The 64218-nt window shown below is 35.9% G+C and overlaps 4 protein-coding genes and 1 pseudogene across 5 annotated transcripts in view; all 5 read right to left on the reverse strand.

Annotated features, from left to right (window-relative positions):
• The window catches only part of LOC143594922 (phytyl ester synthase 2, chloroplastic-like), a 4562-nt pseudogene extending 1700 nt beyond the window's left edge, over positions 1 to 2862 (reverse strand). Inside the window, exons 1-10 of the transcript XR_013146435.1 lie at positions 2574 to 2862; positions 2445 to 2496; positions 2276 to 2331; positions 2020 to 2178; positions 1837 to 1944; positions 1714 to 1773; positions 1485 to 1611; positions 1030 to 1138; positions 809 to 939; positions 1 to 259 (exon numbers count right to left, since the gene is read on the reverse strand). The exon at positions 1 to 259 is cut by the window's left edge and continues 111 nt beyond it. The product of XR_013146435.1 is annotated as a phytyl ester synthase 2, chloroplastic-like (transcript). The remainder of the gene's footprint in view (positions 260 to 808; positions 940 to 1029; positions 1139 to 1484; positions 1612 to 1713; positions 1774 to 1836; positions 1945 to 2019; positions 2179 to 2275; positions 2332 to 2444; positions 2497 to 2573) is intronic.
• A 2008-nt stretch (positions 2863 to 4870) lies between these two features.
• LOC143594920 (phytyl ester synthase 1, chloroplastic-like) lies at positions 4871 to 9247 on the reverse strand. The gene is made up of 13 exons (XM_077074104.1): positions 9007 to 9247; positions 8820 to 8871; positions 8458 to 8672; positions 8281 to 8385; positions 8101 to 8207; positions 7205 to 7326; positions 7029 to 7137; positions 6795 to 6925; positions 5877 to 6246; positions 5556 to 5669; positions 5383 to 5468; positions 5180 to 5289; positions 4871 to 5104 (listed from the first exon to the last, which is right to left on the reverse strand). Exons 1-13 carry the CDS (start codon positions 9245 to 9247, stop codon positions 4911 to 4913), a joined length of 1956 nt encoding a protein of 651 aa, XP_076930219.1. The 3' UTR covers positions 4871 to 4910.
• A 22231-nt stretch (positions 9248 to 31478) lies between these two features.
• Positions 31479 to 32733, reverse strand: LOC143594921 (ubiquitin-conjugating enzyme E2 28-like). The gene is made up of 3 exons (XM_077074105.1): positions 32468 to 32733; positions 31886 to 31990; positions 31479 to 31789 (listed from the first exon to the last, which is right to left on the reverse strand). Exons 1-3 carry the CDS (start codon positions 32663 to 32665, stop codon positions 31646 to 31648), a joined length of 447 nt encoding a protein of 148 aa, XP_076930220.1. The 5' UTR covers positions 32666 to 32733; the 3' UTR covers positions 31479 to 31645.
• Positions 32734 to 34299: 1566 nt separating this feature from the next.
• On the reverse strand, positions 34300 to 35951 carry LOC143594925 (rac-like GTP-binding protein ARAC1). The gene is made up of 7 exons (XM_077074107.1): positions 35799 to 35951; positions 35609 to 35696; positions 35398 to 35507; positions 35253 to 35316; positions 35116 to 35180; positions 34937 to 35002; positions 34300 to 34655 (listed from the first exon to the last, which is right to left on the reverse strand). The coding sequence occupies exons 1-7, from the start codon at positions 35895 to 35897 to the stop codon at positions 34554 to 34556; spliced, it is 594 nt and encodes a 197-aa protein (XP_076930222.1). The 5' UTR covers positions 35898 to 35951; the 3' UTR covers positions 34300 to 34553.
• A 1949-nt stretch (positions 35952 to 37900) lies between these two features.
• LOC143594924 (protein ALTERED PHOSPHATE STARVATION RESPONSE 1-like) lies at positions 37901 to 41083 on the reverse strand. The gene is made up of 4 exons (XM_077074106.1): positions 40283 to 41083; positions 39987 to 40189; positions 39317 to 39540; positions 37901 to 38807 (listed from the first exon to the last, which is right to left on the reverse strand). Exons 1-4 carry the CDS (start codon positions 40920 to 40922, stop codon positions 38036 to 38038), a joined length of 1839 nt encoding a protein of 612 aa, XP_076930221.1. The 5' UTR covers positions 40923 to 41083; the 3' UTR covers positions 37901 to 38035.
• Positions 41084 to 64218: the final 23135 nt, after the last annotated feature.

Here is a 64218-nt window from a genome sequence, read left to right on the forward strand (position 1 = left end):
ATGTGTATCATAATTTGACAAATCGGGCATTCTTCCTTGTTTCAACTTATTAAACATCAACGGGTGTGCTACACCCCTCACTAAAATCCCTCTTTCAGCATAAATATTTGCAACCAACGGAGCTAATTCAAGCCCTAACATCATATGATACCCGACAATTATAACCGGGCCCGTTGAAGGTATCCCCGAGAGCCCCTTAACAATCTTTCCATCTTCCAAAGTTGAAAACATCACAGGCGAGTAAAGCGCTTCCACAAACCTTGAAATTGTTGATTTGTATAAAATATCAGTTAGAATATGCTATGTATGATATTGTTAATATATACACCCTTGCAAATATTATATATACCCCTATAAACTTGCAAAAAAATATCATATATACCATGCAAAACTAACGATATCATATATGCCCTTACAAAGTAGTTAAAATATAAAAAATACCCAATTGATTAAAAGCAATTTAATAAATGACCATTTACCCTTACTTTTCTAAAACTTTAAATTTCATATATATCTTTAACTTCAGAATTTTTTATTCACCTATTTTTAGGTTATTCGATTTTTTACCCATTTTTTTTAACTTTAAAATTCCATATATGCCCGTCTTGCTTATCGTCGATGTCTATCAAAATTCAAATAAAAATATGGCTCAAACACATGTATTGGAAAGGGGTAGAATACATTTAAGTAAAATTTCATGGAAGTTGGGTATATATGATAACTATAGATTTGGTTGGGTATACAAGAAATTTTCAAGTTTGTAAGGGTATATATGTAACTAATCCTTGTTAATCGGTTGAGGTGATACCTGTGTGATTCTCTAGCTTTTTTGAACTCATAATCGGTAGGTGGCAAGTAATCAAATACATAATCCATATTCCTTGATCGGCGATAGAAACGGGTGCATTTTAGAATAGTCACCGAGTCATGGTTTTGATCCTGTGACATTAACATAAGTATATAACATAAAGACCGTGTGGCCACTGTTAACAAATGTATGCTCACACACAGGGGATTCTTATTTCCTACCATAAAGAGCGTGTGACCACTTTCATCAAACGTACGAATATCAGATTTTGGTATTAAACGGTGCAGTCTTTCGCCTTCTTGTTTACTTGGTAATAACTGATCCTTGACACTATCGAAATATTCAAATACGGTAAGTAAACTACTAAACTACAAGAATAAAACAATATTACAGATAAGAGAAAAATACACAAATGGTCCCTGTGGTTTGGCCATATTGCAAGTTTGGTCCCCAGATTTTTGAAATTGAGAACTTAGTCCAAACATTTGTGAGAGGGTTGCACGTTTAGTCCCAGTTAGTTTTTAATAAAAAAGTGATGTCATGTACCATTCATGTGAGGGTAATAGTGTCATTTCAAATTTGGAATTTCTAGCGTCGACTTCATCACCTTCGATCAGTGCATAATCTAAGGTGATGAGGTCGACATTAGCAGTATGAAGTTTGAAAGATAATGAACCTGCAAAGAATTAGTGTTTGAGCTTTGACAGCATGTAGACGCGAATTAGTGTATGAACAAGCTGAATCAAGCAGCTTTAGTTTCCATACGAATGTGTCCATCGAAAACACTTCATTTAACCCCGTGACCGCAACCATCAATCTGTTATATCATTATTTAACAATAATTAACTAGATAAAGTTTAAGTTTAGAGTTTTAATAAATAACCAGAAGCTTACAGAAAGGTCAGTATCAGAAGACATTGCTGCAAGAATCTTTGAGATTTCTGCTGCGAGTGTTGAATCCATGCCTAAAACATGACATAAAAACCATTAGCTTCAAAAAGATACAAACTTTATGCTTAGCTAATAACCACCTGTTATTAGATTGAGAATATAACTCAGGCCCGTATCAACTTCTTTTGAGACGGATTCTAACACGGGTAACAAAGGGCGCAACTGTGAACCATTGAACGATGTAGCTGCAAAGAAGATACAATTAAAGAATAATAAAAACTCAAAAGAAACTAAAGGGCCACTGAAATTTTATAAGTCACCTGGATTGGCCAAAACTAAAGCAAGATCAATATGAGGATTGCGTGCTGCAACCGCTAGTGCGAGACACGCGCCAAACGACTGCCCAACAAGATATATTGGCCTCTCGGGTGATTGCTGATTTTCATACCTAGCTGTTCTTTCAACCATCTTTACTAGCTCTGAGAAAGTTTGAATTTTTATAAAAAGATTGTATTTATAAAGAACTGTAATAAACATATGTGAAAAAAACATTAAAGAAAGTAAAAAAAAAATGACCTGGAAAAGGTGTTCTATCAGTAGGAGGTATATGCAGGCACCATATATCAAACATCCTACATTTGTGAATTAATATTTAACTATAACTGAACCCCTAATAATAACAGAGTAATTAACATAATAACAATAACAATAACAATAAGAATGGTAAGTAATATTAATATCTTACTCTCCAAGTCGTTGATGATGCAAAGAAAGACCAAACCCAGATCCACAAATCCCTAACAATCGAATATGTAAATGATAATATTATTCAAATAATATGTTTAATCAATAAAAATTGAATAAATGAAGATACCTGGTAAGTAAAGGAGAAGAGGTGAATTGGGTAACCGGGAAGAACCGGCGTCGAGAGGAGAGAACCACCGTGGAGATGCCCGGTCCGGCGATGAGGTCAGGCGATCGGAGTGTTCAACGTCAACCCTTAATTTGGTATCAGTGTTTGAAAGGGTAGTGGGAATATTAATAGTTTGGAGATTAGAACTGGGAGCATGAGATGTGAGAGAAGCTGAGAAGGGTTTAAATTGCAGTGGCGGTGGTCGACGGTGGATGAACGGAGAGTAAAAGAAGTTGCCGACGGTGGCCATAGACGGTGGTTTGGCCGGAACTATGAAGCAGCCAGTGAGATTATTATTATTATTCTAAAATTTAATTACTGGAATGATTTGGAACCTTTTATTTAATTTTCAAACTCAAACTATTAATTACACCACGTGGGGAGTATTGTTTCTAGAGTTTGAAAGCTTGATCTATATATTATAGTCCAAAACATAATCTCGTTTTTGTTTGGTATTTAATGTAAGATGGGTAAATTCCATGGCTCTAATCAGTTTGATTGCATGTGGATACTTAGTCAACTGTCAACATATTACTAGTACCTTCTTTCTTTCAATTGGTAAGTGATTATATAGTTTTGGCTAAACATCTTTTATGATTTTGTACTATGAAGTCTATGAGCATTTACAACACTCTTCCCAAACAAACATCCTTTTACATCTATTCGTATTAATCGAATCTCATTTTTATAACGTTTCTATACTATTTAAAGTAGTCATAAGTGTATGTTAGTTTCAAAAGAAGTTAAAGTTGCAAATTATTATACCCAAGGGGTTTTTCTCCGATTCCAAAATATCCATAGACCGATGGACGTCAAAAATCGCCACAGGACATTAAAGCTGAGTTGACAAGGGTTAACGATTGATATACCACTCCATTCATTGGTTAAAGTGCGTTAAATACAAGGTATCTTAAGATGTTAATGGGTTTTAAAATCCTATACACACACACACAATAATATAAGAATCAATTTTACATTAAATAAAGAGAGATAAAATGAGGTTAAACAATGTCCTTAAAATGGGTTTTAAAACATCCTTTTACATCTATTCGTATTAATCGAATCTCATTTTTATAACGTTTCTATACTATTTAAAGTAGTCATAAGTGTATGTTAGTTTCAAAAGAAGTTAAAGTTGCAAATTATTATACCCAAGGGGTTTTTCTCCGATTCCAAAATATCCATAGACCGATGGACGTCAAAAATCGCCACAGGACATTAAAGCTGAGTTGACAAGGGTTAACGATTGATATACCACTCCATTCATTGGTTAAAGTGCGTTAAATACAAGGTATCTTAAGATGTTAATGGGTTTTAAAATCCTATACACACACACACAATAATATAAGAATCAATTTTACATTAAATAAAGAGAGATAAAATGAGGTTAAACAATGTCCTTATGATGAAGTTGGGTGAAATGGGGTAAAACAAGTGATGTGGTGTCTACGTAGAGTTAAGGAGCGTGATTTTTTAACCAGCCTATTTTGGCTCGTTATGATGGAACAATATTAATGAACTCATTTTTGCCCGATTGATGGAAAATTATGTATCTATCATTAAATATGTTAATGTGCTCATGTGATTTTCTATTTAAACGTTGATTACATGTACGAAGACAACATTTATTGATTGTCTTGTTTATTTGTTTTGATTAGTTGCTTAATCTATAAGATAATTATAAGCAAAAAGGCAAAAGTTCGATGTTGATTTTCATAAAAAATCCTTTTGGAGACGAACATTTTATATGATTTGAAGGAAATTGATACTTTAGTTCGCACATATACTAAATCTCAGATTAAACCCTTGAACATCCATCTATATCAAATCATCTTTTCAAAACGGCATTAAATCAATGCACAGTGTACTCACTAACTTGTTTTTCACATATACCTTTTATGGCTTAAATCTTTTCAAAAGTTTAGTTAAAAGTGGTATTTAAAAAGTTTTGTTAAAATTGGTATTTATGAAACCAATGTAATTATCTAAAAATATATGTGAAATGAAAAAGAAAAAAAATTGCATGTTAATAAAAAATCCATACAAAAATTCTGATAACTTATTAGAATAAAAACAAAATAGTAATAATAATAATAATTAATATTAATAATAATAATTATTATAATATTCTTTAGGCTAATTATTTAAAATATTATGAAATAAGTAGTGATATCAAAACTGAAGCTCTAATAATAATTAAAAAAATGAAAACTAAAAAGTAAAAACTGAAATGACAAATATCTATCCAATCAAATCAAACCAAGCCAAGATCCTTAATCTGAATCAGAATGCATGAATTCAATCAAGGTCAAAGGTTGGAACCTCGGATTCCAACCCATGAGTAGCTTGATACATCAAGCGCGACATTATGTTCCTATACGGATCGTTTTCTCTTTTCGTTTTACAATAATTTAGACATTTCTCCACCTCCCCCTTCACTTCTACATACACTTGATGTGCCTTCTCTCTATTCCTCAGCTCCTCCCTCAACCCTGAAACCAAAACTAAATAAGTTTTATTTATAATTCTATACATAATCTTTTTGTAATGCGTTTTAACAAATTCACCTTCTGTTTTAATCGGCTTTCCAAACAAGTAATAGTACCGACCGGGAACTTTTGGTAATAATATTGGCATGTGAAGGTCTTGATTTGCAACCTCTCCTTTAATGTCATTCCTATCAACAACCACAAACTTAACCAACATTCTAACAAACAAACATAACAAACAAACACTCTCTTCATGATCCAACAAAACCAACATTCCTTACCTTAGTTTTAAAGAATCATCGGTTGTTTGTTTCACATAATCCTTCATAAAAGGAATCTTCATCTGATCATCATAATCTAGTACCAACTAGTGGGGTGTGATCACTAATCATTAGTTAAAACAGCTTAAAACAGAATATAACTTTTAAAACCATTATGCAGTGTTTAAACTTACTTGAGCATAATCATCTTCTCCAACCGCACCAAAAGGTACAATCGTGGCTCCAAATCTAGCAGCCATTCTCACAAACTCCGACTGCTCGGGCCAAAATAGTTTGTACTCTTCACCCTGAATAATTATTATAGAATAAATTACAAAGATGGTCAACGTTGTATATTCAAATTTCACTTTTGATCCTCAAGTATGAGAAAGTAAGCTACGGGTCCCAACTTACGCAAAAATATGTTGCATTAACGTTACGTTTATGCATATGTATCTCTATATTGTATTAACGGCGATAAACATTTTATATATATCGTGGGACGTGGATCCCACCTTTCTATGAAGAGCTTCGCGCACACCACCTGGATACAAGAGTACATGAGATTTTAAGGAGAAGAGTTTGTAGAGATTTGATGGTGAAACGGGAACTGCACCCATAAGTCTTGTTATATCATACGTTGCTAGATCCGGCTTAGTGTTTTCTTTTAATTTCGTGAATAACATCGGGTGTGCTACTCCTCGAATAATAATATTTTTCTCAATTATGAACCGACGAATCATAGGAGCCACTTCAAATCCTAACATGTTGTGGCAGCCCACAAATAACACGGGCCCTTCAGAAGGAATACCGGATAAACCCCTTACAATTTTCTCATTTTCCAACGTTGATAGCAGAACAGGTGAAGTAGCAAAATCTATCCATCTGCAGGAAGTTCAGAGTAAGAGGGCAATATGGTCTTTTTGGCTTTCCCTAGCGAGAAATTTCAGAGAGAAAACAGTGGTTGACATGAAGTATAGCTGCCCGAGGCTACTTGAGACGGACTCGCTAAAAGCTTCAATTGAGTCGAGCTTAAATGAGCTCGAGCCTAATAATAAGCTTGTCCAATAAATGAGCCCAAGCTTCACTTTTTGAGCACGAGTAATCTTGTGAGCCTAAACGAGTCTATTACTTATATAAGATTTTATATTATAATTACTATTGTATATATAACTATGATAAATATAACTAAATAATATATGCTGTATTTTATATAAAAACTATAAATATAAATATGTATATAACAATAAATATAAATGCATAAAAATTAATTTATAAATAATAAACGATGCGAGCTCGAGTTTAAAAAAGTAGTTACGAGCCGATCTCGAGCTTTAGAAATAGAGTTTGAAATGAGCTGAGCTCAAGCTCTTATAAGTTAAACGAGCCAAGCTTTACACCCCTAACATGAAGTTTATAGCATTTCAACTTACCTTGAAGAATCTAAAACATCTTTGATTTCATGAGCACTTGGTGGTACAAAATCAGACACGTAATCTGTGTGTTTAGAACGACGATAGAAACCAGCACCCTTTATGACTGTTACCAGATCAAAATTTTCTTCCTGTTACACGTGTATGGACTATAAAGTTTAAACATAATCTTCGGTAGATTTCGGTTAATATTTCACTTCATAGCTTGCTTCTTTAAAGTGAGAATAAACTAACCAGAAACAGTGCATGCCCGGAATCACTAAACGTACGAATCTGAGATTTTGGTAAAGTTTTGTTAAGCCTTTCGCCTTCCTGTAGACTTTGCAGTAGCTGATCATTCCCACTGTAACAGTTAAAATCAGTTAAAATAGTTAGGATGGAAATAAAAGGCTGCCAACAAGTGGTAGGACCTTGAGAGTATCAATGTCTGAGCTGAAACCGAATGTAGGCATGAGTTTGAATATGCACATGCTGATTCAAGCATCTTCAGCTTCCAAAGAACCGTCTCAACGGTTAACACGTCTCCAATATCCTAGAAACCTTAATTATCAGATCATTTTGTACAGCAAAAAAGGGAGCATTTTATACATACCCTACGAACTTGCTAAATATCATATATACCCTTCCTTAATAAGTATACTCTCAAATTCACCCATTATTTCATCAAAAACAATTTATAATATGACTATTCTACCCTTATTTAAAAAAAACTCATATTTACCAATATTTTGCAATTTGCAGGCGTGTTCACCCTGTTTTGAATTAGTTTTCTTTTTAAAAATTTGTTTTTTATTTCTAATTTGAAATATCAGATTTTATACTGCTAAGAACACATCCCACAAATAAGATTTCTTAGTTTTCATGTAAAAGAATAAAAATAAAGTGACATGCCCATATTTATATATATGAGTAAATGATAATCAATATACAATGAAAATATCAAACATAAAAAGAAAATGTAGATTGTGTAAAATTTCACACTTTAAAATATATTAAGCAATAACAGATACGAGAAGTATAATTAAAAACTTTGTAAACTTTACTAACCCATATATTACATGGGACCGATCATCAACGTGATGATTAAATAATCATGAATTATATAAAATAAAAACTCAACTTCAAAATCAACCTTTGCAATAAATAAAAAGAGGTTATATTTGATAAAGGAAAAATTTTCATAAATCAAAATATCATTATCTAACGGTATATATGATATATTGAAGTTTGTTGGGATATACATGAAAGTTTCCCAACAAAAAAAGTATTTACATTTGACAATGTTGACTTTGAATTTAGATCTTACAGAAAGGTAAGAGAACAACGATGTAACCGCCTCTGATAAATCTGTAATCGTTTGTTGTGACGGAAGTCCTTTCTTTGCAGTCGATGTCAACATTCCTGAAGGCACTCCTATATATACATAGATAAATAATGTATAAATTTAACAAAATAAGAATTTAAATACAATTATCAAATGAAAAACCTGTGATCAAGCTCATAACATAAGGAAGGCCCGGGCGAATATGATCAGGTATGATTTTCAATATAGGTATTAAAGGCTGCAACTGGGACTTTTCAAAACTTGTAGCTTCAAAAAGAAACCAACAAATTCAGTTACAAGAGTCAAACTTCACAACTAACTGCATAACAGACAGTTTACCTGGATTAGCTAAAACTAAGACAAGATCAATATGTGGGACGCGCGCAGCCACTGCTAGTGCAAGACATCCACCAAAAGACTCGCCAACAAGATAAATCGGTCTGTTTGGAAGCCTGTTGTTTTCAAACCTGACTGTGGTTTCAATTAGCTTCACAAGATCGGTGAAAGGTGTTGTATCCGCGGTGGGAATATGTAAGCACCATATGTCGAAAATCCTTCAGTCAATTAAAAAGTAGTTTAAATTAGAAACTTAACAGTTACCTGTTAATACACACCAAATCTTTATAAGATAACTAAATATGTTACATATGGTTGGTTAATATATATCATATCTTAGTAGGAGAAATGGATGTGGCACTTACTCTCGGAGGCGTTGATGATGCAAAAGAAGCGAAAGGCCGGTTCCATCAACACCTGCAGGTTGAAATTACAGAATAAGATGATTCATTCATCATATATAGTTGGTCATTCTCTTAATTGGTATCAATAATAATAATAATAATAATAATAATAATAATGGGAAAAGGTGAAAGGAAGCTAACTACCTACCTGGTAAGGAGAGTAAGAGAGGCGAGTTATGTATTAATCTGGAGCCGCACTCCAACGGCGAAAACCACCGCGGAGGACCACCGTCGGATTTCATCAGCAACAGCTCTCGAGACTCTTGAAAGTAATCCCTCAAACTCAAACGATTAACTATTATTGAAGGTTTAAATCTGCCATTGACTGCGGCGGTGTGTTTGACCATCGGCGGCATGGAGCACAGGCTGACGCCGGTGGTCGTCGTCATCACTACAAATGACGATCTCAAAGAAACGAGATAATAATAAAATCTGTACTTGTGAATTACAATTTCTGTCACTTTCACAGTTTACTAGTTTTTGTTTCTTTATTGTCAAATCAATCCAAGTTCAAAGTTGGAGTATTATTTTGTGATGATTTATTTACTGTGTTATGTAACACGTGCGGCCACGCACATAACTAGTTTATGAGTTTATCCTTTTATCTTTCTTATAAAATGTAAGTTTTTTTTCTTTCATAAATAAATAACCTATACTTATTAAAATCACCTTTGTCATACACGATATACTGAAAAACAAGTATTTGTTGAGTGCTGGAGTCACCATAAATTTATTTCTTTCTTTTCTTTCAGGAAATACAATTGTATTTAAATAGTAAAAACAATAATATTGAAAAATCCCAAATATGTAAATTTATTAAATCAAACGGCTATACTCGATTCATTAAATATTTGTGTCATATGTAATCTAATTATAACAAATTGATTCCGTTTTTAAAATGCAATTAACTGATATTTGCTTATTTAAGCTAATCAATTTAAATTATAAATTACCATTATTATCACTTAATTATTATTTAATTCATTTAATCATCTTGCGTACTATTTTTACTTTTAAATTTTATGTTTATTTTAAGCTTCAAAATATAAGGTCTTAAATCGTATATCCTTTCAAAATTAAGACTATAAAATATTGTAAAACTTAATAATTATTTATTATTACTATATTGTAATAATAATAATAAAATTTATTACTCTATCAATAATCATGTTTCAAACATTTTAATAACTCATTTTCATTAGATATTTTTGTATTTTAATTTCAAAATTTTAATTTACAAGAAAAATATACCGAGAAAATTCAAATATTTAAAATTAATTTATAAAAAATTAAAAGATATTTTAAAAATCCATTGTATTCGGTAATTTGAATATTTCTTTAATATTTTAACAAACTAAAAACATTGTATACATTAATATCCATACATTAACATCATTAATGACTCAAATAATGTTTGTTATATGTAAAGCTAAAAATATGTTATCTATCTAAAGAAAGTTTTACATATATCTTAAAATTTTGAATTGCAAGATTATCAAGCAATAATTTAATCATATCTTATTTTAAACTAAATTATATCTATTTAAGGAGTGTTTTTGTCTATAACTGAAACAAGTAATATATAAATGTAAGGATCTGTGTTAACAACTATATGAGTTTCCTTTATGGCCATTATCCTTATTATAATTTTTTAAATTATCGCGTTTTAGTTAAGGTAACTGATAAGTAATTGTTATTAATTAATAAATGTATTTAGGTTTTATTGAGATTCTTATAATTTGTGTTTTAGTTAAGGTGGCCAAAATCTAATTATTAATTAATGTGTTTCTGTTTTCATTGATATTCCTATAATTTAAATGTTTTTATTAAGGTAACCAAAAATTAATTATTAATTAATGTGTTCCGTTTCTATTGATATTCCTATAATTTTCATGTTTTTATTAAGGTAACCAAAAATTAATTATTAATTAATGTATTTCCATTTTTATATACACTCCTATAATACCATGTTTTAAACTTTTAATTAAGGTCACGAAAAACGTGTTAAAGTTGTTGAACAAGAAGTATGATCTACTAGTTTTTGTGGTTAAAAATGGATTTGTAGAAACATAACTTTAAATGTTAATGAAAAGCTAGGTAGTTCTATTTAAATTAACTTGATTTTGTGCAATTTCTTCTTAATGTTTGATTGGTATTGATTAGAGTTGTATGTCTTATTTGTATTGTGCTTAGTTAAGTTATAATAACTAGGTACATAAGTTGATTTAGAGTGTTCCAGCTCATTGTAAATGTGACTAATGAAGGCTTTCGTGACATGGTTCTAATTGTATGTGTTTTTACTTTACCAACTTAGCTATTAGTTATAATGCAAAGAACATTTTGACCTTTTAAATTTTAATGATTGTCTACATATTAAAGAATAGGCAAAGACATGCGGTATCAGTAATCCCAAAGCCATAATTTTCAATTCTTATTCACTAAGAGGTTATTTTAAATGTTTGTTTTTTTAGTTTTAGTCTTAGCATTTTTCTTTCACTTTTTGAATATATTTTGTCGTATATTTTTTTGTCAAACTCATGAAACGGATATTGTATCGCCTCTTCGTGAAATATAGCCCAGGAACATGGATGCTGATCTTTATGGTATGATGTTTACATATATTAATTATAATATTACACACATATAGTTAAAAAATATATACATACAATATTCGTTTGTGAAACTAGCATACCAATTATGGCACACAAGCTATTGCTGAGAAGAATATTGGCACACAAGAGTAAATGAGATAGGTCAAGAGTGATTAATATTTGGCTTATCTCTTTATTTTATTTATTGAGATAGTAACTTATTTTTGTATACATGCAAAAACTCAATTTCAGTTAATATGTTTGAATTGAATTTAATGATTTTTATTTTTAGTTTTGTGACATAAGTTTAAGAGCTTTGGCACCAGGTTTTAGTCCATATAATGTGTCATGGGAAGACATGATCTTTGTTGGCATGTCCATATATATGCAAAATGTTTGTGTTTATATTATTACTATTTTTATTAAACTATTTAATTTTTATGTTATTGATAATGTATCTGTGTTTTGAATTTTCATAATATTTTTTTCAATTAATTATGTGTATGAGAGAAGACACTTAGGATGTTGATTTCATTAGATGATTAACACCGCAATTTCAGGCCTAGGCGTGTGATCAATAGTTGGTATCATGTTTGTAAATATATCAGAGTAGCGGGTAATGCGGAAGACTTTATAAAACATAAGGATCAATATTATAAATATTTACATTACAAAGGAACGAGACGAAAGTCTCGTTTAGTATTTACTTGTTTATATGTTTTACAAAAAGATTATATTTTAATATTTAAACAAAATTATCCGAGCCATCGGATTCTTGACTTCTTCGTCTTCTCAAGCTCTATTCTTGATTACCTGCAAAATATTATAAAAATACGTCAGCAACGAATGCTGGTGAATATGCTGACGCTAAAAATATTTTCTTTACTTAATTACCCCTCGAGACCAAATAAGCCTCGGCCCATCTTAGCTTAGGAATAATCAAGTTAAATAATCATCATAAACTCGGGTCTCTACACTAGGTCACCTCAGCAAAACACTGCAGCGTTTCGACGTACTTAGGTACCATAAATATACACAAGGTCATTCTCACTCGGACATACTTTGGTCCGGCCCATCGTGGCTGGAGGTCGTGACCAGGCGTGGTGCGATGTGCCTACCGCATACCACATATGTAAGGATCCAGACAAACGTATACCACAGCCTGAGGGCTAGGTTTATACTCTTATTTACAATGTTTTTAGAGACACGTAGCCTCATGTAAAGTTTTACACATAACACGTTTGTTTGTTTGAAAACAAGTTTGTAAAAGTGGGGCGTATTCACCTTTCAAATGGGATCGGCTTCCAACACCGTCCGTTAAGTCTTTCTTGCTATCTCGCACCTATAGTACGAGTATAACTTTCATTAGTCGGATACACGATCCGGCTTAAGACCTTTAGTCTTATTTATCTCGATGAACCTTTAGTTCATAATCTCTTTTTACTTTAAAACCTTTAGTTGAAAAGTAATATTAATAAACCTTTAGTTTATTTATAAAACCCGACGTTTCTTCTTCATTAAGAAACGTATTTTTCTTTCTTTATTACTTAAGTATACTCATTATACTTAAATAATATATTTCATAACAAAGAATAATCTTATATATTCATATATATATATTTTATCTTTCTTTTCTTTGTTTTCTTTGTTATGTCTTTCTTTGTTTATCGAGAATAACATCGACTTAGGGTATTAAGCCCTTATAATATTTTATTATTATTTTATTCAGGCATTATGCCTACCTTGTTTGGCTTAGTAATACCCTAGACACTTGGGCAGCACTTCGACCCCGCTTGCTTTTCAACGCTCACTTTAATCAACACTTTCGATTCGACACGCTTATCGAGACACCAACACGTACTTTGAGGTAGTTATCGGGTCGTCGGGGCAGCACCTCCTCTTTTACTAGGAACGTCGTCGGAAAGTGGCACGTTTATCGAGGTGTAGGGCACGGAAAACAAGGTAACGGGGCACGGTATTTGAGATAGATCGATGACACGAACTTTGAGGTGTAGTGAGAAGTTAGAGAGAGAGTAAAGTGTGTGATTTGGGATGTGAGAAATGAAATCCCGTAGCTGCTATTTATAGGCAATTTTTGGATCCCATCGCGTACCGCGACAGGTCCCTCAGCAAGCCCGTCGTGTACCGCGACGTAGGGTTGCTGAGTCAATGCCTAGACCTGCCACGTGGCGACACGTGGCAGGCGCCGAGCCACGTGGCGACACGTGGCGGACGTGTTGCCACGTGGTGACACGTGGCGGCAGACGATGCCACCGTGTGCCACGTGCCACACGTGTCATTATCTGTCAGACACCCCATCGCGGCACGCGATGGGTGTCTCTCTTGGCCTGTCGCGTAGCGCGATAAGTCAAGAAAACAGATTTTTCATTTTAGTTCCTGGAGTTTGGATTTTGGCAAATCTGGTCCCTTGACTTTGGAAACTTAACATTTTTGGCCCGATATTTACGTGATGTTACATCCTCCCCACCTTGAAATAAATCTCGTCCTCGAGATTGCTTACGAGAACAAGTGGGGATATTTTTTTCTCATTTCGGACTCGAGTTCCCATGTATACTCAGACCCTCTTCGTGAGTCCCATCTTACTTTCATGATTTTCAATGTTTGTCTTTTAAGTTTCTTCGTTTTCAAATCTTCAATTTGAATTGGTCTTTCAATGAATTTTAAGTTTTCGTTAACTTCTACATCCTTTGGAGGCATTGAAAGAGATTCATCGGCTAGACATTTTCGTAGATTCGAAACGTGGAATACATCGTGTATCCCTTGCATTTCCTCGGGCATTCGCAAACGATATGCAACAGTGCCAATTCGTTCGAGTACCTCGAAGGGTCCAACGAACCGAGGACTTAGTTTGCCTTTCTTGCCGAAGCGGACTATGCCCTTCCATGGCGAGATTTTCAAAAGAACATTGTCACCGACATTAAACTCTAACGGCTTACGACGAATATCGGGGTAACTCTTTTGGGGATCACGTGCGGTCTTAAGTCGTTCTCGAATTTGAAGAACTTTGTCGGTGGTTTCTTGGACTATATCGGGTCCAGACAATTGATTATCTCCAGTTTCAGACCAACACACGGGCGTTCTACATTTTCGACCATATAACGCCTCGAATGATGCGGCTTGAATACTCGCGTGATAACTATTGTTATACAAAAATTCCATTAGAGGTAAGTGGTCGTCCCAACTTCCTCCTAAGTTTATCACACAAGCGCGGAGCATATCTTCCAACGATTGAATTGTCCTTTCGCTTTGCCCATCAGTTTGTGGATGATAGGCGGTGCTAAGGTTTAACTTTGTACCAAGTGCTTGTTGGAAGCTTTTCAAAAAATGAAACGTAAAGCGACTGTCTCGATCAGAGATTATAGATAGCGGCACTCCATGCAAAGAAACAATGTTGTTCACATATATGCGCGCTAGTCTATCCATTGAGTACGACTCGTTGATAGGAATGAAGTGAGGGGATTTGGTTAATCTATCGACGATCACCCATATAGCATTATGTTGTCGAGTCGTTTTCGGGAGTTTGGTTATGAAATCCATAGTGATTAACTCCCACTTCCACACGGGAAGTTCGGGTTGCTGAAGCAGTCCCGAAGGCTTTTGATGTTCAGCCTTGACTTTCAAACAAGTTAGACATTTCGCAACATGCGGAGCTATGTCATTTTTCATTCCATTCCACCAGTAGTTCGACTTAAGGTTTTGATACATTTTGTCACTACCGGGGTGCATCATGTACTTGGTTTTATGGGCCTCGTTCAGAATCTTTTCACGCAAGTCTCCAATGATTGGTACCCAAATCCGGTTTCCCATTCTAAGGATACCATCGTCACCCTTGACTAACGAGTCAATGGTGCCATTACGCTTTTTATCGGAGATCTTGTTTTCATGGATAGCTTGAGCTTGAGCGGATTTGATTTGGTCGATAAGATCGATTTGAAGTTCTAGCCTTAACGCTCGGACTCTTTTTGGCTTTTCGTGCTCTTTACGACTTAAGGCATCAGCCACAACGTTGGCTTTACCTTTGTGATAAACAATCTCGCAATCGTAGTCATTAAGAGTTTCCATCCAGCGTCGTTGGCGCATATTAAGCTATTTTTGCTCAAAGATGTGTTTCAAGCTTTTATGATCGGTGTACACGATAAATCTTACTCCATAGAGATAGTGCCTCCATATCTTAAGTGCAAAGATTATGGCGCCTAACTATAGATCGTGAGTTGTATAATTCTTTTCGTGCACCTTAAGTTGACGAGAGGCATAAGCGATTACTTTCTTTCGTTGCATTAGCACGCATCCCAAACCGGAATGAGACGCATCGCTAAAGACAACGAAATCTTCAGTACCTTCTGGCAAGGCCAGTATAGGAGCTTGGGTAAGCTTTTGTTTAAGTATATCGAATGCCTCTTGTTGCTTTGTTCCCCATTCATACTTAATGTTTTTACGAGTCAAAGTAGTTAAGGGAACAACGATTCGGGAAAAGTTTTCGATGAACCTACGGTAATAGCCGGTCAATCCCAAGAAACTTCGGATCTCGGTTGGCGACTTTGGGATCTCCCACTTGGAGATAGCTTCAATCTTAACTTGAATACCGTTAATGTTGATAATACGACCAAGAAATTGCACCTCATGCAACCAGAACTCGCATTTCGAGAAATTGGCGTACAACTTCTCGGTCCTAAGGATTTCAAGTAAGTTTCGAAGATGATGTTCATGATCGTCCTTAGACTTAGAATAAATGAGTATGTCGTCGATGAAGACGATAACAAATTTATCCAAGTAAGGTTTACAAATTCGGTTCATCATATCCATGAATGCGGCTGGCGCATTAGTAAGTTCGAAAGGCATAACGGTGAACTCATAATGGTCATACCTTGTTCGAAAGGCGGTTTTCGGGATATCTTCTGATTGAACTTTAAGTTGGTGATAGCTGGAACGAAGATCGATTTTTGAAAAGAAGCTAGCACCTTGAAGTTGATCGAAAAGGTCATCGATTCGGGGAAGTGGATATCGATTCTTGATTGTAACTTTGTTGAGAGCTCGATAGTTTATACACATGCGCATAGACCCGTCCTTCTTTTTAACGAATAGTATCGGCGCTTCCCATGGCGATGAACTTGGTCGTATGAATCCTTTCTCGAGAGCTCGTCCAATTGTTTCTTCAGTTCTTTCATCTCAATTGGCGCGAGGCGATATGGAGCTTTAGAGATAGGAGCAGTACCGGGAATAAGATCAATTCTAAACTCTACTTCACGATCGGGAGGAATGCCAGGAAGTTCGTCAGAAAATACATCGGCATAATCGGAAACAACAGGAATGTCTTTGATTTCTTTGGGTTTTGATTCTTCGGTGACGTAGGCCATGAATGCTAAGCATCATTGATTTAAACATTTGTTTGCCCTTATCATGGAGATTAGGGTAACTCGGTCAGCGTCTTTATCCCCTTCAATTCGAATAGTTCGATTATCCGGGGCTTGAAGTTCAATGGTCTTGCTATTGCAGAGGATACGTGCATGGTTGCCGGATAACCAATCCATACCCAATACAATATCAAAACCAGCAAGAGTCATGGGTAGCAATTGAATAGGCAAAACATAACCGGCTAATAAGATTTTTCCGTTTTCTAAGGCTTCGGAGATTTTTATTGTTTAGCCACTAGCGGTCTCGACGCTTAGAGTTTTATTGAGTTTGATTAAAGGTTCGTTTAATAGACTACAAAAGTTATAATCTATAAAACTTAAATTGGCTCCTGAATCAAACAAAACTCTAGCACAAGCGTTGTTAACAAGGAACGTACCGGTGATAGTTTCCGGTGTGTCGGCCGCTTTCTTCGTATCGAGGACGAAGACTCTTGCATTGCCCTTCTTGGGCTGATTCTTCTGACCGCTACCACCCGTACCACCTATCGCGGGCTTATTCTTGGGACACTCGAAACTAAGATATCCCATTTCTTTACAATTATAACAGGTCATTTTCTTCTTCCAACAATCGGCTGCAGCGTGGCCAAGGTTTGTGACATGATTCACATAGTCGTGGAGTTAGAAGGCATCTACCCCGATGATACTTCTTACAGATCTTGCATTGTGGGATGCCTGGGTTGAAGCCTGACCTTCGTTGGTCAATACCCTTACCCTTGAAACGGGTATTCCCTTCCTTCTTGGAGTCTTGTGTCGTCACGACTTTCTTGTCTTCTTCTTTATTGCGGATCATTCCGCCCATCAAGTATCCAGCCAACTCCATCGCGGAGTCAGCGGTTTGTGGCAAGTGTGACCTTACCATGTCACGAATCTCTCGTGGCAGTCCCTAAATGTAACGTGTCACTTTGCTGGACTCCGGGGTAACCAGCTGGGGAACCAAACGACAGTATTCGTGAAATTTCGTGTTATACTCATGAAGGTTCGTTCCAACCACCTTGTGAGTCAAAAACTTGGTTTGAATTTGATCTATCTCGTGCATCAGACAGAACTTTGACATTAACAGCTCTTTAAACTCGTTCCAAGTTAAGCTATACATCACCTCCCTTCCTCTACTCATCATTAGCGTGTTCCACCACTCTAGTGCCTCGCCTTTGAACATCAGGGCGGAGTATTGGATCTTTTCTTCGTTTGAACACTTGCTTGTAATAACTATCGTCTCCATCTCCACGAGCCACCTCACGGTTGTGATGGCTCCTTTTTCGCCATGAAATTATTTTGGCCCATAATACTTAAAGTCTTTAAACGAGCATCCACTAATCTTAAGTTTCTTAAATTCTTTTCTAACGCCCCCATCAGCGTTTGACTCATGCTCACTTTCTTCCTCGTATGAAGGTCGAGTACGAGGTTTAGAGACAGATTTTCAGGAAGGATTTTCAGATTGAGTATGTTTTGTTTGTCTAGATCGGGATCTATTCTCAGATTCTTCCCGAACAGCTTTTCTGATCATTTGTTGGATTTGATTCATATATTTGTCGGGAATTGGTTCCTCTTTCTCGGGACCTTTCCCTTTGCTTCTCGTCTCTCGGCTTCCTTTCGGGAAACCTCTCGATTATCACTTTGTCGAGACATTCTTTTTTTTTCTTTTATTCTTTTATCTGAAATTTTAACATATTTCTTTTCTTAATATACAAATTTTATTTATTTCACATTCATATGATATGCATATTCTTTTACAACACACTTATATATTGTTTAAACGATATATAAAGTCCTATCTTTATTACATATGATACATATATCACACATATCATACAAACTATTTAACACATAAACTTCTTTTCACGCCACCATCATTCTTTTTAATCCCTCATGAACTTCTTCACAACTTTTGTCAATTTGTTACATTTGCGAAGAAGCTTGTCTCCTATCTTCTTCTTTTTCTTCTCATCCACAGCAATCTTCTTCCTAAGGTCATCAGTTTCGTGCAAGTCTCGGTCCAAATGCTCCTCCTGGGACTGAGGCATGTCAGTCGGATACCCGTATCTTGGAGGTGGGTCGCGGTAACCCATCATCACAATGTCATAGTGGTTCTTGGGATCAGGGTATGGAGTTGCAGTCTCATCGGAGGAATTATTGAAGAATGCATCGGCTGCTTCATTTTGCTCACGAATCTCATTGGCCTGTTCTTCAATGGATGGAATCTCACCTTGGTATGGTGGAAAGCTTGATGACGCCTTACCCTTGAGTTCACGGAGAAATTTCATGTATGGGTCCACAGAGCCATAGCTTTGGGTTGAGTGTTGTTCTTCCTCTGGTGTGGTTATCTCATTCGGATTGTCCGGATATTCTTCTTCGGGGTCGGTTTCCTCCTCCGGTTCCTCTTCTGGTTCCTCTTCTAATTCATCTTCGTTCATTGCCGGTATGTGGATCTTCTCATATGGCATCGTCACCCTCATCTTGGGTTTGTGAGATTGACCTTCCTTGTTGATGCGGGAATCAGCCAAATCCATAGTTGAAGTGCCCATATGCCACCTTTGTTGATCGGAGTGGCATTGCATCCAGTCGGATGAAGGAGACTTGGGTTCCTCCTTGATTGGTATATTGGAGAGGAAAGAATACGAAGGATGGGGATTTGCTGGTAAGTGTGTTTGACCTCCGGATGGGTAATATGGCGGGATTTCAGTCGGTTGATAAGTCGGGATTTCGGTTGGATGATATGTCGGGACCTCGGATGGTTGATACATCGGTAAACTTGTTGGATGATAGCTGGAATGTCTTGGTGCTTGGTACGCTTGATGTGGAGTGTTATCTAGATGGTAAATTGAACTTGGATTGGGGTTTTGGTTATGCTCTTCGTTGGAGTTGAAGTATGATTCAAAATAATCCTTGCTCATGATGCCTTGTGGGAATTTGTAATACTTCCTTGCTCTTCTTGCTTCATTATCATAGTATTCCATTAACTTCTCATAAGACATCTAGATAGATAGTTTAGATTGAGGAGAGGAAAAGAAAAGGTTACCAACCAATCTTATCCCTATTCAAATAAACAAGTAAATATTTCCTACGCTTGGATCGAAGTTTGGGTATTGTTTTATGATACCCAATTCGCTAAGATCGATGGCTCTGATACCAACCTGTCACACCCCCATTTCGGGCATAAGCGTGTGATCAATAGTTGGTATCATGTTTGTAAATATATCAGAGTAGCGGGTTAATGCGGAAGACTTTATAAAACATAAGGATCGATATTATAAATATTTACATTACAAAGGAACGATACAAAAGTCTCGTTTAGTATTTACTTGTTTATATGTTTTACAAAAAGATTATATTTTAATATTTAAATAAAATTATCCGAGCCATCGGATTCTTGACTTCTTCGTCTTCTCAAGCTCTATTCTTGAATACCTGGAAAATGTTATAAAAATACGTCAGCAACAAATGCTGGTGAATATGCTGACGCTAAAAATATTTTCTTTACTTAATTACCCCTCGAGACCACGTAAACCTCGGCAAATCTTGGCTTAGGAATAATCAAGTTAAATAATCATCATAAACTCGGGTCTCTACACTAGGTCACCTCAGCAAAACACCGCAGCGTTTTGACGTACTTAGGTACCATAAATATACACAAGGTCATTCTCACTCGGACATACTTTGGTCCGGGCCATCGTGGCTGGAGGTCGTGACCAGGCGTGGTGCGATGTGCCTACCGCATCCACATATGTAAGGATCCAGACAAACGTATACCACAGTCTGAGGGCTAGGTTTATACTCTTATTTACAATGTTTTTAGAGACACGTAGCCTCATGTAAATTTTTACACATAACACGTTTGTTTGTTTGAAAACAAGTTTGTAAAAGTGGGGCGTATTCACCTTTCAAATGGGATCGGCTTCCAACACCGTCCGTTGAGTCTTTCTTGCTATCTCGCACCTATAGTACGAGTATAACTTTCATTAGTCGGATACACGATCCGGCTTAAGACCTTTAGTCTTATTTATCTCGATGAACCTTTAGTTCATAATCTCTTTTTACTTTAAAACCTTTAGTTGAAAAGTAATATTAATAAACCTTTAGTTTATTTATAAAACCCGACATTTCTTCTTCATTAAGAAACGTATTTTATTCATATATATATATATTTTATCTTTCTTTTCTTTGTTTTCTTTGTTATGTCTTTCTTTGTTTATCGAGAATAACATCGACTTAGGGTATTAAGCCCTTATAATATTTTATTATTATTTTATTCGGGCATTATGCCTACCTTGTTTGGCTTAGTAATACCCTAGACACTTGGGCAGCACTTCGACCCCGCTTGCTTTTCAACGCTCACTTTAATCAACACTTTCGATTCGACACGCTTATCGAGACACCAACACGTACTTTGAGGTAGTTATCGGGTCGTCGGGGCAGCACCTCCTCTTTTACTCGGAACGTCGTCGGAAAGTGGCATGTTTATCGAGGTGTAGGGCACGGAAAACAAGGTAAAGGGGCACGGTTTTCGAGATAGATCGATGGCACGAACTTCAAGGTGTAGTGAGAAGTTAGAGAGAGAGTAAAGTGTGTGATTTGGGATGTGAGAAATGAAATCCCGTAGCTGCTATTTATCGGCAATTTTTGGATCCCATCGCGTACCGCGACAGGTCCCTCAGCAAGCCCATCGCGTACCGCGACGTAGGCTTGCTGAGTCAATGCCTAGACCTGCCACGTGGCGACATGTGGCAGGCGCCGAGCCATGTGGTGACACGTGGCGGACGTGTTGACACGTGGTGACACGTGCAAACGCTGCCACCGTGTGCAACGTGGCACACGTGTCATTATTTGTCAGACACCCCATCGTGGTACGCGATGGGTGTCTCTCTTGGCCTGTCGCGTAGCGCGATAAGTCAAGAAAATGGATTTTTCATTTTAGTCCCTGGAGTTTGGATTTTGGCAAATCTGGTACCTTGACTTTGAAAACTTAAATTTTTGGCCCGATATTTACGTGATGCTACATGTTTTTATTATTAAAACCGACCTGTTTTATATCCCGAACCTTTTAATAATATAAAAATGAAGAATTTCATGTTACATATTTTTTTTATGGTTGTCGGATCTTAAAATATCTTTTACAAACCTTAAAATGCTCCTAAGACGCTTAAAACAAACTTCAGGGACTAAAACTGCCAAATTTGAAAAATCAGATTTCCCTCCGCTACCTTAGCGCCGCGCTAAGTGGCAAGGTCAGAGCCCTTAGCGCCGCGCTAAGGGGCTTTGCAGCAGCAATAATGATTTTTGTTGTTTTGTGTTTGTTTAACTCAGTTTTCTCCACCATTTGCATGCAAACACTTGAATTAAACCTCATGCATGACCCATCCAACTTACCTTATAAATAAAAGCCTATCCCTTTCATTTTTCCCTGCTCATTTCATCAAATCTCTCTCTCAATCTAAGATTTCTAAGGTTATTATTCAAGTTCTTGGAAGTTTGACTTTCCAAAGTCAAACTGAGTTTAATCTTACATTCTAACTAACTTCTTAGTAATTAAAGCTTGTTGTTGCAACATATATATAATATATACCCCTTGTTTTCCTTCGGCTTTCACTTCTCCGATCTCGGTCGGTGAAGTGTCGGCCTTATAAGGCAAGGCTACATGAAAGATTATTGTAATCCTTGATTATACTCTATTCCGTCTTAATGCTTATTAATCTTGTAGTTACTTTATTTCAGTTTCTAATTAATATTTATTGAGTTCCATGGTACTGGGCATGTGGTGACTAGCCTCGGTTTCATCCCGAGTTGAGAACCGAACATAAACCGAACTTTCGTGTAAAAGCTTTATTACTAACATTTTGAATGTAAAACTTAAGCATTATTATTTATAAGTTATTTTACAAGTTCCAGGGTATTTTGGCATGTGGTAACCATCCCCAGTCTTATTCCGAGTCAAGGACCGAACCAAAACCGAAGTAAACCGAGTTTACTCGCTTAAGACACACAAGTGTGTTTTGGGCCACCGAAACTCATCTTTTTCTTCAAGATTATATTTTAAACTAATTATAAATTATTTTCTCAACATACTTGGCATATCGGAATCCAACTTGATCTTATAACAAGTTGGGACCGATAAAACCAAATACTCGCTAAATGGACGTTAAGGTTCCTCACAATAGAACTATATACTTGGTTAAGTCTTTTTGGATTTTATGGAGCTGTCTCATAACATTTATCACTTTGGAAAGTTGACTTTGAGTTTGGCCAATTATCAAGTCTCGAACCGACAAATCCAAACACCCGTTTAAAACCTCGTTTTGGTATTTATATAACAAAGGGTCTTGAAATAGTGCATTATAACCCACATAGTTACTTAACATAGGTTGAGTAATACTAATGAATAAAATACCAAGGCCCGGTTTCGGGTAAACTTATTTTTCAAGAAACATTTCTTTAATTCCTCAAATATTTACATTTTAAACCCTAAACTTTATTTATTTACTTTACTTGTCATATATTATACTTTAAACCCTTCCAAAACAATCTACTAACTCAAGACCCATTTAATCTAGGTGTTGCTCGTTAAACCGATCGCTCTGATTATTCACGAAACAATCCTTCAAGTTACTTAGTTAACGTGAGTACTTTTTCATCCCCTGTTTTCCATCTTACGTTTTGGGGGTGGCATTGCATACTTATTCATATTCAAATGATTTGTACTTTGTGTCTCAAACCACAAACACTTTAGTATATGTTACTTAAATAAATGCTCGATTTGGTGTTGTATGCTTTACATGGTTACATGCTATATGTTTATTGCTTTAGGCGGGTTGGCTTCTATGAAACTATTAAGTATGATCATACGCTCACCTAACTATTTTAGCTTAATTTCTAGTAGCATATGACAACTATTATCCGAGTATATTCGGTTGTTACCATATAGAAAGGTCTCTCAAACTATTTTCATATCTAATTTGTTGCTATTATTTATTGTTCCATATACGAGTTGTGGATTTCATCTATTATATACTTATTGTTCAAAACCATGAAAATTGCTCACCAACATTTGTGTTGACAAAGTTTATTTTATGCAATGTTACAGGTTTATTACTTGGTTGATTTGGAGACTTGAAGAACTATGATCTTGTGGTCGTTTAGGTTATTAGACATAATGAACAATTTATTTGTTCGGTTATTTGTATGAACAATGTTGTGTTATTTATGATATTATGAATTTAAATGAGTTGTTTAAATATTGTCACTTAATAGTTTCGTTGTGCAATGGACAATCGGTCATGCACCGACGTTTCCGTCGCTTTTGGTCAGGGTGTGACAATATGGAGGTTTCGTTTATATATATTAAGATATACATATATATAATGTTTTAAATATTACCACACGTTTGTAACATGGATACTCTCATAGTTATACTATCTATACTATATATATAGCAAATGACAAGGACCTCTTAAAATTTAAGAGGTACAACTTGTATCGCATAAATTACAACTCTTGATGCATGCCTTAAAGTAGTTAAGAGGGCATAGTAGTCTTTAAACAAACACATGACGGTTACAAATTATAGCTTCAGTTTTACTTCCTAATCTTTACTTAAGTTTTGAAAACTATAATTTGTGACAACCGACAAAAATTCAAGTCAAAATCCGTACAACTCATTAATAAAAATAAATCGTTATTATTTATCATAGGCATTTTAACACGCATGCATGATCATTCATCATTTAGAGATTATAAATTCCAAACACGTTCATTACGTACACTAGGTAATTATAGGAATTACCGTGTCACACATACAAATACCCTCACACACAAAAGTTGGTGGTACTATATTTTGGAGTACAAAAATAATAATCATATATTCTTTATATAAATGAATAGTGACTTTGAATCGTGTCCAAAGCGCAATGGTATCTTATAATTCGTAAACAAACCGTCCAACAACTAAATTAGAGTGAGAGCCTAAACTCAAATTTTAACAGTTGTTTAATAATTTTTTTACTTTAACAATACGGGCGTAAACACAAAATTTAGATAAATAATGCTAGTTTATAATTTGGAGTGTATCAACTAAACTAGTTAACATAATTTCATAATAATAACAAAACAAAATTTGTTTTTTTCCCATGTGATGCATAACATAACTGATGGCATGAACAGATGCTACTACAAATCTCAAAAATTTCATTAGATGGTAATAAAAGTAAAGAATCTTATTTAGTATTGACCAAAAGTAATACCCCATTTAACTATTATACAAGAGTGGGAGTTGAATATTTCAAGAAATGGAAAGCAACAATTAAACTTACTCCCTTTCACTACCCAAAATCCCACCCGTGAAATGTCACACACACTCACATTATATATGAAAATACAATAAATCAAAAGACTTAATAAAACTTTGACCAAGAGACTTTACTACTAATATCCTTACTTAAAAATAATAGGAGAAAAGTCTTGTACATGGAAAGCAAGATGGAACCCATTCTAACTTTAGTTCTCACCCAACCCCAACCGTCCAATTCCTTTGCATCTCCATATCTCATTCTTAACACACACCACCCTCATTAGATACATGTATACTATATGTATAAGGTAATGGCTATAAAATAAAATCTTGGGTTAAAAGTAACACACATCACACCCAACAAACATCACAAACCTACAACTCTTTCTTTTTCCACTTACATTACTCTCGACCAATTACCAAACCATTACCCTTTTTGTTTGATTTTTAACCAACATAAATACACTAGTTTCTACAAATCAAAACTTCCTAATCAAACACCATGGCATAATCAAGTCCAAAGAAGGGCGGGTAAGTTCAAGGAGGAACCAAGGAGTAGGAAAGACTTACAAGTGCTAGAAGTTTTTTGGAGTGCTCAAGATTATTTTATTTTCTCACTGAAAAATCTTCACCTAGCTTGTCTAGTGGTATGAACACCATTCGAACCCTCTCCTTACACTATAAATCTAGTTTAAGTTATGCTTAGTTCATCCAAGTAAATATAACTAAACAAAACTAATAATATAACAAAGTGGCTAAACTTGTTTAACTAGCATTTTAATAAATATGAACACAACATAAAACTATGGAATTTAAAATGTTGTCACTTAAAATACATTTATAACTCACAAATCTTGTAAGATGTACCTAGTAAACATAGGACATAGTACTTATGATTGTCAAAAACTAAACTAACATAGACTTAGTGGACTAAAAACATATAAAATGAGTGGTGTTTGACCAAAGAATTATTATGGACACACTAAATAAGATGGTGGTTAAACTTAAACTAATAAGTTACTTGAATAAAACAAAATGTTATAAATTCATTACTTTTGTGTCTTGAAAATATTATGTATATATTTTTAAGATATGAAGAGATTTATTTAAAATGAGACACTTGGGTGTTACTTTAAAAATTATAAGTTTATTTAATTTTCAAGAACCTATTTTAACCATACATAAGAATAAATGTATTTAAAATTATATATTCTTTTAAACTAGTTAGATGTTTCGTGTAACAACGTAGACATAGTTGTACTTATAATAACACACATATATAAGTATCTAGTAGCTATTTACTTATTAATTTCTTAAAGTCCATAAAAGTACAAGGTATGATAATTTATCTAAAATTATTTTTACAATAATATGTATTCTTGGTTGAATAAATACTTATAGTTTCTCAAAATATGTTTATACAAGTAATATATTTATTAACTTAAATATATACAAATACAATTTTCTTTAAAATAAAGATATAGTGTAATATATATTTTGTTTACTATTACTTATAAGATAAGTATATGAATATATATTTACGAAACATAATATATTAAACCTAACGTATCACCAACGAGTTCTACTATGCCTAGGTCTAGGTTGTTGGATGAACACATAGCATAAACCGACATAACTAATATGTCGTGCCGACCATAACAATAGCCCTTACTTGTCATAGGACATACTTAGGTCGGATAACGTCAAGATTCTTGTCATCACCACTCACCAACACTAAGGTGAGTTTCACAACCCCTCTTTACTGTTTTACTATTTTTGGGGTGGAAACATACTTAATCTTTTAATGCGTAATAAATAATCTTTATATAATCATGAGTAACTTGAGGCCCTTAAATTACCGGATCAATGCATTCTATAATCATCAACTATGGGTTTAGCCGAGGAATATGTGGGTAGTACTATCGGGATTGATCCCTCGCTCATGGTTAGTCGCTCTAACCGACGTTTTAATGGGAACATATATTCTATAATCCACACCGTGATGGCACGGTTATCGGGCATACATAATAGATTTAGGTTTGATTATAGGCTCATGTGTTATATATTAATTCGTATTCCTTGCAAGTTTACGAAGGATTATGACATTACTTTTACTTTACACGTTTTAAATTTCTTATTTAACATCAACGTTTTAACTTTTCGAAACAAATGATTTATATTGTGTCATTAAACTTGTGATCTCACCAACATTATGTTGACGTTTTCAAGTATGTTTTTCAGGTCGCTAAACAAGTAAGAAGTATTATGGTTGCCAAGCATTGCATGTCGGATCACCTATTTTGGAGGATTTTTGTCTATAACTTAAATTATTTTGAGTCATAGATTTGGAAATCCAATAATTAAGTCATGTTTTGAAATGCTTTCAAACCTTTTATTTTGTAAAATAATTAAACTATTTGGTGATCTATAAATGTGATGTTTGCTTTAATCAATAGCTGTGATTATCCATGATTCGTCGCACGCTTGCGATTCCGCGGAGGCGGGGTGTGACATAATTAAACTAACAACTTTGCCCCCTCATCTTTGACTACACCCATAACAATTTTATATTTTTTTATATTTTCTTCTTATATCTTTTAAAAAAATTATTTTAACAAATTCCAAATACACCGTTGCAATGTGCTTATTTTTGTCAACATTTCGGTTTAAACTTTATTGAATATCGAGTTACGGATTGTAATGTACAAGTCTAATGTCACACCCCAACCTACGACGGAACATGCCGGGGCGCGACATTAATTGTATCATAGCTCAGAAGACACTAAGTAAAATACACGTGTCAATATCTAAATTATTCATTCATATATCAATTTTCAAAAGCACAAACATTGTCTTAACAATAACGTTACAAATTAATAATAAATAATTTAAAACAAGAAAAAGTGTTCTTCAATCATCAAGCAACCTAAGGTCTCATCTACTTCCGATACTTGATTCATCTGATAAAGCTACATGCGTCATGCGTGAAAATATATATTTTGTCAACATAAAGTTGAGCAAGTAAACACGATTTTGAGTATATATAATAATAAAATGACAATTCCATGCAATAATTGTAAATCACTACAACTAGTATAACAATAAATAAAAGTTGTCTTTTCACTCGAATCATTTTAATAACGAGCTAATTCAACGGCGTATGATCATACTAATGAGGATGAAGATACCAACCAACATAAAGTAAACACGTAGTCACATTTGCACATATCAACTAATCGAGCAATTTCAATTACGCATATAGTGGAATCGTAGTGAAACCAATAATTTAATTGCGAACGCATAACGCCCCCAAAACTTAAAATAGTAAAAAGGGGGATGTGTATTTACTTACCTTTAATGAGGGAGTAAAAATACCTAGTTGTTTTTTATTATGAAAGTCGAGTTTATATAAAATCATAGGGTAAATTATTTAACCTGGTTAAACAACTCGATACAACCCATTTCAACCGGTTATACCATTTTTTTGATCCAATTCGGTATGAGTAAAATAGCGGTTTTTAAAACATTGGCTGTACTTATCATTGAAGCCGCACAAATGAGTTAAGGCCTTACATGGCTAAGAATAAACTGAAAAGAAGCTTTTAAATGAATCGGGAAGAAGACATCTTATGGCTATCAATTTGGGGAAGTAAATTATTTTGGTTATGGTATCGGAACGAACGTGACAAAATTCACATAGACTCACTGTGTTTTGTTTTTGTTCGTGAAGACAATCGACCGAATTTTTGTAGACTGATCAGCTCAATGCCAAGATCGATAATTGTTGGGTTTTACCAACTTCGAGTTTTACCGACTCACTGGTCCATCTCGAATTTTATAATCTTTTTATTTTTGGTTTGGTTCTGGTACAATAATTCACGTAACCGAAACCCCACATCGAGTTATAGACTCAACGCTTGCGTTTTACAACCGCCCATATTTTCCCGACCTGCTAGACGCAACGCGTCGGGCAACACGCTAGTTTAATACTATTTCTATGTTTTGTAGGCACCACAAATTAATTATGTTGTTACCATTGACATCTGTTTGTAAATTTAAACTTTGATATTCATTTCTTTCCAAAACTAAAATAATTTTAAGCCTTATTTTTTTCCATGTATATCATTAGGGATGAACAATTTCGGTATTGGTACAGATTGGTACCGGTACCCAAATCAGTACCACTTTGGTACCATCGGTACAAAATTTTTGAGTTTTAGGATCGGTACGGTATGATAACCATATTTCCTGAATTTTACCTTCAATACCGGTATAGTCCTGATACCAAAAATTTGCGATTTTCGAGATCGGAATTTTCGATACCAGTACCAATATGGTACCGATCTCATCCCTATATATATCATATCATCATTTTCGAGATGTGTATAAAAGTATTCAAAGTTTGGAAAACCCATAATGGAACGTGTATAAGAGTAGTTAATTTAATCCTACTAGAGGAATAATAAATTAACATGAACGAGTATTGCGTTATAAATTGTTAATACTGTCGCAACATCGTGCGGGTTTTGTACCAGTATATTGAAGCAAACATGAATTGCTAAAATTAAGTTCAACTTCTTTGTAATTTCAGTTCTTTAACTTTTGAGTTATTGTAAATCAGCCCTCTTAAAGTTCTAAATTGTTTTAATTTGATCTCAAACATTCTCTTTTGTTAAACTTTGTTTAATTTTGTCCTTCTGAAGTATTCATGGTTTTAATATGTTCAATAATTTTTTATTATATATGTATTTTTAAGTTACTGCTCTTTTTAATGACCATCATACAAAGTTTTTTTAGTATGCCGTTATGACATGTTATTTTATCTATGTGGCCCCGTTAAATCGAATGTGTATTTACAATAAAGTATAAAACTTTTGTTGAAAACGGAATTGTATTCGCAATAAAATATATTTTTATTGTAAGCTATACAGTGAGTGCAATACCACGTTGATACCGTAATGAGCCGAACCGATATCAACCAAGTTTTCTTTTATATTTAGATAAACATTTTTTTTGTATCGAAGTGATAGTCGTTATGATGTGTTTGTATATCTGTATTTAAAAACTCGAGCCCGTTACTAAGTTTCTCGTGCAACGCATGAAGAGAAGACACTAGTATATATATATATATATATATATATATATATATAATATTTTGACCCCAAAAATTTACATGTCTCGGTCAACATCCCAATTCGCCCTACCCTATGGCTGACCTTGTTTACACACCAACAGAGTATCCAACTCCGAGTGAACCTTACTTTTGAAAACATATATATTCGTTCCAGATTTTAGCAGTTGAAAATTTCCATATATGTTGTGGTTCAACATGTATGTCGTTATGACTTATGACATCGATGACATAACACCAACCAATACACCATGTAGGTGAGTTTATATCACGACCTCTCTAAATTATGTTATGTGTGAGTACGTAAGGCCACACTAGTTTAAAGTATGGACATGAGCGAGTCCTTGGATAACATAAAAATAGTGAGTGGATTAATGTGAATGTCCACATCCCATCACGATCACACTTGCAACCTATATACTCGTTTTTTTATTTTTTGACTCTTGGTTACTCATGTATGAAACATATTGTTTAATATTTACTTCTTTAGATTATTTACTTATAGGTCATTCAATTGCATGATTGACTAATTGTAACTTTACATTATATATTTGTTATTCTCTTGTCTAGCGAACTGAGTCAGTCACTTTTATTCCCTTTTCAACTATGGGGTGTTACACATGCATCATTCGCGATTAACTAATATAACGTTATATTTGTTTAGTCACTATCTCCTCGTCTTAGCCGGTGGGTAGCCATGAATAACAATGGGACGATTTCTTTCCGAAAGGGTAAAATTATGATAAACGAAGAAAGATGTTCTTGGGTTTTTGGAGAGAGAGAGAGATAGAGAGAGAGAATACGATTTTGTATTAAAAAAAATTATTTTACATAAAACTCAATATTTAGATTAGTTACATAAATGATCGTTAGAAGGATAAATAGACAAATTTTCCCTCATCTGAGTGCATGTGACAGGAGTTAACGTCTAAAATAGACATCCGTTAGTAGAAATGACGAAACATATAAGTTTTTTTAAAACATAAATGTTTTTTTTATATTTCTATATAATGACGAACTCTGAAAAATCTATGAAGTTATAAGAAAAAAAATGTAATTTCTCATTCTTTTTTATATGCTTCGTTCTCTTCCCACCCGATCGTTACTAGACCCACACACATTTTTATCATCCTATTACTATTCATATAGAACATAATTTAAGTACCATTTATTCAAATCAGACTCCAATACCACATTTAAAACCATTTATTACTATTACAATTTACAATCACAATCATAATTCGTTCATACTCCTCATTATCTAATTCTTTCTAATTCTTTCCATTTTATGTCGCTCTTTAAACATCATACAAGAATTTGTAATTAGTTACATCACTCGATTTACACCATATGTTTCAATACATAGCATACTTTTGAGTCCAACTCCGAGCCATGGCTTCATACTTGACCTTATCAACCTTGCACATATGTGCGATTTCTGGGACCAACGGGTCATCTGGGTTCGGATCTGTCAACAAAGAACATATCGACAACAAAACCTACGTATATAACCCACAAAGCAAATTATTGTTAGTTTCTTATATTAATAAGTAATTTAGCATGTACTACACATAAAAGAAAAGGAAAGATAAAACCTTGGATATAGTTAGTGCCGGACTCCATTGATCCTTAAGAATATCGAGACATATGTTACCATTGTTGTTTATATTTGGATGAAACACTTTGGTCCTGAAGGCAACCTAGGAGTTAACAAAAAAAAAAACATTATTACTAAAAACAACAAATTTGAAGTGGTGAAGACAAGTGGGGGTTGAATTTCTGACATAACACAAAATTCGTGTGTTTGATTTGGTGTAAACGGGTTCGGTCCATGCTCTTGTCAACCCAACGTATTTGCAGGTTGACCACTTTAACTCATATATTTTTTATTCTAAATTGTATCAATATTATAAATTAAATTGGTTGTGTATCTTATGCCAAAATCCAAAACTAAAAAGAAAACTGACATAAGATTTTATAATCAAAATATAACTGTTTTATATAAATTTGTATTTTTTTTGTTATACAAATGTGAATTTAAAATATTAGTATCTGAAAACAACAAAAACTAAAATTCTTTCCGGTCAAGTGTTCGGTTAGCCCACGAATATGTGTCGTGTTCAAGCTCACGTATCTGACACGACCCATTTATATCCCATAGAGATAAGAGTTTGTACCTTTGGAGGTTTGAAAGGGTAGTCTGGAGGGAAATGAATTGTAACTTGAAACACACCACCAGAGTACGGGCTATCGTGTGGACCGATGATGGTTGCTTGCCAGTGGAACATGTCTTGAGCCACGGGACCCGCACTGCATGAGGCTGGAGGGTCCCTTTGCAAGTCTTTGAGTTCTTTTAGAATCCTCCTAGAAGCCATTGACACTATGGGTTGTGTGTGTATGTGTATGATGAAAGAATACAAATGGTTTGGTGCATCTATTAATGGGTTTGAGAGGATATATATATAGTTGTAGAGAGAGAGACAGTGGAGAAGGTATATATTCTAGAAAATTTGAGTGAAGAAGAACAAGAGTTTAAGGCCATGCAGGTAAAGAGTAACAAGATTCTTGCTCATCACTTCCAAATATTAATTTCACATTAAACCAAAAACCGAATATTACTTTCCAAATAATCCCTTGTATTATAAATTTGACGCATTTTTATGTGATAAAAAGAATATCGAACGTCAACTCATAAATTTAAACGGTTAAACAGGAAACACGTCATTTCCTTTTATCAGACATGTGTATTTTAAATAAGTTAATGTAATTTAATATACTGAAACTGGATTGAGAGTCTCTCATGTAAGATAACAAAGTAAGATGTTTGTAAAGTATCAAAGGATTTAGGTGTATAATTAATATATACTGTTATATTATATATATAACTATTATCGAACTCCGCAAATCATTTTTCGGTTTTTCAAATTAGGTTCGGCTTTTCGCATGCAGATTCGAATTGGCTTTCAAAAAATATCTCAATTCCAGGTTGTGGCATCTAATTTTTTTTAAACAAGTCTATATGCAGGAGAATTTTAAAAATACTAGTCTACCATAATAGGACACATGCATGCATACAACTATATTGACTAAACTAACCCCAGCTAAATTGCATATGGCAACCTTACAAATACAAGTTTATGAAAGGAATAAGATGGAAAATTTGATCCACTACAAGTGAATCAAAATCTTTCTCCATTGATGTTCTACTTACCAAAACAATCCTAAATATACTTCTACTACTTTTGTATAATCTAAGTGATTTTTATACATCAAGTTGATGCTCAATGGGCCATCATTAATTGTATCTTCATATTCATTCAACATCAAAAGTTGAAAGTGACAACATGACGCGTCCTTAGCCACTTGATAGATATAACAGGGGCATATTCAATTAGGGGTGCGTATGAGTCGGTTCCGGGTTTAAACCAAAACTGAAATTTTGGTTTTTCAGTTTCGTTTTTACATATGGTCAGTTTTCGATTATGCATTTGGGCCCGAAAAAAAGTTGGCCTAAAAACATATTTGGGCCTGAAACTTTAGGCCGAAAGCAATCGTTAACATCATGTGTCAATGAACTTGGGCCTAAATATTTAGGCTCAAATAACAAATAAAGGCCATAAATCCATTAAGAAATACTTATAAGCAAGTTCATGGTGGTTTAGTTCCGCTTTGGCTTTGGTGAAGGCAAACCAAACTGAACCGTAGTTCTTCGTTTTCAAGAAAAAAAAAAGCTAAACTAACAGTTATAAGTTTGAGTTAGTTATTTCGCTTCACTAATCAGTTTTTTGCTCATCCTTACATTCATTACATACCTAGATAGTAGAGAATGTCAAAACATAGCATAAACGCATAGTGCTTGTTTGAAAAAGTGAGCTGGTTATGCAGTTGCATACCTGCCTTATATATCATATTTAAAGCAATAGGTGCAAGTGTTTCTCTACTTATGATTACAAGAAATGGACCAAAGAATAAAAGAAATGCATAAGATAAGAAGCACCATTTGGCCAACTATAAGATAAGCATATAAATTTGATAAAATAAAAATAAACAAACAAACAAAATATGAATCCAACGACAAATTTTTCTAATCTACCTGGATCTCTCGGGTCAAAAGTAAAACATAGAAACAGATAAATTAAAACCTGACACGGATGATGGAGACACATGACAAGCCAAATGTTGTTTCACGCAGACGATCACTGGTAGCCTTGATGATAATCTTTTGGCCCGTTTCGTCATTGACCAAATTGACCTTACTTGTGATCATAAGATAGAGCACGCCTTTTGACCCGCTTTCTTCTTTTTCTTTGACTTTGGAGGAGCAAGAACAACTTTAATTGCAGCATCAAAAACTCCCTTAACATTCTGAGAAACATGATCACAGGTGTCACATAATGAATTCGTAAAAAGTAAATTACAGTTTTGGTCCTTATATGGGTTCCTTTTATCATATTCATATTTTATATTTAAATTTGTGATCACATATACGAATCACAAGTTTACACATACACATGTGTAAATAACCAAAAAGGATTCGTTTTTGGACTAAAATGATTAAAGAGAGCCGGCAAACTACAACGACCAAAACCGTAATTTACTCATTCCTAAATTGTGTTTAGAGAAAATCTATGCAAAATTATACGTGCCTCTTGTGTTTTGGCGCTACATTCGACGTATTCAGGTGCTCCAATCGTCCTCCTTAGCTCCTCTCCCTAAAATAAGTCCAATCATGTATACTTTTACACGTGCCAGTTTTGACCTGTTTACCTATAAACGTGTCGACTCGTATCTGATGCACAAGTTTATATGTGGTGATGATCTTTACCTGAGCGCTGTTTATGGGAGTTGCACCGGGATGGTCTTCAAAGAACTGCTTATCATCCCGAAGATCTATAATCCACCAAAATTCAATTTATAAATTTGTGTGTTTTAAGATAAATGATTGTACTTTTAATAACTCACCGAGTTTGGTTCCAACAAGGACTATTGGGACTCCGGGAGCATAATGTGTCAATTCTGGAATCCACTGTGCACATAATTAAAGAAGATATTATGAGGGCGATCAAAATATAAATTCTTTCTAAAAGTCAAAAGGACAGATATTTACCTTCTTGGAAACGTTTTCATAGCTGGCCTTGCTAATAAGTGAAAAGGCTAAAATGAAAACATCGGCCCCGCGGTAGCTTAACGGTCTTAATCTGTTGTAATCTTCCTGTCCTGTTACCGGCGTTTGAATTTTGACAACATTAATTATTTGTTTCTTGATACAATTAAGTAAATAAAAGGGAAAATTAGGAATTGGTTAAACATAAACTTACCAGCAGTGTCCCACAAGCCAAGATTGACAGTGGCACCATTGACAACGACATTGGCACTGAAGTTATCAAACACGGTTGGCACGTAATCCTGTTTAGAAGAAAAAACAAGGAGGAATATGATTCCAAATGTGTAGAGATATTGTTGATCAAATGGTAATATTGTACATTGTGATCAGCAATCAAATGGTACCGTGGGGAAGGTGTTGCTGGTGTAAGAGATCAAGAGACATGTCTTTCCGACAGCTCCGTCTCCGACCGTGACGCATTTTATGAACTTGGAAGCGCTCATTGATCATACACAAACACAACACAAATGGTTGTTTTTCTTCTTCTTCTTCTTCTTCTTATTATTATTATTATTATATCTTCTGTTTGTTCTCTGTCCTTGTCCCTCTAACAGATTCACGCAGGGAAATTGATAATAAATGCAAATTGAATAACAGGAGTCAATAAAATAAAATGTTAATGAGACAAAGGTAACAACAATAACAACAAATGCCTAATTGGGGATCGATCAAAATAGATTACCGTATTATAGCCGGGAAAATATGCAGTTGAATCGCTCACTGGGTGGTCGACATCAATTTTTAATTTCCCCAACTTTGTACCATCAAAACAAACATAAATAACTTATTTCATTATCTATCCTATATACAATGCACGGCAAATTAAGTCACCTCAATTTTAAGTAATTTACAATTTTTTAAACAAATAGTACAACCTATTAGTAGTCATTCTAACAATAAATTTACCGTTTCTTTAATATTTCTTTAAATTATTTACAACCTTGCCCCCTTAACTCATTTGAAAATTTAAAGAATAGTTACAATTTTGATCTCTATCTTTTAATTATATATTATTTATAATTTCACTTTAACCCAAATTCCCTCACGATTTTTAAACGGTCATAACTTTTTCATACGTTAATATTTTTTTTAAAAAATTGCACCATAAAAACGAGCATTTAATTCTCTTTAATTTGAGTATGATATTGTCATAGTTTGTTTTCAGTTAAAAAAATAACATCTTACGTATAAACGTTTGTGGTCCGGTTTTGATGGTTTTAAACTAAGCCGTGAGCCAAGCCGTTTTTTATCATCGAAAACTGAAACCAAACCGTTGAAAATTAAAACCCAATAAAAACAAACCATTAACAATGGTTAGATTTCGGTTTCATTTGTACTTCGCTACTAAATTGAATTTAAAATAAGAATTCTTAATCCACGGTTTCAAATGAAACGATGAGCACCCAAAAAACTCTTACGTGATTATTAAGGACTGTATTTCCCGCTGCATCGCGCGGGCACTCGTCTAGTTTTAGGTAATGGTTAAGTTGGAAACATTGTTAATCGATTTATGGGTTGTAAGAACCCGTACAAACCGGTTAGTGGGCTGATCTGTTTAATTAAATAGGTTGGCGGATCAAATGGTTTATTTAAATTGAAACCCAGGCATGACCTGCTTTAATTAAACCGGTTAACTGGACACGATTTATTTTTAAATGAGTTAAATAAGAGGTCTGTAGATTAAGAGATAGTTTTTTAATCATGTAACATGTCTCTGAAAGTTAACCATTAAAATATTTCATTAGTCATTAAGAGGTGTAACCAAACACGCTCTACCTTTGATCGGTTCAAAATCATTAAGAGACTACCAAACAACTCATGTATGTTAACCTAAAAGTTGGTTATTTTTATGTAGTGTTTCGGTTTACATAAGAAATAACCGGTTGTAACAAAGACTATTGATTTGAAAGTATATTTGTGGAACCCAAAAAGTAGTATTTATAAGAGAGTAAGAATCGACATAGTTTTACTTAATAAAAATACGGAGTAATATTTAAAATAACTGATTTACTATAAATAGAAAATAGTAGAATATGTTAGACAAGGAATATACCAATACTAGCATGATTTTGGGACTATACTAGTGTTGCTAGCAAATTAAAGAAATTCAGCAAGTGTTTCGATATGTTAATTCCTAAGAATTTGTGATTCTGATAATTTGTTTTATCGTGCTCTTATTTGTCCGTGATCAAACAAGCTTTCATAACTGATCTTTCAGCTGAGATACTGAGTTTTCTAAATAATCAATTAGGATATTAGCAAAGCAATTGAATACAGATTTCTTTTGATCGGTCCAAACACACTTTTAGGAGTATAGTGAAACCAATGACTCTTAGTTTGGTAGTATGCTGTAATTTCAAATGTACATGTGAAGATTCAGAGTTACTGCCCACTGGTTGTGTGACATAAAGTCACAAATGAAGACAAATTGCATTTTGTTTTTAATAAATTCAAGAACAAGGAATATCTGATTCAAGAACAAACAATAAATAACATGATTCTACAACTTCCTACCAAAAAGAGTCCAACCATTCAATCATCTTCCTATTCACATAAAACTCAATCCAAACACCCAAAACCTCTAATTCATTATACTCTTCACCTCCTCCAATATATTTGCTTGGTTGCAAACCGACTCGAAAGCATGTGTCCAAACATTTGCAAACCCCGTCACCGCTTGAAACACGTGCGGTAGTCCCAGTTGTAAATTATTCAATGTCATCGCCCTCGTTACACCTATAGACTTCTCATACTTTCCCTTCTCTTCCTCAACTCTCACCCTTAAAGCTTCCACCTTGGCCCGTTTATCAGCAACCCGGCCTGTTATTCTACCATCTGGGCCCGAATACACGCTAGGCCCATACTTGCTTTCCAGAGCCCGAAGCTCCATCGTTTTCTTCTCAAGCTCTTTAGAAAACGAGTCTAACCGCCTCTTTTGCTTTTGCTCATCAAACTGTTGGACCACTATGGCATGAATTACATTCAAAAGGGCTTTAATGCCCTCGGAGGCAACATTATCAGGGGCGTTATCGGCAACGAGCTGCCATTCTTCACAAAGGGTGTAGATTGCTGAGTCTTGTTTTGTCTGGGTTGACGAGTTTTTGCTGAACTGGAAGAGGCTGAGCCGAAGCCACCCGGTCAATGATTGGATGTAGTCGCGTTGACTTTTGACCAGGTTGCAGAACGAGAGGTGCCATTGTTGGACTTCAAGCTCGAGTTGAAGTGTTGACTGGCGGTGGATCTCGGTGGTGGGTTCGGTTGACAAGTCAACATTGTTGATGTACTTGAGTTGTTCTACTATGTGCATTTGGACTTGGTGGCTTTCGTATAAACTTCTCCACATACTCATTAATCTGCACAAGTCAAAATTGAAACGAAGACCACAAAGTCAACAAGTAAATATAATATAAGTAAGCCTTTAACAAGATGAACAAATGAATTATGAATGACCTTTTTACAAGCTCAGCAAGTCAAAATTGAACCACAAAGTGAAAGGCAACTTAAGAAAAAGTAAAATATAATATTCTTCAACCAGATCAACAAATGGAGTAAGACCTTTAACAAGCACAACAAGTCAAAAAGGAACCCAGGACCAGAAAGTTAAAGTCAACAACAAGTGAAATATAATATGACTGACCCTTTTTAACAGATTCAACAAAACAAGATTCAATGCAAAAACAGAAAATCAAGGTGCACAGCAAGTGACATATAATATATAACTAACCCTTCAACAAGAAAACAAATAAAATAAGCTCAAGAAGTCAAAACTGAAAACAGGACCACAAAGTCAAATTCAAAGTCAACAAGAAAATTATAATATAACTAGCCCATCAACAGAATCAACAAATGAAATATGACTGACCCTTTAACAAGCTCAACAAGCTGTGGATAAAGCTCAGACTCTCTGAGTTTAATAATCTCCTGAGACGTTGACTCAATCGCCTGACCCGAAACCATGATCCTAGACTCCAACTTCTCAACCTCTTTCTTTGCCTTCCCGATTTTCAAATAATCACCTTTCTTCAACTCCATCTTCCGAAGTTGTTCACTCTTCTTCTCGTGCTCAGTTTTCAAACTCTCAGCGTTCTACAAAACCAACCAATAATTCGACAAAATTTGACACCAACGAACCGAAACAAAAACCAATGGTTTGGTTTTATGTTTTTTGTAAAAACTGAACGCATGTAATAAAAACCGAACCAAACTTATAACTTTCATTTTCTTAATTTTTTTAATTTATATAACATTAAATATGTAAATCAAATATATTAGCTCAAGTGTATAACAATCAATAAGTTATAAAGTTATTACTTAACAAATGATTTAGGCCCAAATTCATTATTTTTGGCCCCAAAAGTTTCAAACTCAAATGACAAAACCGAACCAAACTCAATACGAAACCTAATAAACCAAGCCCGAACGGTTTTCACAATTCAAAAACCAAAGTTTAAGTTTTCGGTTCTGTTTTAGCCAAAAACCCACTCAAACCAAACCGTACACACGCCAATTTTACATAATCACAGTAGCATTACCTTAACCTCCTCACATAACTTCCTCTCCCATTCATACAATCTAACCACCGTAGAACAGTGGCTGCCCGGGATAGCTGACCCGCCAACCGCACCAATGCCCGCCATCCCATTGCAATCAAACTTCATCAACCCATTGAACCTCTGACTCGAGTTCCAAGAGCAGAAAAACGGGTTCAAATTCATTCCATTCCCATTAATCTTTCCTGTTAAATGTGACAATAAATTCAAAATTGGAACAAAATTTGTGTAAATTAATGAATTTGAAACTATTAATTAAAGGGTGTTAGCTATGTAACCTGAGGATGCCGGAATCTCCAATAAAGTTGACAACTTTCCCCCCGAATCCGCCGCCCGGAGAAAATACTCATCCAATTCCTTAATAATCTCAATCAAGTCCTTGTGTTTACTCGAAACCACCACCGGCAACTCTAGAGGCGTCTCATCTGAGCTCGTTGCCTTCAATGGCGCCGCGGCGCCGGAGGTGGTTTCCGCCACCGTCTCGGACACAGTGGTGGCGGAAACCACCTCCCACTCGTCTCCACGCACGGATTTCTCACCCTCCATCAAAGGCATAAATGGGTCCCAGAAATCCCACGTGGATGACGATGGCGGCGGCGGCGGCGGCGGTGGTAAGGGAGTTGATGACGTGTTGGTGGTGGATGTGGTTGTCCATGTTTCAGATGTTTGACTCATCGGTGGCGGCGGCGGTGGTGGTGGAATGATCGCTGGCGGTGGTGGATTGTGGTGTTGGAGTGGTGACTCTGCGGTGGCGAATTGGAGGAGTGCGGCGCCGGTATTTTTCAATGAGCGTAAATACATACTGTGTGCGGCGGAGAATGAGTTTCTAGCTTTGACGAACTGTTTCATGTAACGTTTTCTTGCTTTGCATCTTGAAACCATCTCTTTCCTTTCAAATTTTGAATAATAACAACCCATTTTGAAATTATTATTCAAGATTTACACAAATTAATAAACTTTTTTGATGTTTAAGCAAAATCCCATCTGGGTGATTCTTGAATCATCATGAAAACCACAAATTGGGGGTTTCTTGAAATTTCAAATTTTAATTCTGTTTTAGCACTTTCTCTCTCTAGATAGGAAGAAGAAGACCAACAAGTATAGTCTTTTGAGAATCAGAGAAAGTGGACGGACATATTTGTGTTTGTGGAGATTTTATTATTTTTTTTGTGACGAAAATGCCCCTGGATGTTTTTAAACAAAACATGATACTGTTGGAGGGAGTACAAAAGTGCACGGGAGAGTGGTGGAGGTTGAGGGGTAATTTTGGAAAACTGTTAATTTCAACGGGCTTTATGTTTGATATGGAATGTTGGAACTGATTTTAAAAACATTTAATGTGTGAGATTTTGATTGTTGTGCAACAATAACCTATTAGCAACCAACATTCAACATTCATAGTAGATAAACATAAGAACATAATATAGAGAGAGGTAATATAGAATGATGGATGGAATGAGTTTTTTCATTGAGTATCTCTAATACCAAATACAAAAGCCACTATTTATAGAGCTAAAACATTAATACAACATAAATAATTATGTAAGTTATGTATGTGGAAAGTCACCACATTATGGATCATTCATAACACTCCATCTTGACTATCCACATAATGTGATACGCTTAGTGATGTTGCCTCATTAAAAACTTTGCTAAGAAAACCCAGTGGAATAAAACCATAGCTAAGGGAAAAAGAGTGCAACGCGTATAATGCTCCCCCTCATTTATATATCCTTTAAGTGACGGAGTCTGATCTTCTGTGAAAGTCTATCTAAGACTTTGGAGTTGATAATTCACCACTTGATCTTGTAGTGTACACTTTCTTATTCGGTGGAATGATGTACTATCTTCATGTAAGACTTTCTCATCTTGTAAATAAGTAATTTGTAATGCGTCTTCTTGTAATTAAGTACCACAACATCCATAACTTTGTTATATTACATTCCCTGCATTAATACGACTAACCAAACCTTTTGACGGGTTAGAAAAATATAAATCATATATTACATACCTTGCATGTATCAAAATCTTTGTTTATTTTCGGTGTCTCTTCACTTGAAACAAATTATATCTTATCAATAAATAAATAATATGTGTAGTTATGTATAGCTAGCAAAAATATTGCATAAATTGCAATAAACTATGGTACTTCTTAACCAAGAATTTCTATTTAGAATAAGAGAAATTTGTTCTATATGAGATGAATTTCATATGTATTAAATGTTTCAACATCTTCTATATGAAGTTTGATTGCTATAAAAATATCACTATACAAATGCTTTACACGCATATCATCTCTTTATGGGATACAATGTAATCATCAACATGATTTTAAAATGTTCAAAAAATGGATCGAATATATCATATTCGTATCTCTTTTCCCGAGATAATCACCGAGTTGATTATAAAATGTCTGACTCGGCTATATTAGTTCACATTAGAACCTGTTAACTTCATATAGTAAATTTCTTTAGCTTTAGTTTAAATGCTTCATGCGTGTATAATTTGTCATGGATTTCCTTTCATGTTGACCAATCATGTATAAAATTTACTCTTCAAGAGTTTTGCACATAAACTTCATCTTTTTATCACATCATTTTCTATATCACATTCAAAGATACTATCAACAATTATCTTATTTTCATTTCATATTGCAGAATTTATATATATAGTGTATTGAATATCACCATATGCTTAGTGATGCATAAAAATTACATCATTAAATTGTTTACTTTTAAGCAATGAATCATCTTAAGAAACTCGCAAGGAGTCTCATTTGAATTTTATTCATCATAGCATACAAGAATAAAAATGTGCTCGGATTCAATTTATATATTGTAGTCATATTGTTCTCAAGAACTTTATATGATTTTGGAAACTTAAATGCTTTGGAGATTTCATATAAATTTCATTTTAAATATATATGCACATATCAAATCTCTCTTGTATCACCCGACTAAACTTGTTGCATCCTCCATTAAAGAATAAGTCCTTCTCATAATTAATTAGGAGTTTTTCAGAAAATACTTTTTGTCACCATTGTGCTTTATATTTCATAATGTCACATTTCTCATTAGGCTTCGGCACAAAGGCTCATTTGTATCTAACGTATTTTACAACCGTTAGTTATAGGGACCAATTGCCCAAAACATCTAGATTCGTGAGAGATTTCATTTTTGCCTCACTTGTGTCTTTTTCTTTTTATTCATTCAAATTTCATTTATCTGCGGAACTTAATTCTTGATCTTCATCTTTTCCATTATTTCAAGCGCTATACAAAATTATCAACGACGTCGATTTTCTGTCGGTTCCACATATTTTCAGACATGATATAATATATTGAGATCTCTTTATTCAGGTACCTTAGGTTCTTCTGGAACCATCATGTCTAATGTCTCTTCAGGAGACCCTTTTATTATACCTCGACTTGACCATTTTAATTACCTGCTCCATTTTCGAGGATTTTTATTATGTGAACTGAATCGTCTACCATGCTTCAGGCATGCCATAGACTTATCACAAATATATTGTTGTCCTTCAAGGACACTAATCTTAATCGGAGCACTAGCAGTTGGTATATGTGACTTAGCTAGTCACTCTATTTAGGTCAGTGAATGCATATGGTAGTTAATTCGCTAATTGTTGTAAATGAATGATCTTTTTAACTTCTTGCTTACACTTTACAACTTGAGGATCAACATAATGATAATTCATTACAACCTTTTAATTTTCCAACTGCTTCTTATTTCCCCCTCATGTTAGAAATATTATTTTGTTTAAGTAAAATCAATATTAAGTCGTAAACGAATGTCACGTTGGTGACTCTACATACATAATTATCAATACTTTTCCATATCAACATATATTCCCAACCTTCCTTGATGTCTCATGTTTGCGCATTATGGAGGAGTAATTACAATGTATATTGCACTTTTTAAAACTATAAATGGGAAATATTTGGTTCCTGACCGAAAACCAATTGTAATGGGGATAAAGTATTATTGACTTATTGACCTTATGTGAATTAATATTACCTTGTGTAAAAAACACATGTTCCAATAAACAAATATGAACTTTTACTCTCATAATTATTGGATTTGTATTTAATCATAGTCGTTTGTTCATCACCTTCGACAAAAATAATTTTTTTTGTAACAATATTCATCAGATATTGTTTAACACTTATTCCAATAATCATTAGTAATATTGGAATTAAGATCACCGCTAGAATAGTGTGCTTGCTATTAGCTAAGTCACACGTCACGCAAACTTCAGGTTGCGAATTTGATAACCATTTAGATGATGCATCGATTTAAAAACACTAAATGGTATCATGTCGGGATATACATATATCATTTTCATAGTATATTAGAGATTTATACCCAACTTCGTTGGTTAACAATTAACTTCCCTTTGAGAACAAACATTCTATGTTTAATTACCATGAAGAAGCTTTTGGTTCTCCAAAAATTCACATCATCAATGACTCGGAATAGTCAAACCAGTCAAGCCAATACAATGAAAAATCATGATCCATAATTTTCCAGCTTATGATCATATATGTTTTAGTTTAACTCGTGTTTGTTTAATACACGACAGAAAATTGAGAGAATAGTGATCATCACTTTAAACATTCATGTTAAAATACATTTCCCGTGTTTTATTCTTGTATAATCAATCACTTAGTGTGCCATTTCTTGTGGTCAATAGTAACATGGTTGATCTCATTATCAACGCGTGGGTCAATATGATTTCCTCATTTACCATAATCGTGACCTTTATAATGATCATTGTATAAACATCACATTATTAACAAAGTTGATCTTATTATTAACATGAGCATCATAACAATTTTTAATTATCATGATCATAGACTTTACACGATCATAACATCACATTCACATCAAGGAATGGATTATTAGCCAATTTTTCATGGTGGCATCATTACACTTTCTATATTTATGTACATGATCGCGACCTTTACACCGATCATTTTTATGTTCACATCCTTTTCAGGAATGTATTAGAACCATAAAACGTTCATCTTGTGGTTATTTTAAACCTCTTTTTTTTCACTTATTTGACAATAATGCTACTTCATGAGCATATACGAGGTTTAATAAATGGAAATTGTATTATTAAACCTTTTCTTAGAAATGATATTCACACCAACCACTCTCAATTAAGAGGTAATTATGATCAAGTGATGCTCATTTGTCTTTTAATCTTCAATAGTAAGTTTATAAGTTTATAATGGGTTGTAAAGAGCAATGTCTTATATATAATCACAAAAATAATGATAGGTATAAATTGGTCTTTTAATGGATGCATTCAAGACCCTTTAAAGACAAATTATATCATCTAATACAAATTAGTTAAATCATTTAATTCTAAATATGATAACGTACATCACAAAATGAATCATATGATGTCTATAATGTAATCACAACTATAAGAATGTTTCAATAAAAACCATATAATTTTAATATGTTTCTGATGCATCAAAATTTTTATCAGTGAGTGAGTGAGTATAGAAACTGTTCGTGATGTATTGACAATAATGCATGTAATTTGTTCTTTATTTTTGGACTTGAATTAGGAAAATAAAAAATAGCCAAGTCTCAATAAGTGAACTTAACTTCTTATACGTTTCATTAGATTTCATAAGTTCGTCAGTTATACAAATGAAATATATCTTGTCAAAGTGTTTTTTTATATATAATATATAATCAACAATAACAAATATATATTTAACACTTTAACTTAAAATAACTATGTCAAAAATAATATTTAAAAGCTTAAGATTCAATTATATATGACTTCGTCTACATTTGCAATATGAACTTTTCAAAGTATAGACCAATATGTATGTACTTATACATGCTATTTATAAATTCACAACTCTATGTTAAACCTAATACTTGAATTAAAACAAAAGCATTTACTTCATAAAGTACCAACTTAAGTTATATGTGTCATTTAAACAGAAACCTAAATTATTCAAAAATAAGTTGTTGAAAATGTTTAAAAGAAAATGAACCGAAACTACCAACTTAAATGATTTCTTTATCATCAGTTTAAGTGATTTAATTATAGAAGTCAAGGGCTTCACTTAATTAACAAGCCAAAACGCCAAACTAGTATGTGAAAGATTTAAAAAAAACCTTAAAAATAAAATCTCAAATTGTATGCATCATTTTGCGTGAGACTTATACCAACGATTTGTTCAACTGTTTAATACACAAATAACATCAGCTTCTTTCCTCATATAAGATCTTTCTTTTTAGCTATAATTTCTTGGTTGAAGCGTATAAAGTTAAATTCTTTATTAACATAAATAAATAGTCTGTGTTGTGTGAGAATCATTCCCACCTAGTATATATTGTGGTTGTGATAAATCTAATTTTTTAAAATTAATTGTAGTATAGGTTGTAATAAAATCCAAAATAATATTTATCTCAAAGTCAATTCTTGGTGTTGCAACCAAAACTGTTCCAGGCACCATTGTGTTTCTTCCATGAAAACTACATTAATTAGCATGATTAACTAAAATCTTATAAATTCCAAACTTTATATTTGATAAAAAAAATTACTGTATATTACCTGGAAATTTCTTTAGTGGTGATATATAAAGTGTTTTTGGATGATAACAATAAATATAGATTTGAACTAATGATTCAAGGATATAATAAAAACCCAAATTAATATAAAACTTATGAGAATATGATCAATTCAAAAGCAAATCGCGATGATTAAAAAATGGATTACAAATTAATAAATCTATAAAAATATCAAGTCATGTCATGTTTAAAATTCATGCTAATTTTGGTTTTCCAACATTTTCTTATCTGACAAAACTTAATCATAGTCCATAACTTTTAGTGATAAGTTCTATAGTTTATTTAAGTGAAAAGGTGACGCAGATGGTTGTTGGATGATATCAATAAAAGAAGATTAAACTAGCCATTCCAGATAACAATATACCAATATAGTAATACAAGATCAACAAATAAGAAATCAACGAAGTAAGACTTACTTGTAGGATATGATCCACCTTATTTGTAATATGATCCAAATCAAAAAGCAATTCGTGCTGATAACGTGTTGTGAAACAACAACCTATTAGCAACCAACATTCATAGTAGATAAACATAAGAACATAATATAGAGAGAGGTAATATAGAATGATGGATGAGAGGAGTCTTTTCATTGAGTATCTCTAATACCAAATACAAGAGCCGCTATTTATAAGGCTAGAACATTAATACAACATAAATAATTATGTAAGTTATGTATGTGAAAAGTCACTACATTATGGATCATTCATAACAATTTGGGTCTATTGTTTATTTATGCTTATGGTTTCAACTTTTAATTACACAACTAATGGATATACATTTATCTTTTTTTAACGTTACATACTTATCAAATCATCTCTACTTGACCTCATTCTATTCCACATCATCTTATGAAAAAAATTTAACCCTCATTTATCTTTATTTACCTCTCATTATTTAATATAAATTAATTTTTTAAATTATTATGTAAAGGTTTAACATCTTTTAATCCATAAAAAAATTGGTATGTTACTCTTTAACCATTATAAACTCAGTTTTAACGTCCTGTACATTAACGTATACCCTACCCCTAAAGGTACAATGGTCAGGTTCACAAATGATAAGAAAAAAATAATACTTATTTGCATTGAATACGTTGTATAATATTATTAGTAATAATAATTAAGTTCTCTTTTGAAAACAATTTGAAAAGGTTTATAAATTATTAAACAATCTTTTGGAATCAATCATATATGAATCAAAATATTAAAATATTAAATGAGTTTATTAAATAGACATTTAATTATCTTCAACTATACATTTTGGTATGCAATGTTTTAAAAACAAACCGCACCTGATTGGGTCATAAATGGTATAATAGGTTGTTCTCGACAATTCAACTAGGTTGACTATATATTTATTTTTTTAACAACAATCCTTTAAATTGATTACTGTCTAAATTCATCACATCAGGTGACACTTGTTTTTTGATTCGGGAAAAACTCCAATCTAAGGCCAACGCCCGTGAACGCTCGCTCGAAGGCACGGTAGTGCAGTGAGAAAGGACTCGTTCAGTCCAAGGATTCAACTAGTGAAAGCCACATATCCGTCCAGTTTCTCATCATCACCCTGATGCATCTAAAACTAAATGATGGGGGGCAGGAATCAAACCTGGGTAACATGAAACATCAAGTTTCTCTCTTACCACTCCACCGCCAGCTCATTGGCAACCAGATTGACTATCTAATTCTATAATTTCTAAAAGCATAATTTCAACTCAAAAATAATCCAAAGCTATATGATTACATGATAAAAAATAATCCAAAAGTTAATACATACTAAAAAAAATAATCCAAAAACTTATATAAAAGTTGCTCAGATGGCAATATTGGGATTGTAAATTGACCGAAGTCTGCTAGGTTAAAACTTAAAAGTTAAATAGTTCATTGATTGGCCACTAAAGGCCTTTGGCCTGAATTTTAAATCCAAAATTTTACCTATGGCTTAAACTGGTACAATGGTATAACACATGTAATTACTAGTAATTCCAACAGTTCAAACTATAAATTGTTTGCTTAATTTACCGGGGTAAAATGTATTAGGCTTGTGAGCGGAAACCAATTATACTGCGTGGTATAAATCGTTTTTAAAACATTGTTAGCATATTTTTGGTGCCACGAATGAGAATATGTCATGGGAGTACGACGCCTCAAACAACCATTGTGACACTCATTAGCGTGCGACACTTATAGAGTGGTTTGTATAGACTGACATGTTTAGGTTGTAAGTTTTAGTCTCATAGTGGCAACATACTAGTCATGGAGCAACACACCAACCACAACATGATTCAATATTTTGCTCTAATACGAATACAATCATAATAAAACACGTGCTGTGGCGGTGAAAGGTAAATAGAGAAAAAATGCGTGTAAAAATATGCACGTGATAATCGCCGTGACCAAATCTAAACTAGCATCCATATGTAGGGATGAGCAAAATCGGGACCGGTACCCGTACCGTCGGTACCGAATCGGTACCAAAGTTTTAAGTTTCGGGATCGGTACGGTACGGTACCGGTATTTCCCGATTTTTTTACCTTCGGTACCGGTATAATCCCGGTACCGGTACCGAACCGAATATTTCGATACCGGTACCAAGAATTAGGAATTTTCGGGATCGGGACGTGTCGGTACCGATCCGGTACCATACTCATCCCTATCCATCTGTAAACATAACTTATAAATTGACACCCATGTGTAAATCGACACACAATTGTAAAGCACTGTGTTCAATCGATATCCAGGTTTTAAACACCGTTGAAAAATTTTTCAACAACCCAAAACACATTGTAAATGTCAAAAGACAATGTTTAAACAATCCTAGTCCAGGATAATAACTTAATTAAAACACATGTGTTTTTATAATATAACAATACCATACTGGTGCTAAAGTTAAAAAAAAAAAAAAGCTCAATTCTACGGCGTCACATCCCAACCTACGGTGGAACATACCGGGGGCAACAATATTGTATCATAGCTCAAAAGACACTAAAGTAATTGCACGTGTCAATATCTAAATTATTCATTTCATATATCAAGTACGTAAAGCACAAACATTGTCTCAAAAGAAAATAACATTACAATAAAAACTTAAAAATAAAAATTGTTCTTTATTTATCATGCAACCTAAGGTATCAATCTATTCTTTAACTTCTTTCTTCATCCGAAATAGTTGCCTGAGTCATGCGTGAAAATATCTAGATTTGTCAACATAAAGTTGAGCAAGTAATCATACTTTTTGTATATAATAATATTGAAAATGACAATTCCTTGCAATAAACATGAATTACAACATTAATGTAATAATAATATAAAAGGGTCATTTCTCTCGTCCCAATGGGTCGAGTTACTCGGCAGCGTATCATTATACCAATGAGGATGAGATACCAACAATTATAACAAAATAAACACATTCACACGTATCAAATTGAGCAATCGCATATCTACGCATATAGTGGAATTGTAGTGAAAACTATAATATGTTTAACTTATGAACTCATAACGCCCCCAAAATATAAAAAACGGTAAAAGGGATGTGAATTACTTACCTTATCGAGTGGATTAATGAGAATGAGATGGCGGTAAAAGTTATGATAGAGACGGCCAAGCTCCTCAAGATATGTCAACAAAAGTTCCTAATCGTTAACAATCATATTCATTAATTATAACGAAATAATTGTAAGGCTTACGACGGATTTGGGTTTTGATTGGGTTTTAAGTACTATGGTAAATCAAATTATTATTAATCTTATTTGAACACGTTAATCCAATACACAGATCACAGATCTGATATATATATATATATATATATATATATATATATATATATATATATATATATATATAATTAACCCATAATAAGGATCTAATTCATAGTTACGCTTGATTGTATGTTATACGTTACATTAGTTGTATGTATGTGTATAATATTAGTATTAAAGCTTGAGAGGATATTTGGGCAGGGGTTCGATAATGTAACTCAAAACTTAAATTAAACAGTGGTATAACCCACTATATATAGAAGATGAGTCTAGTTCGTTACACATTCCGTAACGAACTAGCCACTCACTTCGTTACATACATTAAATAAGATAAACTTAACGAATCACCCCTGATTCGTTAAACATCCTTACCGAATCAGGAGGGAACTTAACTTAAGTCTAGTTCGTTAACATCCTTAACGAACTAGATGCTAAACTTAACGAATTACAATAATAACTTAATATTTATTACATAAATAAAACGACAAATACATTAATGATAGATACAAAGACTCGAGACGCAAAACCGTGTACTAACAGACACCCCCTCGTCTTGAGCTCTTTGTCTTTTCCTTTACTTGAAGCGCTTGGACTGCCAATCTCTGCAACTATGAATCCCGTTCTCATAACATACACGCACGACGCGTTGGAACTGCATAGCCAGATCATAGTCTTCATTACGCTTGATCAAAATCTTATTCTTGTGTAGCACGTCGTTGTCGGTCTCGGTTAAGTTAACAAGCCACATTGGATCAATGATCTTGATTAACTCGGTCTTCAAACCTTTGCCCAGGACAATGACGGCCTCGCCAGTTCTGTTGTCGTAATACCAGCGGTTGAATGATAGATGCATGTGTTGATTCAACGTCTTCACTTGCACACGCTTCATGGTCTTTGGCGGCTTTACTTTAAGGATCAACTTTCTCCAACCCGTCCTTGGATCAATTTCATCTATACATTTTCAGGTTGGAACCTGAGGCTTTAGGAACTTGAAACCAGAGTTGACTTCGAACAACAATTGTTAATGAAACCAATCTGCTATTCGGTCATCCCTTCGGTTGATAAATGGACGACACACGAGGGTACGAACATCCCAACACGGTAGTGTGAGAACATCCATATCTTCTCATAATATTGGATCCCTTTTTCCCATTTAACAATACATACATTTCAGATCAGAATCAAATAACCAAGAAATAATTTCACCTTGAACCTTTGACACGTTCTTGAATGAAGTCACTTAGTTGGCTTTGGCACGAGCAGCTGCTTCATTCTTCTACTATTGATCTACATACCTATAAGCCTCGATAATCTTACGGGTTCTCTTGCTTCGATACCCAAACCACCTTTCAATGTCAGCATCGGTCAGGTTTTCAATCGAATTGAATCTTGTATCAACCACACTTTTACCTTTAGATAACTTATCCAAATTATCTTCAGCTGCTTTAACTGTTTCTTCATTAAATACTGGAGCACCTGATCAACATTAGTGTGCTGAAACAAATCAGGATACTCCTCAGCTATAACGTTATCAACCTCAACCTCCTCATCTTCATAAATAAAGTCCTTATTCATCTGAATGGTCGGATCATTTAAGATCTCTTCATCATTCATAACTTCTACATCATGCTCCGTCTCTAACATGGTCAACTCATCGTCATTCAAACCAAGAAATAGAGAAATTTGCTCTCGTGTTAGAGACCTTTCAACAAACTGACCCACCTCAATCTCATCTTTATTCACCACGCTTCTAACCACCCCCGATCCATCAACAAAGATTACAATGTCAGCTTCGATCATCTCAATGGGTTTGGCAGCTGTATAGTCGTGATACATAATAATCTGCTTGCCAGATTCATCAGTAGCACTTGTACATGCACCTGCGGCTGAATCGTGAGAATGTTTAGGCTCACCACCTGCACCAGACTCATCCGGATCTTCTTCATCATTCTTGATCTTTTTAAGTACATCATCTTTGCAAGTTAACTGCAGGATAAGATCCTCCTGTTCTTTGATCTTCACCCCCTAAGACTTAAGAATCTCACGAAGATCTTTTGTTTCCTTATGACAAAAAGATATATATCCCATCAGCCTTCGTTGATTCTCCATCATTCGTTCTTGAGTCATACGGTCAGTAGACATTTGATTTTCGTATAAATGAAGTAGACTCAGAACCATATTCATCTGTTGATCATGTGTCATGGAAAGAAACGAGGCTGGGATAGGCTGAACAGGACCTTGAGGTCGGTTAAGCCTCAAGAATGAGAAATCCATTGGTTGTGGAGGCAACATAGTCGGTGTAGGAGATACCACCGATGTAGCAGTTGAAGGACTTGGTATAGGAGATAAAATGGTTTGAGGAATCATACCAAGCCTAGGATCAGACGTAAGCGTGGTCGTTAATGTAAGCTCCGGAGTGCTAGTATTAAGCGGCACCGCCGGGCGTTGAGACGTGGACGACCTTGGAAGTTGAACTCCAAACGAAATGCCAGCACCAACCGACACTCGTCGCTTAGCTGATCCCTCAGTAGCTATTTCTTTACCCTTTCTCTTGCGTTGAGCGGCAATTGTAGCAGCTAAAGCCGCTTCAACCGCAGCTTGTTGTTCAAGAATAGTCGCATCTCCATCACCACCATTACCACCATCACCACCATCATCACCGTCATCACCACCATCATTCCCACCTGGTCCCTCCTTACGCTCGGAATCCGAATCGTCATGGATCCAGTGATCATTGTCGGGACATACATACTTTGGATTTACCAGATGACCAATCAACCGTTTGGTCAAAGGAGGATCTTTCCTGTAGATTTTCATTTGCCGAACAGTATCAGCTGTCATATGCTCAAGCGACATCACATCGTTTACAATAGCTTGATCAATCACCAGATTAGGAATTAAGTCTTCAATAATTAATTGGAGGAATCGTGGATACATTAGAAACCTCTTCTTTTGAACAGTTTGAAGACACTGTTATTTAAGATGATAGAAAATCATCTCTGAAAAGTTGAACGATTTGTTGAGAATCAATGCAACGAATGTTGACTGTAACATGATACGACATTCATCATAACCACCCTTACGACCTCCCAAGCAATGGATCAATACATGTAATAAATACTTGTAGGTCGGGCATAAACCATTCTTGTTGTACATAGAGTCTTCAATGTTGCCACCATAAAATACTCGACGAAATAGACCTTTGATCACCTTTTTTATCAAACTCACATGGATGATCAACGGTATTTCCAAAACGAAGCACACGTCGGATTACATCAATATCAACCGTGATCGGAGTTTGGTTGATTGTGGCTTCAATATGATTCTCCACTTCAATGTACCTCGCCGTATTCCAAAATTGACGACTATACTGAAACGAACGTCAGGATTTGCTGTGATTACATAGTGAATACGTGAGCGTCGTAGGAACTCCAATAACCCTCCAAAGATGTTATCATCAGCAAAATTTGTACCAACAAAGGCACAAATATTATGTTTCTTATCATAAGGAAGCAAAGGCAGATTTTGCTGTTGTTGCTGCTGCTGCTGTTGTTGTTGTTGTAGTTGTTGATCAGCAACCGGTGGACCTTGGTCCATGTTATCAGCCATAATACTAAATAAATAACATCGAGAATCAGTAATATTCAAAAAATTATATAAATATAAATTTGTAAAAGTTTGAAAGTTATCAATTAAAAATAATAAAGAAATTATGTGACACCTGGTAATTTCCCAATCCTATAAACTAAGTAATCAACCTAATAATTAGGTGACTGTGAATATTATGCGCGCTAAATTAGAATCAGCGCGGGCATGTTATGTGCGCCCTGCGCGAGCGCGCTATGTTAGTCAGCGCGGGCATGTTATGTGCGCCCTGCGCGAGCGCGCTATGTTAGTCAGCGCGGGCATGTTATGTGCGCCCTGCGCGAGCGCGCTATGTTAGAATCAGCGCGGGTATTTGTTATGTGCACCCTGCGCGAGCGCGCCATGTAAGAACCAGCGTGGGCATATGTTATATGCGCCATGCGCGAATGTTTTGGCTTTATGTTTTCATATAACTTAACTTTATGTTGACTAATGGGATGACCGTCCCGCATGATGCTAAGGCGGGTGCATCCCAAAACGTTTATGCGCATACGGAAAGGGAACTAACCTCCCCGCATGGCGGGAACATTGAGAGCTAGTTTGTCTGAAGCTCCAAGATGGAATTGACTTTAACATAACTGATCACTATGTTGAAATACCAAGACCACCTGGAGAATCTACAAATGAAACTCAATGTCCCTAACTGCGAGAAGGTTACGCACCTACCCGCAGCAAAGAAATGTCCTTCACGCAGAAAGCTATGCGCACAAAGTTATACGCGCAGAACACTTAGTCTATTCTCCAGATGTAAGGAGATTATTCCCGCCCAAAAGGAAACAGTTGCGTGTTTCAGAAATTTCTACTTTTTAACTGTACACTGACAAAAGCACCTGAAAAAGCATACTGTAGCATGAAAAGTCAACTGTCAGCCACCCTACTCTCACCAACCACAGACCTGCATGTCCTGTCCAAATCAAATCAAAATCTTTTATCCACTCCTTCGCTTTTAAATAAATAATAATAATTTCCATACTTTATCATCATTACACCTAGATATGAAAAGATTACAATCCCCTAAAGCAAGGGATTGTGTTCCCTTGAGTTTGCCTATAAATATGTAATCTAAATTATCACCCAAAACACACTTCAAACTTCTCTCTTAAGAACTGCAAACTTGCACTGATCATCTCCCAAGCATCCGTTGTTTTCATTTCCGATCCTGTTACTAGGTAAGCCGAGATTATAACCTTGAGATCTACTTTCCAACCCTTATATTCTCCTATTTCTTGATCTTAATATATATACTTCTTGTTATTTAATCGTATTCTAGACCTTCAATTCCGAGGCCAACACCAAGAAAACCCGAATCTCGATTAATCCCTTAACAAGAACCACAGGTGAGTCTCACAGCCCCTATTTTCACTATTTTCACTGTTTTTAAACTGTTTTCGGGGCGAGGGACACGTACTTAAATTACGATTTATCATGGTATACTTACAAGTTATGTAAACGATTGTGTTTAAATTATGTTTCATGATGAGCAATGCAAACGGTTATCTATGGTTTACGATGTATGTGCGCCAGAATTCGAGTAAGTGATCACTTTACCATTGGAACTCTAAGGGTAGGGACTGCTGGTTTGATCCACCCACTCGTAGGGGTCGCACCTCTTTGCATGGACAAGTGCCTAGTATGGTCATGGGGCAGGACTATGGGTTTGAGCCCGCTCGTAGGGGTCGCACCTCTTTGCATGGACGAGCGCCTTGTTTTCAGGCACAACGTCCGCGCGTAACCCGCGGGACGGAATTATTGATTAGCTCGTAGGGGCAGCGCCTCTTTGCATAGACGAGCACGGTTTTTCAGAAATGTCCACGCGTAACCAGCGGGACGGTATTACATTATTTTAGCTCGTAGTGGCAGCGCCACTTTGCATGGACGAGCACGTTTTCCAGAAACGTTCGCGCGTAACCCGCGGAACGGATCTATCAGAAATATGTTGTCAGATCTATGTTTTCATACAGATTATCAAGCATATGTTTAGACATGAAATCAGAAATGTGTTTCAATATGATTTTTATCAAGACTATGATGCAATGCGATTTATCAAGTTACTAAAACTTGTGAACTCACTCAGTTTATACTGATTCAAATGTTTTACGTGTCTTTCAGGAGATAACTAGGTAGCGCATGGAGTCACACTTAGAGCACCTCACGCTGAACATCTAAAACTAGCTTTTTGGAAGATTTTAGTTCTATCCCTTCGATGCGCGTGGTTGTTCCCGCCGCGCAAGGGAATATGGCGTGGAAATCTTCAACAGTTTTTATACTTGGATGTTTTTATGTAATTTTTAAACAATGTAATGTATTTGTATTAAACATTTCATGCGCAATGAAAATCTTACTTTGAATGTTTGCAATGGCCCGTGCTTAATTATCAATCCCCACTCGCGCGCGCCCGGCTGTTTCCGCCGCTCAGGGCCGGGTGTGACAGATTGGTATCAGAGCACTGGTTATAGCAAACTAGGAAAAGAAGTTTTAACCTAGACTATAACCGTCGGGGAATCGTATGAAGTATTTTTCAAAGAAAATATTTTCAAAAGAAACTATACACACACTTAGGAACACGGGTCACACAGTGTCTAGTGAGTAAAGATAAGAACATTATGTGCTCAGAGTACATGCGCTAAGTTTGATATATTTTCACTCTTTTAAAGCGAGAATGCCTCCAACTAGAGCCAAGGGAATTACCATGACACCCGAGGAACTCGCAGAAATAATCGCGCAAGCGATCGCAACACATGAGGCCAGCAAGGCCGAATCTAGTCAGGGTCGTCAGGAGAACGAGACCCCAGAACCCGAATCAGGAGCTTTGGACAAAGGATGCTCCTACAAGACATTTATGGCCTGTAAGCCTTGGCCATTCAAGGGTACCGAAGGGGCCATTGGGCTCTACAACTGGATTGACAAGATGGAGACAGTTCTCTCCATTAGCGGATGTAGTGAGAACCAAAAGGTCCTTTACGCGACCTGCATGTTCCAAGAAGCAGCTTCGTCTTGGTGGAAGCTTCAAGTGAAGACTATGGGGCGAGAAGTTGCTCTTCACAAGACCTGGGAGGAGCTAAAGGAAATGATGATGAGAAAGTTATGCTCTCGCGCAGAAATTCAGAGCCTACAACAGGAATTCTGGAACCACACCATGGTAGGAACGGATATCGACGCCTACAACAACCGGTTCAACGAGCTTTGCCAGTTGGTGCCAGACATGGCAAACACGGAGGAAAAGAAGATCGAGAGGTATATCTTTGGGTTACCTCCTGTTGTTAGGGTTCCGCTCAACGCCGCAGCGCCTCCAACCTTTGATGAGGCGGGTAGCGCGGGCCATCACCCTTACAAGGGATACGGTCCGTGCGGGTATGTTGACTACGCGCGGAAACGAGCAGCGAACCTCTGACTCCAAGAGGAAATGGAACTCTCACCACCGAGGGTCCGACTCCAAGTAGCCACCGTTCAAGAAGCAGGAGAGCGCAAGGGTTTACGCGATCCAAGCCGAGGAACCATCAAGGAAAGGACACAGCGGGCCTCGCCCATGGTGCAACAAATGCAAGTATCACCACGAGGGTGAATGCGCAAGATTCGAATGCGCCAAATGTGGCAGACCAGGGCACAAGGCGATGAATTGCCGTATCAGAGAAGCTGGAGCGAGCGACAACTGCTACGCATGCGGGAAGCCAGGGCATTTTAGTCGGGGTTGCCCGCAAAAGGGAAACCAAGCTCGCGGGAGAGCTTTTGTGATCGGCGCAGGCGAAGCTAAAGAAGAGCCGAATGTGGTAACCGGTACGTTTTTGCTTAACGGCCATTTTGCATCTGTCTTATTTGATACTGGAGCTGACCTAAGTTTTATATCCGCTGAGTTTAAAGACTCCCTAGACTTAGTAACCAGTAGGCTAGACACACCTTATACTATAGAACTAGCCAATGGTAGGCAGTTATGCGCGAATGAAAGAACTGAACAATGTGTTATAGTCATGGGAGGTCACGGGTTCAATATTAACTTGTTGCCAATAGACTTGGGAAGTTTTGACATTGTGGTAGGTATGGATTGGTTAGTCGAGCACCACGCGGAGGTTATTTGCCATGAGAAGCAGGTTCGGATCCCACTGTTGAACGGAGAAATCTTGGTGATTCAAGGGGAAAGAAGGGGAGTAGCGACGAAACTGATTTCGTGCCTAAAGGCGCGCAATTGCCTAAGGAAAGGGTGCTACGCCTTCCTGGCGCATGTAGTAGAGAAGAAAGAAGATGAGCGAAGAATTGAAGACTTACCAGTAGTGCGCGAATTTCCAGAAGTTTTTTCCTGAAGATTTGCCCGGATTACCGCCGCCGCGACAAGTCGAGTTTCGTATTGATTTAATCCCAGGAGCTGCGCCAGTAGCTCGAGCGCCTTATCGACTAGCTCCATCTGAGATGCAAGAGCTATCCAATCAGCTACAGGAACTATTGGATAAGGGTTTCATACGCCCAAGCTTCTCACCTTGGGGAGCTCCAGTACTGTTTGTTAAGAAGAAGGATGGTTCCTTCCGGATGTGTATTGACTACAGGGAGCTGAACAAGCTGACAGTCAAGAATCGGTACCCCTTACCGAGGATTGACGACTTATTTGACCAGTTGCAGGGATCCAGTTATTATTCGAAGATAGATCTACGGTCAGGATACCACCAACTTAGGGTCCATGAGGAAGATGTGCCGAAAACAGCCTTCCGAACTAGATACGGCCATTATGAGTTCTTAGTGATGCCTTTCGGGCTAACTAATGCGCCGGCTGTATTCATGGAACTGATGAACCGCGTGTGCAAACCATACTTGGATAAATTTGTAATTGTATTCATAGATGATATTCTGATTTACTCTCGGACCAAGGCCGAGCATGAGCAACACCTGAGATTGATTTTGGAATTGTTGAAGAAAGAAAAGTTGTATGCGAAGTTTTCCAAGTGTGAGTTTTGGCTTAGAGAAGTTCACTTTCTCGGTCACGTTGTAAACGAGAAAGGAATACACGTGGATCCTTCCAAAGTCAAGGCCATCGAAAACTGGGAAGCGCCAAAAACCCCAACTGAGGTGAGGCAATTCCTAGGACTAGCTGGCTACTATCGACGCTTCATTGAGAACTTCTCCAAGATAGCTCTACCTCTGACCGCGCTAACTCAGAAAGACAAGAAGTTTGTTTGGGGCGAAAATCAGGAAGCGGCGTTTCAAATGTTGAAACAGAAGTTATGTAGTGCGCCAATTTTGTCTCTGCCCGAGGGGACGGATGACATCGTCGTTTACTGCGACGCTTCACATCAGGGACTCGGATGTGTCCTTATGCAGCGAGACAAAGTCATAGCGTATGCCTCGCGCCAACTCAAGACCAACGAAAAGAACTACACAACGCATGATCTGGAACTCGGAGCGGTTGTCTTCGCGCTAAAGATTTGGCGCCATTACCTCTATGGTACAAAGTGTATAATCTTTACGGATCACAAGAGCCTTCAGCATATATTTGATCAAAAGGATTTAAACATGAGGCAACGAAGATGGGTGGAGTTGTTGAATGATTATGATTGTGAAATTAAGTACCACCCTGGAAAGGCGAATGTGGTAGCAGACGCGCTAAGTAGGAAGGAGCGAATAAAAACGCTACGAGTCAAGGCTCTAAGGTTGACCATTCGCGCAGATCTCTCTACCCGCATCCGAGACGCTCAACAAGAAGCCTTGAAACCCGAGTTTGTTAAAAACGAATCCCTTGGGGGTATGATTAAGAGTTTGGAACTTAAAGAGAACGGCAATCTATATTTCGCTAACCGCATATGGGTCCCTCTCAAGGGAGGATTGCGCGAGCAAGTATTAAACGAAGCTCACAAGACGCGGTATTCCGTACATCCTGGCGCAGACAAGATGTACCAAGATGTTAAAGCGCTGTATTGGTGGCCCAATCTGAAGGGCGCCATCGCGATGTATGTCAGTAAGTGCCTGACGTGTTCGAAGGTAAAGGCTGAATACCAGAAACCATCAGGGTTTCTTCAACAGCCAGAAATTCCCATGTGGAAGTGGGAACAAATCTCTATGGACTTCATCACCAAACTGCAAGGACACCTGGGGGTTACGACACAATCTGGGTTATTGTAGATCGGCTAACTAAATCAGCGCACTTCCTGCCGATCAAGGAAACCGATAAGATGGAAAAGTTAGCCCGATTGTATATTCGAGAAGTAGTTTCAAAACATGGAGTCCCGGTGTCCATCATTTCTGATAGAGATAGTCGGTTCACCTCAAGATTTTGGAGATCGTTACAAGGGGCTTTAGGTACTCGTCTGGACATGAGTACGGCTTATCATCCCCAAACGGATGGGCAAAGCGAGCGAACAATCCAGACATTGGAAGATATGCTGCGCGCGTGCGCAATCGATTTCGGAGGTAGCTGGGATACTCATCTCCTATTGGTTGAATTTTCTTACAACAACAGTTATCGCACAAGCCTCAAGGCTGCGCCGTTTGAAGCTTTGTATGGGCGCAAGTGTAGATCCCCACTATGCTGGGCTGAAGTGGGTGACAAGCAAATGACTGGTCCAGAATTGATCCAAGAAACAACAGACAAGATTTTTCAGATACGGGATCGCCTTAAGACAGCGCGCGACAGACAGAAGAGCTACGCAGATGTGCGAAGGAAACCGTTGGAGTTTCAAGTAGGGATAAAGTACTTTTGAAAGTCTCTCCATGGAAAGGAGTCCCCCGTTTCGGCAAGCGAGGAAAGTTAAATCCGCGCTACGTTGGACCGTTTGAGATCCTGCAAAGGATCGTCCGGTTGCTTATAAACTCTGTCTACCCGCCAAACTCAGTGGAGTTCATGATACGTTCCATGTGTCCAACCTCAAAAAGTGCTTATCTGACGAAACGTTGATTTTGCCGTTGGACGAGATTCACATCGACAAACAACTGCACTTCGTAGAAGAACCCATAGCAGTAACCGATTGGAAAGAACAAAAGTTACGCAGAAGCAGAATCAAGTTAGTAAAGGTTCAATGGAACTCAAGGCGTAGGCCTGAATTCACTTGGGAAAGAGAAGATCAAATACGCAAGAAATACCCACACCTCTTTCAGAACATGGCTTCTGCCAGCGACGTCTCCTAAATTTAGGGACGAAATTCTCTTAACAGGGGGAGAATGTGACACCGGTAATTTCCCAATCCTATAAACTAAGTAATCAACCTAATAATTAGGTGACTGTGAATATTATGCGCGCTAAATTAGAATCAGCGCGGGCATGTTATGTGCGCCCTGCGCGAGCGCGCTATGTTAGTCAGCGCGGGCATGTTATGTGCGCCCTGCGCGAGCGCGCTATGTTAGTCAGCACGGGCATGTTATGTGCGCCCTGCGCGAGCGCGCTATGTTAGAAGCAGCGCGGGTATTTGTTATGTGCACCCTGCGCGAGCGCGCCATGTAAGAACCAGCGTGGGCATATGTTATATGCGCCATGCGCGAATGTTTTGGCTTTATGTTTTCATATAACTTAACTTTATGTTGACTAATGGGATGACCGTCCCGCATGATGCTAAGGCGGGTGCATCCCAAAACGTTTATGCGCATGCGGAAAGGGAACTAACCTCCCCGCATGGCGGGAACATTGAGAGCTAGTTTGTCTGAAGCTCCAAGATGGAATTGACTTCAACATAACTGATCACTATGTTGAAATACCAAGACCACCCTGGAGAATCTACAAATGAAACTCAATGTCCCCTAACTGCGAGAAGGTTACGCACCTACCCGCAGCAAAGAAATGTCCTTCACGCAGAAAGCTATGCGCACAAAGTTATACGCGCAGAACACTTAGTCTATTCTCCAGATGTAAGGAGATTATTCCCGCCCAAAAGGAAACAGTTGCGTGTTTCAGAAATTTCTACTTTTTAACTGTACACTGACAAAAGCACCTGAAAAAGCATACTGTAGCATGAAAAGTCAACTGTCAGCCACCCTACTCTCACCAACCACAGACCTGCATGTCCTGTCCAAATCAAATCAAAATCTTTTATCCACTCCTTCACTTTTAAATAAATAATAATAATTTCCATACTTTATCATCATTACACCTAGATATGAAAAGATTACAATCCCCTAAAGCAAGGGATTGTGTTCCCTTGAGTTTGCCTATAAATATGTAATCTAAATTATCACCCAAAACACACTTCAAACTTCTCTCTTAAGAACTGCAAACTTGCACTGATCATCTCCCAAGCATCCGTTGTTTTCATTTCCGATCCTGTTACTAGGTAAGCCGAGATTATAACCTTGAGATCTACTTTCCAACCCTTATATTCTCCTATTTCTTGATCTTAATATATATACTTCTTGTTATTTAATCGTATTCTAGACCCTTCAATTCCGAGGCCAACACCAAGAAAACCCGAATCTCGATTAATCCCTTAACAAGAACCACAGGTGAGTCTCACAGCCCCTATTTTCACTATTTTCACTGTTTTTAAAACTGTTTTCGGGGCGAGGGACACGTACTTAAATTACGATTTATCATGGTATACTTACAAGTTATGTAAACGATTGTGTTTAAATTATGTTTCATGATGAGCAATGCAAAACGGTTATCTATGGTTTACGATGTATGTGCGCCAGAATTCGAGTAAGTGATCACTTTACCGTTGGAACTCTAAGGGTAGGGACTGCTGGTTTGATCCACCCACTAGTAGGGGTCGCACCTCTTTGCATGGACGAGTGCCTAGTATGGTCATGGGGCAGGACTATGGGTTTGAGCCCGCTCGTAGGGGTCGCACCTCTTTGCATGGACGAGCGCCTTGTTTTCCGGCACAACGTCCGCGCGTAACCCGCGGGACGGAATTATTGATTAGCTCGTAGGGGCAGCGCCTCTTTGCATAGACGAGCACGGTTTTTCAGAAATGTCCACGCGTAACCCGCGGGACGGTATTACATTATTTTAGCTCGTAGTGGCAGCGCCACTTTGCATGGACGAGCACGTTTTCCAGAAACGTTCGCGCGTAACCCGCGGAACGGATCTATCAGAAATATGTTGTCAGATCTATGTTTTCATACGGATTATCAAGCATATGTTTAGACATGAAATCAGAAATGTGTTTCAATATGATTTTTATCAAGACTATGATGCAATGCGATTTATCAAGTTACTAAAACTTGTGAACTCACTCAGTTTATACTGATTCAAATGTTTTACGTGTCTTTCAGGAGATAACTAGGTAGCGCATGGAGTCACACTTAGAGCACCTCACGCTGAACATCTAAAACTAGCTTTTTGGAAGATTTTAGTTCTATCCCTTCGATGCGCGTGGTTGTTCCCGCCGCGCAAGGTGATATGGCGTGGAAATCTTCAACAGTTTTTATACTTGGATGTTTTTATGTTATTTTTAAACAATGTAATGTATTTGTATTAAACATTTCATGCGCAATGAAAATTTTACTTTGAATGTTTGCAATGGCCCGTGCTTAATTATCAATCCCCACTCGCGCGCGCCCGGCTGTTTCCACCGCTCAGGGCCGGGTGTGACAAATTAATTAAACATGTCATTCGTTAACAACAGACTGATTCGTTACATTATTATAACGAATCACCTGTTTCGCTATCAAGTAAATAAATCACGAATTAAGAATTAGCGAATTACTATGAAAAGGTAACGAACTAACCCTCTAGTTCGTTATAATTAACAAATACCACTCTGATTCGTTAGAAAAATTGATTCGCTTATTCTAATTCGTTTGAATTTCTTAACGAATTGGACACGAATTAGTTCCAATTTGCTAAGCATAACGAATGGCCATAAACAGCTTAATCTTTGACTCAAGATAGTCAAGGTCAAAATTAACCAAGAACTCTTAAAAAGTCAAACCCTCAATCGGAAATCTGGTATGCCCACAATCATCATCATGAAGCAAGATCAAAGACCACTATGGATTTCGGAAATCCATTCCGATTACAATGGCATCAAAATAATGGTACTTAACATGGTATAGATAACATAAATTGAGGTTTATAAAAACCTCTAAAACCCGGTTACAAAATCACATAATTAACCCATCAAACAAGTATAAAACTTGACGAAATGTATTACGGTTGATCATCTATACCTAAGGATCACGAATATATAATCAAAAAGAAGTTTAATGATGGTCGAAATTTCTGGAAAATTTTGCCAGAGTAAAAGTGTATTATGGGAAGAAGATGAATAGTGTGAAACAA

This window comes from Bidens hawaiensis, unplaced genomic scaffold (assembly GCF_021521415.1).
Source record: "Bidens hawaiensis isolate Kalapana, Puna unplaced genomic scaffold, B.hawaiensis_p1.1 tig00044301_1, whole genome shotgun sequence".
Taxonomy (NCBI): domain Eukaryota; kingdom Viridiplantae; phylum Streptophyta; class Magnoliopsida; order Asterales; family Asteraceae; genus Bidens; species Bidens hawaiensis.

Excerpts from the sequence above, each read along its gene's own strand:
- LOC143594920 (XM_077074104.1), bottom strand. The coding sequence starts at position 9,247 with ATGACGACGACCACCGGCGTCAGCCTGTGCTCCATGCCGCCGATGGTC. Across the intron at positions 5,670-5,876 it reads GCGAAGCTCTTCATAGAAAG|GGTGAAGAGTACAAACTATT; the intron begins GTGGGATCCACG and ends ATAATTATTCAG. Across the intron at positions 5,469-5,555 it reads GAGAAGATGATTATGCTCAA|TTGGTACTAGATTATGATGA; the intron begins GTAAGTTTAAAC and ends ACACCCCACTAG.
- LOC143594921 (XM_077074105.1), bottom strand. The coding sequence starts at position 32,665 with ATGGCTTCTAGGAGGATTCTAAAAGAACTCAAAGACTTGCAAAGGGAC. Across the intron at positions 31,991-32,467 it reads ACCCTTTCAAACCTCCAAAG|GTTGCCTTCAGGACCAAAGT; the intron begins GTACAAACTCTT and ends GTTAACTCCTAG. Across the intron at positions 31,790-31,885 it reads CGGCACTAACTATATCCAAG|GTTTTGTTGTCGATATGTTC; the intron begins GTTTTATCTTTC and ends TTATATACGTAG.
- LOC143594925 (XM_077074107.1), bottom strand. The coding sequence starts at position 35,897 with ATGAGCGCTTCCAAGTTCATAAAATGCGTCACGGTCGGAGACGGAGCT. Across the intron at positions 35,317-35,397 it reads ATGAAAACGTTTCCAAGAAG|TGGATTCCAGAATTGACACA; the intron begins GTAAATATCTGT and ends TTATGTGCACAG. Across the intron at positions 34,656-34,936 it reads GTAGCGCCAAAACACAAGAG|AATGTTAAGGGAGTTTTTGA; the intron begins GCACGTATAATT and ends CATGTTTCTCAG.
- LOC143594924 (XM_077074106.1), bottom strand. The coding sequence starts at position 40,922 with ATGGGTTGTTATTATTCAAAATTTGAAAGGAAAGAGATGGTTTCAAGA. Across the intron at positions 39,541-39,986 it reads AGTTATGTGAGGAGGTTAAG|AACGCTGAGAGTTTGAAAAC; the intron begins GTAATGCTACTG and ends TTGGTTTTGTAG. Across the intron at positions 38,808-39,316 it reads CTTGTTGAGCTTGTTAAAGG|ATTAATGAGTATGTGGAGAA; the intron begins GTCAGTCATATT and ends TGACTTGTGCAG.